Genomic DNA, 72,089 nt, shown 5'->3' with positions numbered 1-72,089 from the left:
CCTGCAATTATTCATATTTGTTCTTCTTCATCATCATCATTATCATCATCTTCAACACATGTAGAGAAAACTTGTTATAATTCTGAAATTAGTTTCTATAATCATTGTTTCATTACCCAGAGAAAAGTGAAACAACAAATAACATACAAATGCAATTGAATGCAGCCCCAGAGGACAGAAACAGCAATTTACACTTGGGTACTAATGTTCAAGTGCATCAATTTGTGAGACATGAGGAGGGGGGGGTAATCAAACACTAAAGATTCCTTGACAATCATTTTATAGCAACACGGGCATTTCCAGAATAACCTTTTAGGAAAAGCCAGGCTAGGGCAGAAATTTGGGTGTTAATCTTGGTGGCTTTGAAACTGCCTGCCCCTCTTGTAAATTTGCATTTGGATACTCCTGGGCCCATCTCATTTGCTCACTCAGAAAAAAAAATGTGCACTTTTTTCATCTGCTTTTACTGTATTTGTGCTTCTTCCTGCTTTATTTTGCTTTTGCGTCATCTTAAAACTACTCAATTGTATTTTTTACTGCTTGGTGTAACTATCATTCTAAGCCTTTTGGTTTAAGAACTTGGGCTTCAGACCAGTTGTTTTACATTAAGAAGGTTTGTGGTCTGCACTGTTGTGGCAGGACAGGTAGCTTACATCCTTCTAAGTTGGGAACTGCTGATTGAAAGCTCAGTGTCTGTTATTCTAAAAGTGTATTAGTTCTGGTTTAAGCACTTGGGCTGCAGGCCAGTTATTTTACATTAAGAAGGTTTGTGGTCTGCACTCTTGTGGGAGGAGAGGCTGGACTCTGCCCTTCTGAGCTGGGAATTTCTGGTTAAAGGCTTATAGTGCCTGCATATTTGAACTGTTTCTTACTGAAATTGGTGCTCCTTGTTTGATGTAGCATAGACTAGATCCAGGCCTGCTGAATCTAGCTTTATTTGCATAACTTGAGCACTAATCCAGGCCTTCTTAAAAGTATTCAATTGTAGTTATTACTGCTTGGTAGTAACCTGATTAAAGTGTAGCTATCATTCTAAGCCTTTTTGTTTAAGCACTTGGGCTTCAGACCAGTTGTTTTACATTAAGAAAGTTTGTGGTCTGCACTGTTGTGGCAGGACAGGTAGCTTACATCTTTCTAAGTTGGGAACTGCTGACTGAAGGCTCAGTGTCTTTTATTCTAAAAGTGTATTAGTTCTGGTTTAAGCACTTGGGCTTCAGGCCAATTAGTTTACATTAAGAAGGTTCATGGTCTGCACTCTTGTGGGAGGAGAGGCTGGACTCAACCCTTCTGAGCTGGGAATTTCTGGTTAAAGGCCATAGACTAGATCCAGGCCTGCTGAATCTAGCTTTATTTGCATAACTTGAGCACTAATCCAGGCCTTCTTAAAAGTATTCAATTGTAGTTATTACTGCTTGGTAGTAACCTGATTAAAGTGTAGCTATCATTCTAAGCCTTTTGGTTTAAGCACTTGGGCTTCAGACCAGTTGTTTTACATAAGGGTTGTGGTCTGCACTGTTGTGGCAGGATAAGTAGCTTACATCCTTCTAAGTTGGGAACTGCTGATTGAAGGCTCAGTGTCTGTTATTCTAAAAGTGTATTAGGTTTGGTTTACACATTTGGACTTCAGGCCAGTTATTTTACATTAAGAAGGTTCGTGGTCTGCACTCTTGTGGGAGGAGAGGCTGGACTCAACCCTTCTGAGCTGGGAATTTCTGGTTAAAGGCCATAGACTAGATCCAGGCCTGCTGAATCTAGCTTTATTTGCATAACTTGAGCACTAATCCAGGCCTTCTTAAAAATATTCAATTGTAGTTATTACTGCTTGGTAGTAACCTGATTAAAGTGTAGCTATCATTCTAAGCCTTTTGGTTTAAGCCCTTGGGCTTCAGACCAGTTGTTTTACATAAGGGTTGTGGTCTGCACTGTTGTGGCAGGATAAGTAGCTTACATCCTTCTAAGTTGGGAACTGCTGATTGAAGGCTCAGTGTCTGTTATTCTAAAAGTGTATTAGGTTTGGTTTACACACTTGGACTTCAGGCCAGTTATTTTACATTAAGAAGGTTCGTGGTCTGCACTCTTGTGGGAGGAGAGGCTGGACTCTGCCCTTCTGAGTTGGGAATTTCTGGTTAAAGGCTTATAGTGCCTGCATATTTGAACTGTTTCTTAGTGAAATTGGTGCACCTTGTTTGCTGTAGCATAGAATTGATCCAGCCCTGCTGAATCTAGCTTTGTTTGTATAATTTGAGCACTAATCCAGGCCTTCTTTTTTGGAGAAGGTTCCCCTGCACCCCAGTGGCAGGAGTGTGCAGTTAGAACTTGTCTGATTGAAGACTACAGGAACAGGGCTCAGTTTTGAAATTTTTTTACTGGCTAATTGGCTAATTTGTTTAAAAGCCTTTTCTGATTGCTTGTAGTCATCTAAAGCTGTTTTAAGTGTATTTTTTTACTGTTTTTGCCTTATCTTTTCAAAAAAATTTCCTTGTTTTCTACCTTTGTAAGCTAGTATAGTCCAGTTTTCAGGCTAGTGCTGAATTCAGAGTTGTTTACTTGGATAGAGGGAGGTTTCTCTGTTCACCTGTAAGAGAGGGAGCTTTGAGCAGCCATCTGTCCCTGGAGGAGTGGTTCCAGCCCAGAAGTTAGTAGTTTATAGGCCATTTTGGGCTAATTTCTGTCTCTTTCATTTCCCTGCTGTAAAAACCGTGTTTGCATGGTTTTGCACATCCACACAGCGTCGGTTAGCTAGGGCTAAATTTAGCCTGGCTCCAAAAAGTCTCCTCTTCAGTTTTTCCCTTGAAAGTAGTCTAACTCTCAACCTAAGCACTTAAAAAGCGTCCTACAGTCCAGTACTTGCTCAGACCTAATAGCAAGCATTAATATACCTCGACACTTGATTGCCCAGCAGGGCAAGACTCATTATTCACCCCTCACCAGCCAAGCGACTAAGCAGCTCACCCTACTATTCAGGCATCAACAAATGGGCAATTTCAGGTATACTTTCTACTCCAGCTGGTGAAGCTGGGTATCCTGATGCAATGTTACAACTGCCTCATATACACAGACAACCCTCTCCTAGCACAAAACATTAACATATGCAAGAGATGCAATAATATAGCTAAACTGGAGGCTAAGCTCTCTCTACCCAAGACAGGAACAGGCAGTCATGAGGAGAAGGTTAACACTTGCACCACACCTCCAGCCTCACATAGACATACTAAACCAGCACTGGCAAAAAATAAACATAAATACAAAAAATCATACTTGGAGGCTCTAAATAAAAACCTGCAAATGCATCACAGACCTCTAAAGCAGACACCCAAAAAACCTTCACCTCCTGTCACAAACCTGACAACACATAAAACACAAAATCAGTGTGCCGCACAATCACAGTCCTTAAGGTGAAATAACATACCTAACACACTAGTAATAGGTAACTCTTTAGTCAGGCACACTGACGTCCCACTCACTAGGCTGGACAAGGAGAAGGTTACTATTAGCTACCTGTCGGGAGCCAGAATCCGCCACATAACACAAGCACTCAGGTCACTCCAGAACAAGTACAAATATGACTCTCTCATTGTTTATGTTGGTGTGAATGACCTGAGATGTACCTCCCTGGACTACATGAAAAGAGACATGGAAGAGCTCGCTGATCATGTAGCCCAGGCAGGTATGACCCTGAACCTGAGTAACATCCTGCCCTCACCAAAAATGATACTGCAGTATAAAGAAAAAAATGATAAATTTCAACAATCTGCTTCTGGTGTAATTCAAAGGGGATCCAGTGTCTGTCAGCCTGGGATGACATGCTCGACAAGCCTCACTGCTTCACAAGAGACGGCTTGCACCTGTCACCTGCCGGCTTTCGAATACTGGCCAAGGCTCTTGCTGCCCTCATAGTACCTATTTTAGGCAAGGCTTAAAAGTCAAATCCACCTCCGTAAACAGCACAAATAAAAAAATGAGGGTTATGCTACTCAATGCCAGGAGTTTAAATCTCAAAATGCACGTGCTCGAAGCACTCCTCAGATTGGAGAACATCGACATCTGTGCAGTAACTGAAACCTGGTTCAAGGCTCCACAGAGCACCCCAGCACTACCGGGCTACAACTCATACCAGACATTTCGGCCACAGAAGATGGACCAAAGCACAAAAGGAGGGGGTGTATCCATATTCATCAAGGATACCTACACCTCCAGGTTAGTGGCACAGCATGATACCTCCAAGATCATCCATGTGCAACTAATATCAGGCAAATCTGCAATGCAAATTGTGGCCTGCTACAGATCACCATCCATGACCCAGGACCACCACTCTGCCTTTCTGGAGACACTGGAAAACATGAAGATCCTACTGAACACACTGATATTGGGTGATTTCAATTACCCTACCGTTAACTGGGAAAACTACTCAAGTACAAACTCCCAGGTAAAGTGCTTCCTGGAATTTATCAACTCAAATGCCCTGGATCAGCTGGTAAACTCCCCTACCAGAGGTGAAAACATATTGGACCTGGTCATCACCAACATGGGTGACGTGTTCCACACCGGAGGTCAACCCGTCACTGGTTAGATCAGACCATAAACTAATCACTCTGGATGTCCACACCACACCACCACCTCCAACCAAGGAAACCACAGTGAAAAACTTTTCTATAGCAAACTTCACCTTAATTAAGACAGAGGTGGTAAATTTCACAGCCCCCACGCTAAAGGATAACAGTGTCCAAGATGAAGGAACCTTTTCAAATGCACTCTATGAGCACCTACAAGGATGCATGGATTGTGCCATCCCTAGCAAAACCAAGACTCACTCCCCTAAGAGAAGGGAACCAGTCTGGTGGACCCCTGCCATAAATAGGCTATACAATAGAAGCAGGAAACTAGTTCAGAAAAAAAGCAAATCCCAAGAAGGAAAGACATCCCTGATCAGTATCAGTAAGAAACTGAGGTCCCTCATAAAATCCTCCAAGGCTAACTTCGAAAGAAAAATAGCCAAGGAATCGAAAGATAACCACAAAGCCTTCTTTAACTATGTCAAGAATCTAAGTGGCAACTCACAGATATGCTCTGAGCTAGTTCAAAATACCACAGAATATAATGAACCCACTGATATTGCCAACATCCTGGCAGATAGATTCACTGCAAACTTCACCCCCCTCTCACCCCCAAAAGGGCCTACAACAATACCAGAAAAGTGTAGTGTCTCGGAAATCACAGACGCACAGATGAAAACAGCCCTTTCAAAAGCCAAAAGCATAGCGTCAATGGGGCCAGATGGTGTCCCAGGCTGCGTCTTGCATGAACTACAGAATGAACTAACCCCCACTTAAACACACTGTTCAACCTCAGCCTCTCCACAAGCTATGTGCCCATAAAATGGTGCACAGCGACAGTTATTCCGCTCCACAAAGGAGGGGCCACAACTGACCCTGGTAACTTTCACCCCATAAGCCTGACTAGCCCGGTCTGCAAGGTTATGGAGCGTATCATCATGGAACTCATTAACAAAGACATTGGGAACCTCCAAACACTTGACCTGACCCAGTTCGGCTTTGTTAAGGGAAGATCATGCCTACTAAACCTGGTTGACTTCTTCGAGACAGTCACCAAGGCCATAGATGAGGGGAAGATAGCTCACACAGCCTACCTTGACCTTGCCAAGGCTTTTGACACTATTCCCCACTCAGGAATTGTAGAAAAACTCACCAGCCTGAACATAAACCCCTACATCACGAGATGGGTTGCCAACTGGCTTACAGACAGAACTCACACAGTAAGAATAGTGGGCTCCAGGTCCGGCTCTAAACCAGTCACAAGTGGTGTCCCACAAGGCTCGGTCCTGGGACCCCTACTGTTTGGCATATACTTCTCAGAAGTACAGGCAAACAAAGGAGGACTATGGCTAACCAAGTTCACCGATGACTGCAAACTGGGAGCCATAATTGACTGTCCAGGTGACACGGACATTCTCCAAAAGGGCCTTACTGAGATGGACACCTGGTGTCAAAGTCATGGTCTCAAGCTAAATGCCAAAAAATGCATAGTCATCCCATTTGGGAAAATCAAAACACCCATGAATTACCACATAGGTGGCAGCCCTCTTAATATAGAAGAGGTAATAAGAGATCTGGGGACCCAGGTAGATAGTAATCTCACCTTTGACAATTATATTGCCAAAGTAGTTAGGAAATCCTTTTATGTAGCCCATCTAATTACTAAAAGGTTTGCATTTAGAAATAAAGAGGTTATAGTGCCTGTCTACTCATCACTCATCAGACCCATCATAGAGTACAATGCCCCATTTGGGATGTACCTCACAAGACACTTCCAACAACTGAAAAGACCACAAAAGTACCTCACCAAGAGGATTACTAGCCTCAAACATATGCCCTATGTTGCCTGACTGGAAAAACTCCAGCTGTACTCAGTCGCATATCGCTTACTCAGAGGTGATCTCTGCCTGACTTACAAAGCCATGTCCAATTCAGAATTGAAGGGCATGCTCCACCTAAAGAAATCCAAATCACTGCGAGCCACTCGCTCTAGTGAGCTAAACCTCGCCACAACAATAAATAGAACATGCTGGAGGGATAGATTCCTGTCACAGAGACTCTCCATGCTTTGGAACAAAATTCCTAACTACATTAGGCAGAGCCCCTCACTAACACTCTTCAAGAGAAACCTTGATGAGTGGATGGGTAAGAGAAAATACACCCCTGGGATCACTTCATTGGCTGTTCTTGAAAGAGGCTCAGTTAATTAATCAATGGGGTGATGAAAGCTGACACACTCTGGCTAGGCTTATAAATGTCCTTGGGTAGATAGCCTAGTACCTACCTATGAACCTATGAACCTATAAATGATTATCGGAGTAATTAAATGGTTCTCACTGCTTTTCTTTATTTCAAATATTAATGTATTGTAAGTGTATTTGCCACGTCACAATATTTCCAAATCCTGGAAGTTTACCTTGGAATCCTCATGTTTTATTTGTGTAGCTACAATGGCTATCTCTACATGTAAGGGAGTCATTGCCAGCAATGACCCTCAACAACTTTCACCTCATTCATTCACCTCAGAACTGTGCAATTATACAGAAAAATCATCCTCGGTAAAAGGCAATCATTTATACTGTATTCTCAGATTTGATTATAAAATGCAAAGTGGCACTTTTCATTACTTCCACTGTTTTTTGTCAGTTGTGGAACACAAGTTCTCAGCTGTAAACTGGAGAACCATCACAGCAAAGACTGACAAACTGGTGGCTGAACAGTGGGCAGAATTAAAAGAAATGTTTGTAAGCACAGATAGTATGTCAGTCACAGGACAACTGGTGAGATAGGGGGGTGAAAGGCTGTCTGGGAGTAGTAGTGCATTAGATGGACATTAAAATGGAAGCCATTGCTTTGACATCTAACTTCCATGATTCAAAGGACCTCACAATGGAATAATAGTTTATGAAGAGTTTGAACAATTATGGTTTCATTTCCAAATAAAAAAAAAATCATATCATCTGTGACAATGCTGCAAACATGAAAAAGGCATTTATCACATGCTTCCCAGGTACTGTGGACAGAGATGAAGATGATGTTGATAATGGCCATCTTCATGAAGCTGACATTTAGAATGGCCTGCCTGTGGAAGAGCAAGAGAATCTAAACAAGACTCTCCCTGGGATTCAGCAAGCAGCCGTGCAGGAAGAAGTTATTCCTGCATGGCAGGGACTGTTCCTGTTCAGCACAGCAGCATGCCATGCATATGTATGAAGGCACACTGCCATGCTGTAAAACGGACATGGTTCCATGTACAAGCACAGGGAGTGTGTCTGAGAGCAGAGATCTCACAATATACATGCCCCTTAGACTCCAGAATTGCCTTTCGGCAATTTAAAAAGAGCGAGAACGCTCGTAACACCCCCAACTCATCAGGATAACAAATCTGGTCAAAGCCATAAGGGACAATCGTCCCTACCAAGACAAATGTTGTTAAAATAACCCATTTAGCATAAGCACATGGTGCACACCTCCCAACCCATCAGAGTAAGGAATATGGACAAAACCAAAAGCGACAATCATCCCTCAAAGCAGAAAGTTGATAGAATAGCAGGTTCAGCATTAGCATGGATATTCTGAAGGGTACAAATAAAATAACACAACAAATAATTTTTTTAGACATGCAATAAAGTTTAAGCATAGCTGCATGGGTGTGTCTGTTGCTTTGCTATGCTTAATCCAGCTTAAACAGCACAAGAAGTTAAATAGCAAGACACATCCAACATAAGCAGTATTGTAATAGTGTAGTGGTTAGAGCATGTTTTGCAAGCAGCCATTCCTGGTTTGATCCCCACTGTAACCATTTTCCATGTGAAACCAGTACATAAACATTTTGTTTTATAATTAGCTACTAAATAACATATATTTGTTAACCAAAGTACTGTAGTAGGTCCAGATATGAGGTGTCAGTTTAATAAAGTTGTGAAACCCCCATATAAACACAAGTGCCCCATACAGTATAGTCACACATGAATAAATGTAATGAAAGCACATTGGGGGATGTCAGGGAGAGTAATCAAATCTATAATATGTAATGAATGATGAATCAATCCCATACAGCAGATAGTCTATAAAAGAAAAAATAAGCAATGCTAAGCATTGCACAGTTCTGCTTACCAGGTGTAAGCATTGTGTAAATATGACGGCTAAGCAATAAGTAGCCCATCTAAGTGGAGTTGTCCATTGGTAAGCAGTGCTGAACCTGCCCTTTTAAGCACTGCCAATCTTAGCTAAGCAGGTTTGCCCGTAGCTTAGCTCAGCATATTCAAAACTGTCCAATCATGGCATAGGGCAGGAAATTGGCCGTATTTAAATCTCACAGGTAGAAATACAGCTCATAACTGGTTGCAACTTCCCACTGTAGGCAGTATGGCTGGAGTTGGTGGCAGCATGCGCTTCCATGCACAGCGCTGGGGCATACAGGAGTCCAAGGTCATGGTAGGACTCCTGGTACAAAACCATGGTGAGGGACTGCTGCAGGGCCAAGACCAAGGCTCCCAATATAAAGCTGAAGCCTGGGTCCGTCTCACCCATGATCTCACCAGTGTCCCTGGTATCCCTCGGACTTGTGAGCAGGTCCGGCACCACTATGCCGACTTGAAACAGAAAAACAGAGGGAGCTCTTGGATGAGTGGGTCCAAGAAGCAAGGCAGAGGGGTGATGTCCCAGCAGTGTGTAAGCAGTCATACCAGTAACTGTTTACTAATGTCTAGTCTGTGTATGTGATGGATAGGTATGCCTAAATATTTTCTCTATTTCAGTTACAGCTGCAGCTGAGTAGACTGTGAATCAGGAAGCTCATGCTAGTAGGTTGCAAAGGCTGCATTGCGAGGCTGGTGAGTAACAATCCTGCTTGTAGTAGTCATACCAAATAAATATAAAGTAGTAGAAAGTCACCTGGCAGTATGACAACTGTGTATGGGTTTTACTGAATAAACCAGACAATATGACAGCAATAGTCCCATATAGGTCATATTAAATAAAACTGTAACTGCCTGGCAATAAAGTTCTAAATCCTGGACTGGTTGTGTTTACTCTGGTATTATATGTCATTTATTGTTGCATTCTCTGAATAGTAATGCTGTGTTAACCACTGTTACCCACACTGTGCTGCATAAAAAAATGTCTAGGAATGTCTATATAAGACTGTTGTAAGTACAACATCAGATTGTACAACCAAGAAAGACAGACAGAAAACACAGAAGAGATAGATAGCAATATCTAAATATCACATTCTGATGAAAATTAAATAGTTGTATTCTTAGCAGACACGGCCATGGTTTGAATCCTGGGAGTGATAGTAAGCTGTATGCATAATCATACCTCTCAACTGTACAGATTTTTGCAGAATGTCCAGATAATTGGCTCATATTTTCTGCTTGTTCCTCTGTCCCCCTGGCAAATCAGTTGGATGATCTCAGAAATGTAGTCACTAAATAATGACATACATTTGATTTTCAGACCACAAAACCATCAGAAAATGTATATTAAAACAAATCTGGTCACTCTAGTAACTCTCCAAGTTTATGAGGGCAATATTCAAAATATGTTCAAAACAGGTGGACAGTAGTCTCTCCTTTGATAATCACATTGCCACAGCAGTCAGGAAATCCTTCTACGTGGCACACGTCATCACAAAAGGTTTCTCATCCAGATAACAAGAGGTCATTTTCCCCTCTACTCATCACTCATTAGACCCATTATAGAGTACAACGCCCCTTTTGGTATGTACCTCACAAGACATCTACAACAACTGGAAAGGCCACAGAAATACCTCACAAAGAGGATTACTGGCCTCAAACAGATGCCATATGCAGACCGTCTCAAAAAACTCCAGCTTTACTCTGTCGCATATCGCCTACTCAAAGGGAATCTCAGCCTAACATACAAAGCTACGTCAAACCCAGAGCTGCTGGACATGCTCCACATAAAGAAATCCCAATCCCTCTGAGCTACACGCTCTAGGGACCTAAACCTTGTCACCACAATAAACAGAACATGCTGGAGGGATAGATTCCTGTTCCAGAGACTTCCCATACTCTGGACCAAACTACCTATCTATATCAAACAAAGCTCCTCATTAGCACTCTTCAAGAAAAATCTTGATGATTGGATGGGAGATAGGAAATTCACCCCGTGGATCACTTCTGTGGCTCTGCTTGACAGGGGCACAGGAAAATAATTTTTTTGGGTGGCAAAAGCCAGGGTACCATTTGGCTAGGCTTATATAGGCACTAGGGCCAATAGCCTAGTGCCTACATATGAACCTATGTCCCCTGTTTGTACCCCCATTTTGTTAAGCTTTGTGCAGAGTGTGTGCATTAAGAGATTAAGAGGTATATGCATAATATTAACTAGGAATCTGGGAATATGTGTAAAAACTGTCAGGTAGTGTTAACAAATATTCCCCCAACAGGTCTGTCAGATAAGAAAACTGTAACTGCCTGGTAATAAAGATTTAAATCCTGGACTGGTAGTGTTTATTCTGGTATTTTATGGCCTGACATGTAGCATTCACTAACATCTGATATCAGATTAGTACCGTTGTGTCAACCACTGCTTCTCACACTGTGCTACATAAAAATATGTCTAGGAATGTCTGTATAAGACTGTTGTAATTACAAGGTCAGATTGTACAACCAAGAGAGACTTAGATAGAAAACACCGAAGGAATAGACAACAAGATCCAAATAGCACACTCTGATGAAACTTAAATTGTAGTATTTTTAGCAGACACAGCCGTGGTTCAAATCCTGAGAGTGATAGTAAGCTGTATGCATAATCATATCTCTCAACTGTACAGATGTTTGCAGAATGTCCAGATAATTGGCTTATATTTCCAGCCTGTTCCTCTGATGGAAAGACAATAGGGGAAGTAGCTAGGGACAGGTGTAGGGAAGGTCCATAGCTGTCCATTTCTTCTACAGCAACAGCTGTGCATATATACTGAATTTGGTGGTAAATTTGGACACTCAAACCACTAAGAGAGGGGTGAGGACAACAATAACATGTTGTGAAGCCATTTAGACCAGATTACATGTCCAGTGGACACATGTGTGAAATGGACAGCTATGTATGGGGCAAAATTGTTTTTTGGGAACAGATTGCCCTTTTTTTTAAGGTGAGAGTGGGATGCTGGGGAAGGATAGTAGGTATATTTGGGGAGGTAGGTTGGGTAGGAAGACAGACAAGACAGACAAGACAGCATACAGGGGTGGTATATGACACATGTGGGGGGTAAACACCTTGGACGGGGAGGGGTGTTTGGAAATTGGAAGCCCATGAGCCCACAAATGGAAACAGTGGGACCTTCATGGTCCCAAAGGTTGCTGTGCTGGGGATGATCAGGAGGGGCAGGCTGACCCACTAAATGTGCCACGTGGCCCTCAAGCTGGCATAGCAGATCTCCAAACTCCCGTCAGAGCTCATTATGCACCAATCCCTGGACCTGACTTTGGGTGACAGGATCCTGTCCACACCCACTCCCGGGGAGGAATGAGCCCCATCCCCTGGTGAGTCCCAGATGTGCTGGGGCCTGGTGCCATGGCCAGATGAGGTAGGAGAGGTGGGTCCGCTGGCACTGGCCTTCCCAAACGTGGTATGGTGCTGCAGTTTTAGAACATATGTGGGTTAGTAATAGTCATCACAATCCAGGATTAGTTATAACAGCATGCACAGATATTCCCATTAACCCAAAACACCAGATCTGGAACAGCTGCATAGCAAACAGAACACATGCATATATGGAACCACAGTGGCCATTACAATGGCATGCAGGTTACATTGATAGCAACAGGCCACCAATTATAGTATTTCAACATGAAACATTAATAAAAACACATTTCAATATTTGTTGAACAATAGGACATATGCCCCAACAGTAGGTTTGGTGCAAACATACCCATTGATTTGTGTGTTTAGATTATTGTTTAAGATATGGTGGGGGGAGAGAGCGAATTCATTTAACAACTTATACAGTATATCCTTGCAGTACTCACAACTTTAATGATCATTGCTCTAATCATTAATCTACAGGTATTATTATAATACCCTATGGCCTTGGTTTGGGCAGTGGTATGTTTGTACACAGTGTATACTTCAACTGTTTTACAGCTAAATTCTACATCTCTTACCTGGTAGACCTGTGGAGGGAATGTTTGCATTCGGACATTGGATCCAGACTCTGAACCTCTCACTGCAAAACATCTGACCAAAGGCACTGTTATGGGGGGTGAAAGAAGGGGCCAAAAATAGGGATCTCTTGTAATTACTGCCATTATCCCTTCCTCCACAGCTGAACTGATCTGCCTTACAACAGGATAACCAGCACTTGCAAGTTCTGAACACAGGACCCTGCACAATATAGCCACAACAAGTTACCAGTAAGCCACCTCAGCTGTAAGAAGGTGGGATGATTTCTCTAACATATCATGCAGAACAGTCAGTCTACCATAAGGAATATACAATGTAGAAGCACTAAACATTCTAACAACACATACACACACACACACACACACACACACACACACATATATATATATATATATATATATATATATATATATATATATATATATATATATATATGGTTCCAGTTCTAACCATCAAAATTTCAAAACATCAAAATTCTGATCATCGAGACCAGAACATCGAATTTTGAAACATTGAAGGTTACAAGTGTAACCAAAAAAAAAGAAAGAAAAATAAATTTTAACAATTGTATGCGGGGGGGCTTTGCCCACCTCCACCCCCACACCCCCCTACTTTAATATTCCAACTCCGAGACCACACTACAGTGGAGTAAAGGGAAATCTCCCATTTAGCGCTATATGCAGAAGTGCTAAATGGGAGATTTTCCATACGCTATCTGTAATGCCATCACACAGATGGCACATAGACACACACAGTATGCAGGGCACCTTGGTGCCCTGCAAAAACCTAAACATTCTCCCATCTACACTTATGTTTTTCTTCCCCTTCAAACCTTCGATGTTTTCCAACTCATTATTCTGGTCTCGATGATCTGAACTTCGATGTTTTAAAGGTTCGATGGTTTGAAAGGGAGCCATATATATATATATATATATATATATATATATATATATATATATATATATATATATATATATATATATATATACATACATACACACACACACACATACACTCACACACACACACACACACACACACACACACACACACACACACACACACATATATATATATATATATATATATATATATATATATATATATATATATATATATATATAAAGAGTATATATAGAGGGTGGACAGCATATCAAACAACCATTATTCCTACAGTTTCCACCTTTTCAAATGGCCAGTGTCTGATTTTTTCCTACAAATGAGAATTATTGCATGAAACATATACTCACACACAATGCAAAGGGCAGGACACCACACACAGTTTGCATCCATAGAAATGTTTATTTGTGTACTATTTCAGTTGTTTATGCCATTTCTTATAGCATTTAGGTGTTTGAAATACATAATAACTGATTAATGCAACTCTCAAACAAAACATATGACACAGTAATCTGCAAAATATAACATACTTTGCTGTCTAGGCTAAAGCCTTCAAGTAGTACAACAGTAAAAAACACACTTGCCTTGAATATAAGAATCAATCAACACTTAATTGCAGAAGTAGTTCAGCAACCTCCAGTTACACTCTGTACTCAACCCCTAGGGTTAAAAGTAGTAGTTGTCACAATGTAAATTTATCTGTTACATAACAATGCTTAACATAAAATATCACTATCACACTGACAAACAGAACTGTGTGTAAGACAGTAAGCTCTAGCTCACCACTGTTCTCATGGTGAAACGTATGAAAATGTACAGCCATATACCTTAATGTTTCTTATTACTGATATCCATCACATGTTGTAACAGCCTAGGTTAAAAAACATTTAATACCCCCCCATAAAATGTCTTACAAGGTCATATAACAGTGTTCTCCATACACTGACCCCCAGACTGTACAGGGTCACACATGTTTTGTCCAGCTGTAGCCCTCATATATTTGGACCCTACCCCACAATTTGTGTGGGAGTCCACAACATCACTGGAAAGATAACAGGAATGTCAGCACTAAATAATGATAGTCCATTACCTATCAACCTCTTACTGCATGACATCTGGACAAAGCCTGGTATATAGGTGGAGGACAGAGGCTGAAACACGCGGCTATATTTGAAATACTGCTGTTATACACTGTGAAGGTTGCTGGTGTTACAGGATTGGTTGCAACATACCCTTACTCAGGAATATGAAGTCAGAAACACAAATGGATGTTGCCATGTACTGATAGCAGTCAACAGAGAGAGTGCCACTGATATGTCAGGGACAAGACCTGTGTGAGGAACTGACAAAACATAACAGCCAGTCCTCTGTCCATCATGCAGATAGGCCCACAGTTGAGAGCTATGCAGACAGACTGCATGCCATGCAAAACTAGCATGTACACACGAACCCTGTAAAACTAGCAGTATTCAATGCATATAACAGCAATACTCACACACTGTCCATAGGTCTGGAACCTTATGCAAACGTAGTTGGCCTGTGTCCACAAATCCTGTTGTAAGAGCTATTACTACCTGCTGTCTGTAACACCGCTGCCCATACACAGGAAGGATGTCTTCCATACAGGAAAGGTAAAGGGACAATGCCCACATGATGTAGTCATTTATAGTAGTGGGTTGCTATAATATTAGCTATTGGAAGAACTACACAGCTGCCTGCATGCAATTAGCAAGTGGGGAACACTAACTGGTGCAGAGGCCATCACCTGATCATGAGCATCACCTACAAAAGCTATGCTGCAACCTGTTCAAACCAGCTCGATCCCTGTAGTGGTGAGAAAGAGAGAGAGATAGAGAGAGAAATAAAAAAGGAAAAACAAAAATAATACTAAAAAAATAATGCTAAAGAAAAAACAAAAGAAAAAAACAAAAAAACAAACACGGAAGACATCAACTGAACACAGAAGAGAGCATAATAATAATACAGGTATGTGAAACATGTCAGCATGTAATTAAATGCAGTACTTGGTCTGCAATAATGGGATAGAATATTTTGAAAGATTTATATGCGCCATCAAGACTTGCTGTAATGATGTCCCTCTGAAAAACTACTATGGATATAGCATCTGGCCCTGTGGGAAATGGGCCATACCTGTCAACTGTGCATATCTGCACAGAATGTCAAGACATAAGCTGTCATAGTGTTTGTTCTGTTCCCCCAAACATCTATATTAGTCTGGCAAATAGCTGAAGGTGGAAGTAATGAAGTCATGACAGACACGTGAGTTTCAGACCCCACCACTTTCAGAACAGTCATGGTAATGTGAAATGTATCATGCACAAACGTCATAGGTTTGTAATAGGCATATTTACGATCTGTCCCTATATATCCTCCCTAATGTTAGGCTTTGTCCACATGTGATGCTCTATTTTGCAGCAAGGCAGAACAGTTCAGCTGTGGAGGAAGGAGGTTCAGAGTCACAGCAGTTAACCACTAAGCCATCATAGCTGTGGTTCCGATGTCCGAATGCAATCCATATATATATATATATATATATATATATATATATATTTATATATAAATATAAATATATATATATAAATATCTATATATATATATATATATATATATATATATATATATATATATATATATATATATATATACATACACACATAAATACATTTCCCAACTGTTGAATGACTGTGCTGCATGATATGTTTGAGAAAACATTACAGATGTCTATAGCTCAGATGGGCTAGTGGTAAATTGCTGTAGATATGGCGCACATGGTCCTGGGTTCGAGACTTGCAAAGGCTGCTTATTTTGTTGCTGGGCAGAACAAGAGTTGTTGGATACAGAGTGATTAAGGCACTTTTAAGCAGTTGTAAGCGGGTGCAAAATGAACAGTTATGCATGGTGTGAAATTCTTTTTGGGAACAAATTGCCCTTTTTTTAAGGTGAGAGTGGGATGTTGGGGAAGATAGTAGATATATTTGGGCAGGTAGGTTGAGTCAGAAGACAGACAAGACAGACAAAACAGCATACAGGGGTGGTATATGACACATGTGGGGTGTAAACACCTTGGATAGGGAGTGGTGTTTGTAAATTGGAAGCTCATGAGCCCCCAAATGGAAACAGTGGGACTGAGGTTCCCCACCCATGGGCAGTCACCAATGCACCTTCACAGCCCAGAAGGTGGCTGTTCTGGGGGAGTAGCAGGAGGGGCAGGCTGACCCTCTAAATGTGCCACATGGCTGTCAAGCTGGCGTAGCAAATCTCCAAATTTTCTGCAGAGCTTCGTATGCACTAGACCCCGTACCTGACTTCAGGTGACAGGATCCTGTCCGTGCCTGCTCACAGGGGGGAACAAGCCCCATTCCCTGAGGCAGTTCTACCTGAAGGTGGTGCAGGACCAGCGGATAAGGAGGTCCCAGGGTGGGTCCCAGATGTGCTGGGGCCCAGTGCCACAGCCAGATGAGGTGGGAGAGGTGGGTCCGCTGGGAACGGCCTTCCCAAACATACTATGGTGTTGCAGTTTTAGAACATATGTGGGTTAGTAATAGTCAACACAATCCAGGATTAGTTATAACAGCATGCATAGATATTCCCATTAACCCAAAACATCAGATTTGGAACAGTTGTATAGCAAAGAAAACACATGCCTATATGGAATCACAGTGGCCATTACAACGGCATGCAGGTTACATTGATAGCAACAGGCCACCAGTGATATTGTTTCAACATGGAACATGAATAAAAACACATTTCAATATTTGTTGAACAATAGAACATGTCTCAACAGTAGGTTTGGTGTAAACATGCCCATTGATTTGTGTGTTTAGATAATTGTTGCAGATATGGTGGTGGTGGGGGGGGTAGAAATAGATGTCAATTAACAACTTTTATATCCTTGCAGTATGAGGTCCTCTGACCTTTTTCCTGTTTATATCTTCCAGGTACAATGTCCCGGGAATGGCTCCCTGCATATACACCCCAGGAAAATGATGTCATCATACAACTTCATCATACTACATCACGGAACCCTATTTGGCCGAAGGGCCCATGATCTGCAGGAGAGGACTGCCTTGTGGAACGAGCTTGTCCACAGGGTAAATGATGTTAGCCTGCATAACCACATTTATGAGCAGGTGCGGCATTGCTGCACCGATCTGATCTGCCATGCCCGTCAGCATGCTGCTGCAGTTAGGAGGGACCAGCTAGCCACAGGTGGGGGTCATGCCATCCAGCCCCCACTGACACATGCTGAAGAGCTCCTTGCCAGCCTTGTGGCACCCTCCCGCCAGCTAAGCCAGGAACCTGAAAATAGCTTTGTTGAGGTGGGTGCCACCCACACAATGGATGAGGAGCATGCAGGTAAGGCCCCAGGGCACATTAGTAGATCACTGTTGCTTATCCATCTTCATCTGTAAGGTATCTACATGCATATGTCAGATAACATAGTCTGTTGCTTCAGTGTAGTAATGAACAGATGTGCATAATCTCTAGTATTGTGGGCTTGTACTGTTGACGTACTGAAATGCTGCTCCCACCCTGTACCAATGCCACAGGTGTGGCTACTGACATTACATCTCTCACACAGCTGTGTAGGTTCCTCTGGTATACAACTGGGCCAGCAGCCTGTAGCTGGTGAGTATGGAGTTGTTTTTTCAGGTTTGCCAATACACTGGCCATGTTATGGGCATATTTGCCATGCACAATTTTAAGACACCTACCTATAATGCATGCTGTACATGTTCACTTATTGTTGCTGTTAACTGCACTGCATCACAGTGGTCACCATGGTGGCATATCTGAAGTGTATGTAAGAGTCCTGCACTATACCTAACAACCTGGCAGTGCAAGATGTGTGGACAGAGATGAACACAATTGTGGGACAAATGGCCTACCATAAGGACACATCTGAAAAATTGCCCTTATACAGTGGCTACAACAGTGTATACACCACTATTACATTGGCAACTGTTCCTGATCTAAACAACGGCAAATCACAATACCACATTCCACACCTTTTACATCTGGTAATGTGATCCTAACATGAGCAATGAATGTATAATATGGAATCCTATGTTAGGATGACAAAATGGGGAATACATACTTTAACAAACACTGGAAGCATATGCGTGCACACACTCCAAATAACATATTGTGGAAGCAGCTTTTGAGGTACTGACAGAATTCACTCTTCTAGAGTACACACTTTCCATCAAATATAGGGCCTCAATGTCACACCAGGTAATGGTCTGCTGTCCAAAAAGTATGTCCATGACATTTGCCCACTAACCTGTAATAGAGGCAGCCGTGGCTTGCACACATCTTACAAACCATGGAATGGATCCCATATCTGAAAGGTAGCACTCAGGAGTGGAAAAAGTAGCCTTACCTCACCATTGCATATACCATGGCAAACAGTGCAGACAGTCATGTATATGTGGATGAAGTATGGGACAACATTAATGTAGAAAATAAACATATGTCCATCCAAGACAGATGACAACACATGTTGCAAACTGGTCATGGAGGCTGCCCAGAAACATGCAGCAATACTGAGGAACTTGCAGGAATGTCTAGCAAGTACTGCCTGTGCAGTACCTGTGTCGACAATCACCTGGAATCGGCATACATGTGGCCTATGGGTTAGGGTAATCAGATGGAAGAGTTGTTCCACAGGAAACATCATCCAGGGCTCTCTACAGGTAGCATATGCATAACATCAAGTCTCCCAAAGGCATGTGTTGCAATGTGTAATGGTGTACTGAGGCCAATGCTGAAACCTACAGACAGTATTAAGAAACATGTGGTGCACAAGCAACACCTCATTCCACCTCAGGCCCACCATCCCCATTTTTACCTTGCTGGTGCCAGTGTAAACCTTTAGGTTTGCTGTTCATTAGCAGGAACTAGGCCAGTAGACATGGCATTCTGAATTTGGAATACTACAAAATGGCACACATGTGTGGCCCATAATTGTCAAGCGTCTGCAATAAGGCTGAGGATGGGGAGGAGTGCCATCCTGAAACACAACAGTGAACTGAAGCATACATCCAAAACTTGTTAAGAATGGCTGTATTTGAACACAGTCAAGGTCATGAATTGTGCCAGACACAACCCTGACTCCACAGCAAAAGTGAAGGCACTGTGTGACCTCCAAGGGCTGTGCACATGAGCTGACCTTGCAATCTGGCAGAGTTCGAGGACATTTGTAGGGCGGAGTGACCAAATAATGGCAAGTGAAGATGGGCCATGCTACTATACCCCTTCCAGGAATAGTGACTGCTGTAGTTCACTTAACAGGTACTGCAACAAACCATTGTCTTAAGGGTGTGCACACTTATGCAACCCACATTGTATGGATTTCATTCAGCATCTGCATGACTAACACATTTGTTTGATACTGCATTTGATTGCATGGGTCATATGTCACATATCAGGTGTGTGTAATGTTAACATATGCAGTATTGTGGCCCCATTGCATATCATGGAAGAGGTTGGCATGTCAATAAGGGTGTGTACACTCTTCATATCCACATTAAGCTTTGAAGATTGTCAGTGTAATCCGATTTTATTGCTCATACATGCACTGCTTATGATGAGATCTGCAAATCAGAGGTCAGGCGTTAAATCCCAGGTATGTGTCAGACAAACACACAGGGGCTGTGAGAAACAGAGCAAACATAACTGCCACACATATACACATTCAGCAATGGTGTCATGAGGCATGGTGCACAGTGCATGCCAGGATGCTGTACAGGTGCACAGCAATATTGTGTAGATGGGTGCAGTGTGTTCCAGGGAAAGGGGCATCACCTACTAACACAACGCATGCATCACAGAGATGTATAATGTTGGTAACAAGGATTGAGTATAACTGCAGTGCATGCTGTTGAGTGCTATATGTCATGCATGTTGACTGTTGGGTAATGAGAGGTCTGTATAATATTTTTGTGCCACCTCATCTGTAAGTGTGTGTGTGTGTGTGTGTGTGTGTGTGTGTGTGTGTGTGTGTGTGTGTGTGTGTGTGAGTGTGTGTATGTAGAGGTAAGCAATAACATACAGGTCTTAAACTACATTTTTTGTTTTCCCCTCACAGGTGGCGAGGTGGGTCAGGGTCCTTCCTGCCGGCAAACTGATGTTAGTGTCCATACAGACTCTGACAATGATGGTAGGTGTGGTGAGGCACAGAGAGGGTTGTCAGGGGCTGAAGCTGTGCCATCGGTTGACATCCCACTTTTATCCACCCCATCCTCGCACAAAGTCATAATGCCCATACATACCCCATCACAAATGGCCATAGATGGGGGACAGTTGGTGAGTGGTGGCATGGGACAGGACAGTGTGGGGACTATGGCAAGTGTGTCTGTACACAGCAGCCATACCCGAATGACCGGTGAGGTACCACACAGGCAGATGTACAGGGGTGCTTATAGGAGGGCTGCTGGCCATCATGCCCCTGGCAGAAGTGCCACAGCAGGTGTCACCAGACGCATATTTAGGGCCATCATGAAGGCACAGGCACATATTGAACATTACACCAGACAGAGTCTGAGGCTCCAGAGGGCTACTCATTTTGCTGTACTTGACAACATCTGTGATCTTGCAGGTGCCCACCATTATTTTGCAGAGGTACTGGATAGACAGTTTGGTGGGATGGATGGTGGGAATCCTCGACCGTGTGGTGTCTGTGTTAGGGCATATGGTGGGAGTAGGATGTCAGGCACATGGATGTAGATCAGCAACACCAAAAGGTGGAGGTCTACATGGATGTGCAACAAGGCAAAACCGCTCCTGTACTGGCAGTAGCAGCACTAGCACTGCAGGGGGGGTGCTGTCCACACCACAATGCAGCAGGCCACGTGCATGTGGTCCTGCCTGATCCCATGAAGGAAGAAGATCCAGTGGACAATTGTCATCATCAGAGGAGATTAACATATCTGGGCTTCTACCTGGTAGCCCCCGTGGAACCCCTGGCAGGCACAGTTCCCATGTCCATGGCCGGACATGGTGAACTGTACACCCTGCCATGTATGGTCTGCAGCTGTCCAACAAACCCCTGTATAGGGCAGCCACATGGCAGAACTGTGTGCATACATACACACACACACATCACCAACACAGCTAGGGCACCTCCATACCTACACACACCACATCTGCACAGCCCGATTGATAAAGAACCCCCAACACACACACACACACATGCTGACAATGAAATGGCTCGGCCTTGGCCTCTGGCAAACCCACAACACACCCTGTGCATATGATGATACCTGTGGCACATCCCTGTCATCCATACCATCGATGCAGGGACATGCTAATATGGTTCTCATGCACAGGGTGAATGTACTAAGGTTTAACAATGTAATGCTGTTAAACATGTTTTCAGCTGAAATATTTAATGCTTACATGTCAGGGTGTGCAGCTATCCAGCCATGATGAATTATTGCTTTTATTAACACTGACTGATTGTGGTCTTTATAATGTATTCAGTTTGTGTTGTAGCTGTGTATGTGTCAGCAGGATGTTGGTCTGCTATCATTTTCTCCAAGGGGTATGGCACTGTGGTGACACAATAATTGTCATATCCTGGGTACAGCTGAACACAAGTAAAAGGTCTGTATAACAGTTACTGCATGTGCCACATGGTTGATATGTCTGAGGGGTGTATACTGGTCAGTGCGTGGTGGCTGATGTCAGCATCTCTTCTACAGTGGACAATGGTGAGTGTACTGGGTGGCACACACCAAATGTTTGTGAATAACACACACACACACACACACACACACACACACACACACACACACACACACACACACACACACACACACACACACACACACACACACAAGCTTTAGTGTTTATGCAATACACAGAGAATACTGTACACATGGATGTACTTAATTCTGCAGTGAACTCATTTTAGCCTATGTAATTCCACCAAGACCAAATAGGCAAAACATCACATCAGTAAATAATCCATCTGCCAGTTTAATGTCACTGACGATGGTACTGGCAGGGTATACGTCCCCTTCCCCAGTTTAGTGCAATCCTGGAGTCGGTAAACATAGATGTGCTGGTGTGAGTGGCACAGCCCCCCACTTCAGAGGGTGTGGGGTGGTGTAGAACCACACATAGTGTGATTAACAACTACTTAACCTGTTAACATAAACTGTACTGTATAACAGCAGACTAAGCACTGGGGTACACACAACAATAATCACAATGTGGGTGGCTGTGCCCGCAACAACCACACCCAACTATATATACCAACTCCAGTATCACTGTACAGCTGTACAGTGGGGAAGAGGGCATTTACACATCTACTACTAGTTTTGTTGAAATGAATTTCCGCAAGATGATTCCTTTGAAATGTTAACTTTTGCCAGGTAGTTCTCGGACATTGATCTCCTGGGACATGTATTTTCTGCAAACTGAAGTAGATCCCTTCACATACAGACACACTTACTTGGCAACACTGAGAGTAGAACCCATGCCTAAGTAAGTATTACTGCTAATGTGTTTGGCCTTAATTGCACACACCACAAAGCTTTTAGGATGAGGTGTGTCCCGTGTTTCTTGTTAAGTGAAGAACATCACCAGGCCTTGTACAGTATGATAATGGGGGATGCACTGGGTGTTAATCAACAATACAAAGTATGACATAATGTCATATATACATTGACAAACACATAACAGTCATAGACACATCTGACAGACCTGGGTTTAGCAGTGCTAACTACCTTGTCAGTGAGTCCATTCTGTTACAGAGAATTTTCCCACAGCACATGCATCATTGGGCTGGATAGTGTAATCAGTTACCTGTATGGTTGATGGTGACAGTGGTCCTCATACAGTGGACCTTTAGACATGTATTGGGGGTACCATGGTGTAAAGACAGTATACCCAGCACCCACACCCCACATTGGATATTGTACTCAGTGAAACCCATGATAATGCCCTGACATACCCACAATACACCCCCCTTGTTTATCTAATCAGTGCTACTACAGGGATATGCATTTATTGCACATGCCACAGGGATATTAGGGTGAGGGTTTGCCATGGCTCTACTAATGTCAGCAAAATCACCATCCCTTATAACGTATGGAAAGGTTTATTGTATTTGGAGAATGTGGCCTTAGAATGCTGTCTCATACAAATATACACACCTGCACACATACACACACTTGCCAGTACTCAGAGGATAACCCACTCCTATCTACCGATTTCTAGAACAGTGTTATGCTGGTACTGCAAGTTCCAGGTAGCCCATAGGGTGAAGAGTGTCACAAGGTACATTTAACATCAATTACAGCAGCAGCCATTTCTAAGTATGTCAATGGGGGGTGTAATGGGTGAGAAGGCCCTCAGGGTATTGTCAACTACAAGTTTACAAACACATAGACACTGTTATTCTCAGTAATGCACACTGACAAATTTGTCAGTACTGGGGTCCATAGCTGCAGGTGTTCCTAGGTGTGTACCAGGCTAATGTCCATGGAGAGATGAGAAAAGTAGGGCATGTGGGTACACTTTTATCATGCCACTTGACATTTGTCAGCAGGCCATCTATCAACTGATGCCACTTGAGTGATCCCCAGGGTGACAGTTACATTCAGCATCCAATCATCTGGTTTTCTCTTGCAGAGGGCCAGTGAGGTGCTACAATTTACATGTATGCAACATATATTACATAACATGGCCAGCATCTGGGTTAGAGACCTGTACCCAAGCATGTTCTGTTGACTGTGGTAGTCTGGTTGAGGTATCCATGGCATGTGGTGTGGTGGAGTTTCCTAGCTGTGGCATTCGTAACTCAGCTGGGCAGATATGTCAGTGTCATTCAATCATAGATTGCCTGTAAGCAGCCAAGATAGATACCTGGACATCTGTACAGAGGACAGACAGAAAACAGCTAGCCAACAGGTTATGCATTAGGATGAATGTTTTGACAGATAGACATCTGACACTGATAGGTATGCCATTACTACATGACAGCAGCCTTCAGTGACATGTCCTAAACACATAGTAGTCTACAGTTAATATCCACATAGATCAATATACAGTAGCAGATACTTAATGACATACAGCTCACACACCAAGAACATGATAATCAGTACTCAGAGTCCAGCTTTGCAAGCAGGGGTGTATGGTTCCAGTATTACAATCTAGAATCTACTCTTACTTGAAAAAGCACTGTTAAAAGTAGTAACGTAATGATACAATACATGCAAGTGTGACTGCAATTAATCTGGGATACTACCCATGTATGAAACACATACAAAGAGAAAAGATTGTTGTACTAGCCATGTATATGCAGGTGTCCCATACAGTATGCTCACACCCCTTGCTACTGTAATGACAGCACATAGAAGCATGTTATGCACGTGGAATTAAATACACTTATTAAAGATGTCATTACCCTACTATTTTATCAGATGGGAATGTGATCACTGGTTACCAGGGGTGAGCTATTTTTAGCAGGTGTAAGCATTGTTTAAATGTAAATGCTAAGCACATTTGTGCACTGGTAAGCAAAGCTTACATGGTGTAATTGCTTATTCATTTAACCATAATTTAGAAGCACTTACCGTCACACAGACCCACGCAAACCCACTTAATGCTTCTCAAAACTGCCTTAACCACTCTGCATCCAACAGTCCTTGTTCTGCCTAGCAACAAAATAAACAGCCCTTGCAGGTCTTGAACCCAAGAACATGTGTACTACATTCACAGCAGTTAACCACTAAGACATCAGACTTATGAAGACATCTGTTATTTTTTCAAATATATCATTCAGTCCACATACTGAATAGTAGTGAACAACTTCTTTGACTACTACAATTGTTTAGTACTTGTAAATGAAAATAGTGTCGAATCAGTCATGTTTTTATATCTAAATAGACACATAAACAAATATGGTGGGATATATCTGGGAAAGTATATACAACACTTATGTTTATACAGTATATGGATATATATATATATACACACACACACACATATGTAGATATATGTATACATGTACATACACACACACACACACACACACACACACACACACACACACACACACACATATATATATATATGTGTGTGTGTGTGTGTGTGTGTGTGTGTGTGTGTGTGTGTGTAATGTAATGTAAATATTGCAGGTATAAATGTGGAATGTTGCTACAGTAGCAGTAACGGGTTGTGTCAACAGACATGTTGTGTAGGATGTCACTTCTGATACTAACATGTACGCCATCAGTTACTGACAGACATCTCATCATAGTGAAGTGCCACACAAATTACAGTAATGATCCTGTGGAATACAGCAGAGATATGAACAATAAATCTGGACAGTCTGACACAATCTGGTCAGTCCATAGCTATACACAGAACTCCTTTGTGCAAGATGTGTGGACCAAGCCTGACAAAGGGGATGTTTACAGCCATGAAAATAGGGATATCACACAAATACTGGAATAGATAAGCTCACAGAGTTGATGCATTCACACCCTCCTGTCTGTCCTAACACATATTAACTGGAGGAGCAGAATTCCCAAGCCCACATACTTCCCATGACATACATCTGCACAGCATCCCACAGTTTTTTTCAGAAATACACAACACATATGGTGGCCAGGCAGCAGTACATCTGACAAATATCTGGACATAACATCACACTAGGTAAATACATTGAGCTGCTAAGCATGCCACGAAGCACTGTGCAAACTACAGCCAGACTGCCACAACACTGACCCAAGTTTCCTATGGGGGAATACACATGTACTTGCAAATATAGCAGGCACTACAGGCATGTAACAGCATGGAGTAACAGACACCAGTGTGAACGTGCATACCTACAATCAATCTGAACACAGTTACAGTCACATTATGGTAAGCCTAATTAATAATACAGTATATGAACTGTGTGAACAAAACCATCCTCATATTTGCCACTCACACACTAACCCTACATATACTGGGCCAATACACAATGTAGTCTGATGCCTGACTGTGGCATGGAACATGTCTCATTCTGGCCCTACAAACATATACGCTGATAGGGTACCAGAAACTGGAGCAGCATGAAATGTCAGATAGAAGAGGACCAAGAACATTGACATCTACTGCAGTCTGTACACAGGCCAAATAACATATTCATAATACACTGCTACACAATACTGACACTCTGTCAACAATCACCATAAGTACACATACCTCACTACTGTACAGACTACAACTGAATGTCCAGGTCTTGTCCTCAAATATAAGGCCTACTATACATAACATGTCTAGCAGTCTGATATCTCACTGGCTTGTTATCAGGTATAATGTCAGTAAATAATGATATACTGTACATATGCACCTCTTACTGCATGACATATGGACAAAGGGTTACTGCATGACATATGGACAAAGGGTGACAGACTTGGGGGACAGAGGCACAAACACAGGGCCAATATTGACATATTGCTGTGATAATCTGAGAAAATTCCTGCTGTAACAGGGTTTGTTGTGACATATCTTTTCTGTGGGATAAGAAGTCAGTAACTCACATGGATGTCACCATGTACTGATTGCAATCATCATAGTATGCTACTGCAGTTCTAAAGAAAGGAAATGTGTGAGTAACACACCACATGTAAGACTCCAAACTCTGGCCAGTCTGCAGATAGCCCTACAAATGAGAGTTTCTTCAACCACATAACACTGTCATGCCAGACTTTAAATCATGTAGAACAGCCATATCCACACCAACCCTGTTAGACCAACATTACTTCAAATGTAGAATAGCAATACTTACATTCTGTCCCCATGTCTGGAACATCCCCACCTGTTTGTTGGCCTGTCTGCACAGTGTATGTTGTAAGAGGTATTTCCAACTACCCTCTGTGATGCTGTTTGTCAGACACCCACATGAAGTCCTGCTCACAGTGAAGGAAAAGGGCCAACACCCACATAAAGTGCTTAGTTATAGGAGTGTGTTTGCATGCAACTGGCTATAGGAATGATACCACAGCTGTTCCACATGCAATTAGCAAGTGGGAGACTGCAGTTCATGCACAGGCCATCAGCTGATCATGAGCATTACTTACAAATCTCAAGCTGCTGCCTATGCAAAACAGATGTACTTTTCCACATCCATCAGAGAGGGACAGAGAGAGAGAGAGAGAGAGAGAGAGAGAGAGACAGAGACAAAGTAAGAAAGGAAGGGAGTAAGGGAGCACGAGCCAAGCTTATTTGTGTATGATCTGTGGGTGGAGAGTGGTATCTGAGTATTATAACGGTTGCCTATATTGTTTACTAATCCATACTGTCACATAGTAATTGCACATGGCTGTACACATTTATGGCTGAGGATTGTCTACAACAACCTCTACAGTGTTTGAAAACTGTTGGCTTTGTAGTGTGGACATTGGGACATATAGGTTCTCAATATAATGATGTAGCAAAACCCACACAGTAATGGATCCTGTCATTACACAATCACCCCACCACCCACACAGGATACTGATGACACACACACACACACACACACACACACACACACACACACACACTTACCAGTACTGAATTTCAACCCCCTACCTGACTGTGTATTGTTATTATAGTGTTACACAGTTATTGCATGTGCCACAGAGCTTACATGTTAGAGAACTGTCCCAAGGTATCTTTGAAGGTGAGTGACATCAGCAACAGTTCTAAAGGAGGGGTAAGGGAAGTGTAGTAAGAGTGAATGTCCACAAAATCAGGTGTCAACTAAGACATACACACACTTTCTCAAAGAAACACACACATTATTACAGCTGGCAGGATCCGATTAGAACTCCTACCTAATTAGTTTGCTACACTACAGTATTACGCAGTTATTGCAAGTACCACAGAACTTATAGGGCTAAAAGATGGCCAGAGGGTTATTTCAAGGTGAATGACATCAGCAGGCATGCTAAAGTAGGCCAGTGAGAGGTGTAGTGAGTGTGAATGGCTTTAAAATCATTCTCCCCCCCCCCACACACACACTTGCCAGTACTGAGATGCATAGGTTCATTGCTTCACAGGTGTGTAGTAGGTGAACGGGCCTGAAGGCTGTACAAGGCTAGGCAAAGGGAATACCTTGGCATCAGGCCACATGACAATAGTCTCCACTGTATCTCAGAGGTGTAGTCCTTGGAGTGGTCCCCAGGGGTGGGTCGTGTATTCACCATTCACTCATCTGGGTTACTGTTGTGGGTGGGCAGTGATGTGCACTGCTTCCCATGTATGTGATCTATATTCCATAACATGGATAGTGTCTGGGTTGTGCACATGTCCCATACGCATGTTCTTTGACATGTGGAAGTGTACTTTAGGTCTCTGGGGCATGTTGTGTGGACAGATTGTTATCTTCTGATGTAGCATTCCTGACCTCATTTTGTGAGACCTGGCTATGTAACTGAGGTTTTGATTGTACCTACATTGACAGCATGATACAGGTATTCAGTGGAGTTAGTTGTGTCTGTCCATACAGGGCATGTGTATAAGGCATGGTATTCCCTTTGTGGGTTACATTTGCAGACTACAGTAGTTGCAGGCGTCCAGTGGGGAACATAGCAGAAGAGCCACTGTAAGCATTTATTTGCCTTCTGCGGGGATGGAACAGGGTGCCATGTCCTTTTACTTGCTGGATAACACACACTCAGTCAGGAGATGTAACACATCAAAGTACTTTCTGATGTCAGTGGCACTGTTGTGGTCAACAGACATGTAGTCCACTGCAATCACACCGTAGTTACTATCTGTGAGCCAATATGCAGGGAACTACCAATATAGTGGTTGCTGCCTAGCCAAGTGTGTTTGTGTATGAGACGTGGGTGGAGAGTGTTCTCTAAGTAATAGAAGGGTTGCCTACATTATTCACCAATCCATAATGTAACGTGTAGGGCTATGGATTGTCTACACCAGCCTCTCTGGTGTTTGACATCTATTGTCCTTGTAAGGTGGACATTGTGACATATATTAGGTTCTCAACATAATAATTTAGTAAAACCCACCCCACAATGGATCCTGTTATTACACAATCACAGCAACCTCCCCACAGGATACTGATAACAGACACACACCCACACTTGCCAGTACTGAGATTCAAACCCCTACCTAGCTATGTATTGCTACTATAGTGTACTGCATTTATCACACAAGCCACAGAGCTTATCGGATGGATGTTGTCAAAAGGTACTTCTAAGGTGAGGAACATCACCAGCTCTTGTAAATACTGGCATTGGGTGATGTAATGGGTGAGAGATCCCAAAAATAATTTCACCCTACACACACATTTACATTTGCTGAGGTAAGGTTGAAACCTCTATCTAACAATGTTTACGGTTATGCATTTACCACATGCACAACTGACTGGACATGGTTTAGGGTTGGCAACAGGTACTTCTAAGGTGGATGATATTTGCAGGACTGCTAAAGTCAGGCTCTGAGATGTGTACTGGGTGTAAATGGGGCCAAAATCTTTGAGATACAGACATACATAGGTACACACACAAACACTTGCCACAGATGAGATTCAAACCCATACCTATGTAGTTACTGCTAATATATTGTTCCACATTTATGGCACACACCATGAAGCTTATATGTTGGAGAAATCTTCACAGGTATCTTTGAAGGTGACTAACATCAGCAGCAGTGCAAAAGGAGGGGTAAGGGGAGAGCAGTAAGTGTGAATGTCCATAAAATCAGGTATCATCAGACACATGCATCCCCCCTCACACAGTTTCACAGATGCCATTTTGGGGATTAGAACTCCTACATAACTAGTATGCTACACTACAGCATTAGGCAGTTATTGCAAGCACCACAGAGCTTATGGGGCTGGCACTTGTCCAAAGTGTTATTTTAAGGTAACTGACATCAGCAGGCTTGCTAAAGTAGGGCAATGGGAGGTACAGTAACTGTGAATGGCCTCAAAATCATTCACCTCCACACACACAGTTTCACAGTTGCCATGTGGGGGATTAGAACTCCTGCCTAACTATTTTGCTACACTGCAGTATCACACACATATCACAAGCACCACACCGCTTATAGGACTGAGACTTAGCCAGAGAGTTATTTCAAGGTGAATGACATCAGCAGGAGTGCTAACATGGACAATGGGAAGTGCAATGTGTGTAAATTTGCCATAAACCATTCCTCTGAAAACACACACACACAACACTCAGTCGCAAACAACTTTACATTTGACAGGACTGGGTTTACAAATGCTACATGTATACTGATTTGTACTATCATGTTACACAGTTATCACAAGCACCATAGACACTACAGGGCTGAGGGATACCAAAAGCAATGTCTACAGTGATTGACATCAGCACATCATATGATATTGGCCAAGTGGATGTGTGGTGGCTGGGACAGTCCTCATGATGGAAATCTCTCTGTCATTGTCTGTCTGTCTCTTCCCCGCATCTCTGTGTGTGTATGTTCTACATATTATAGTGTGTTGGCCTTGGATATGTGTGAGTATTCCTATCCAATGTGTGTGCAAAGCATGAATGGTGTATAATGTGGTGTGTGTGCATAGACAGCATACCTCTCAAGTGTACCTCATTACGAGGAACATATCTCATTTGGGGTCTTAAAAAGTTCATGTTCCTCAAAGTTCCTCGAAGTTCACATTGAAAAACTCTGTCACACATTCAGTGTTAGGAATTTTTTTAAGTGAAATCCATGGTAAATAAAATGAATCATATTAATTCATTAAAATATATTTTTTGTAAGTAAAACCAGCATATTTTAACCATCCTATAGCCTTTCTAGTTGAAGTTGTTAGTAAGACATTAGTATGTGTTCCACATTTTGCCCATTTGTTCCACATTATGAAGGCTAGTGTTCCTCATTTTGGAGATGGAAGGTTGAGAGCTATGTCTGCAACTGACAGATATGTATAGTCCACTGTGTTGTCAGACATGGGCTTCATTTCTCTAAGTGTAGGAGCATGCCCAGTATGACCTTCTGTATTGAGTGTGTGAATCCATTCCAGGTAGGTTGTACTCCAATTCAGGATTTTGTGCTCTACATCTACAGCTAGCAACCTGTTTCTGCAGGATATATGTAGATAGGTTGACAATATGGAGTCACAATGGGCAACAGATAGTGTGATTCTGTAACTATTGTGTCTGTGCTGCTTGTGTTACATGGTTGGTGTTAGCAGAGATATTCAGACAGATGTACTGTTTTACACTGTGATGTTTTATGTCATTAACTACTGACAGATATACTTATTTGCTCACAGTTATTTCCTGGGAAATACAAGATGAATGAAGTTGTGTCCAGTATTGTGGTCTGCAGCCTACATATTCTTGCACACTCATGCCATTCTGGAGGGGTAGCTGCAGACACTTGCTGATGGGTCTGTGTAAATGGTCCAGCATCTTGGTACTGTGGTGGCTGAGGATCCCCTGCTTGTACATATATTGACGTAACAGAATGGCCATATCCTGCTGTGGCCATACCTCTCAGCTGTACAGATTCACCCAGGTTACCCAGAGGCAGGGCTTATATATCTGGTCAGTTCCCCTTTACACTGTGGTTTACAAGCAGGTTTGTACCCACCCATTAATGGGTTTGCAGGCAGGGCTAGTATTGGCACACATTAGAGTTTCAGACTTCAAACACTCCCTGACGTCCATGCTTCTACACCCCCCACTCTGTTATTCTATCCTCTTCCTAACATTATGCGAGCAATATCTGAGGAGTATTCCTATAGTTGTCTCTTCATCCCAGTGGTATTTAGGGGTTGGTCCACAGTTCATGCAGTAGGACATGGTGGGCATGCTATTGGGATTTATCTACATGGCCTTGCATTTGTGTTCTGTGGACTGTGTTATGTTGTTAGTTGGGACCCCATGAGATAACATACATTGGCAGTATGGGTGAGGCACAGGCCTTTGGCAGAGGACTGTAGGGCATTTGGTAGGGATGCAGGCCGTTTGTAGCAGGCCAGTGCATTCTGTCACTCATGCATTCCTAAGTTGCGAGCCACTGGATTCTACTGGGGTGACAGGGTAAGTGTGCGAGATGTTAATGGCAATAGTTCCTGTCCATATTAATCCATTGGTCTGGATGCTGGCGAGGTGCTCCTTACAGCTAGGGAAACACCTGCATGGGACACCTTTTCAGCATGCTGCATTCTGTAGGTATTCCCATGCAGAAGTGGGGGTCATACTGTACTCATTCCCAGCAGCAGGGATATGACCTGTGATAAACCTGTGGCTGATGGTGGGGTGAGCTGAGTGCATGTGTGATATGGAAGTGTCTTGCTGCTGACTCACAGATGTACCTGGGACATTCTCCTTATGCTGCATTGTGCAGGGACATAAGCAGTTTCTCAGTACTTTATAACGGCTTTTGTGGTCTGCCAGTGTTTGGCCAGACTACATCAGTATTCCATACTACGCATACAACTAATGTGCTGCTAACCTGTATGTACAATTCCAAAGGTGTGCGCATTTGACAGTTACATTTTATATACTATGTCTAGGGAACTTCCACCTGTGTACTGTGTGTATGTCTGGGCCCACATTTATGGCATGTCCATCTTTCAGACGGTGACAGATATTGACATCTGGACAGTGAGTATGGATGACTACTGACATGGGTATTGCTGAGATGCATTGTGGTTGGCACTGCAGTTGTTGGAACATGGCCCTGTCATCAACAGTACTGGCCATAGGCCAACGAGACGCAACCATCCTTGCCTACATGCTGACTACTTCCAGACAATATTGAACACACAACAGTCTAACACACAGACCTCTGCATATTGTACACATGCAACAATCTATCCTGTAAATTGGGCCAGCTCAAATGATCTGTGCTCCACTGTTATTAAACTCACAAGTACATATTACTGCATTTCTAGATAGTATTAAACAGAAATGAACTGGCGGTACTAACAGAACAACACCAAAGGTTCAACGATTTATTGTTAAGCGCTTTTCGTTTGCTTTGTAAGCAAACTTCCTCAGGCAAACACAGATCAGTTGAAAAACACAGCTTTTTATAGTAGCACAATCAGACAAATTAAACTAATTAGTCAGGCAATCAATCTATCAAACTCCGCTTCCTAAGAAGCATAATAACTAAAGTCTAAAAACACTGCGCATTCAATACCTACATAAACATTAAATAGTCCATTTGTATAAATAAATTTTGAATAAATTTTAAGATTAATTTTAAAATATTTAAATAATCAAAAATTCAAAGTATTCCAATCTTTGAATGTTTGAAGAGATAAAAGGCAACAACAGCACTACACACACGTCATAACCATCATAATAATGGTCCCGTGTGTGCACAACTCGTATACAAGTCAAGCTCACCAAAAATAATGCTGGTTAACTACTATAACAATAAGTCCTGCCAAAGAACCACAATTGCATGACAGAAATAGATTGAATTGTTGAACAAAAAAACACATACTATTTATACACTTAACTAAAAATGTGTACATATATGTATATAAATGAATAAATAAATAAAAATGAATAAATAAATAAAATAACTAAGACAGCATATGCATATATGAATAGGGCATTAATTTAACGTTTTAAACTCAATAGCTTTAAAATGCCTGAAATAGAGCAAGATTCATTCAAGCCAGGGGCATGGTAGGCATCTAGCCTAATCTGCCAACGTAATTCATTCTCCAACAATCTATATTGAAAAGGACCACCTCTCCTGTCCTGATTAACTTGATCTATCGCCATAAATTTAAAATGGTGTGTTGGATATTCCAAGACATGCTTGGCCAATGCATTCACATCCTTATGTTTCTTAATGGCATACACATGTTCGTAAATGCGTTCACGGAGCTTACGCTCTGTTTTGCCTATATAAAAGGCCGTACACTCCTGGTATTGGGCAAGATAAACCAACATGCATGAATTACAATTCATCCTAAATTTCAACCTAAATTCATGGTTGTGAATCAAAAATCTATTAGACTCAATGATGTATCTACAATAGTTACAGGCTTGACATTTAAACATGCCTGGACACCTCGTTGAAGCTGATTTCTGTTCAAACCACATCTTCAAGTTCTTAGCCTTTCTATAGGTAACCTGAGGAATGGCACCTAATTTAGAAAACACCATCGTGTCTGATCTAAACAAATCCCAGTTTTTCTTAATAATAGCCCAGATGTTACTGCTATCCAAAGAAAAAGTTGTAATAAACCTGGGAATATTCGGATTTGGATTTGAAATGACCTGCCTGTTCTCCACTTGCTCACCAACTGGAATAGGTGGAAGTTCGCCCTGTACACTGTCATTTCTACATTGTAGAAGTGGAACATAAAATTTAGTCAGGCGTTTGTTGGAAACTTCAGAAATAAGTTCCTCAATAAGTCTAATTGGATAACCACGGCTCAGGAACATCCTTTTCAAAGTTAGACACTCCTGTTCAAAATCTAGTTCATTACTTACTATTCTCGCTGCCCTTACTAGCTGGCCCTTTACTACAGCACGTTTCTGAGTGTAGGGGTGACAACTAGTAAAGTGTAGAAACGTGTTTGAGAAAGTTGGTTTTCTGTAGATGTCTAAATAGGCTATTTTATTAGTACTAAAGGAAGAAGTAAAAGACAAAAAGTCAGTAGTGTTGAAAAATACATTAAGAGGTTATCTGCTTCAGTCTCGTCATCGTTAAAAAGGATGAAAATATCATCCAAATAACGTGCATAAAACACAATATTTTCTTTTGACAAAGTGTGATTAAAGACAAATTGGTGCTCCCATTGAGCCATAACCAAATTCGCCACACTTGCCCCACACGGTGAACCCATAGCAACACCAATGACTTGCAAGTAGAAATTGTCTCCAAACATAAAAAAATTATTGGAAAGTGTCAAATCCAATAATTCACTGACCAAGGAAATGTCACTATTGCTAGCTTCCCTCGCCTTCAGTCTGTCACACACCCAATTTATGGCTATATCGTGAGGGATGCTAGTATATAAATATTTCACGTCCACTGTGACAAAGTTATATTGATCTTGAAATCTCAATTCATTGATTTTCGACATAAATGACCACGAGTCCTTACAAATTTGTACTTCTTGAAGGATGTATTTCTGTAGGATTTTATCAACTACTTTGGCATAGGCATATGTAGGTGAACCGCGTCCATCAACCAAAGGGCGCATAGGGGGGTTTTTGATATCCTTATGGATTTTAGGTATTCCAAACAGATATGGATACCTAGGGTACAAGGTTGACATGTAAATATACATGTCCTGGTTAATCCTACCTTCCACGTACATTTCTTCTATATTGTCTCAAATGATTTTATAAGCTCTGTTTGTTTCCGACCTCGAGCTAATAGAATAAGATTGTGAATCCAATAAGGATGTCATACGGTCGAAGTAGTCGTTATTGTTAAAAATGACTACGCCCCCACCCTTGTCCGGCTTGCAAAATCTCAAATTGCTAGAAGAAAGATTATGTAAACATTCCAGTTCAGGGTTGTTAGTTAGATCTAAACAATGTTTATTGAGGAATTTATTCCTCCTAATATCAACCTCACAAATTTGTTCAAAAGTTGCTAGTAATGGATGTAGAGGTGGATTAAAAGTACTAGCAACATGTAACGCGTTAGGTGCTTCAATATAAGCATCACCTCCCATCATCAATTGAAAATTAAGCTTCCTTGTAAATATTTTAACATCTATAATAGATTTCACAAAATCAGGTTGTTGCTTCGGGACATATGTATATCCCTTAGAAAACAAGTCTACTAAGTCAGGTGTAATGTCAATATCTGAAAAGTTAAACACTTTAAAATCACCTAGTTCGTTAGTACTCACAATTGGACCTTGACATGGTTGTGAGGTGGAAGCTCCCGTGTTGTCTACAATATAAGTGGAGTCTGATGATGCCGATGTGAAAGAAGAACCATTGAAACTAGCATACGTGTTATCTTTAATATCAAGTGTAGGGGACGTAACTAAACAGTCTAATTGTTCCGCCTCTGATTGTGACGATACGAACGGTTCGTCCATTGTCTCTGTTGATTGGGTCTTGCTCCTAAAAAATTGCTGTTCCCTTGGTTATTATTATTATGCCCATTCGGTAAATTGTTCCTATTTTGAATTCTCTCACTCCTACGGAGTTCTACAGGTTGAGTATTCTGACTAACCGACCCTGTAGCTCCCTGTTCAGTACTCATCTGGCTGATGTTAGTTTGTGTGTCATCACTAACTGCATGAGATTCTAAAACATTAGTACTATTGTTGAATGACCTTACATTAGGTCTCCAAACTTGACCCGTAGGTGGACTAGGGTAAGCTGTGCCTTCGTTGTATGCTTTATTGTCCCTGTTTAGTTTTTTTAACTTGATTGATTTAAGCTTACCCAGATATTCATCTATGCTACTGACCATTCTTGCATAATCATATTTATACCTATCAAAACTCAAATCCAATTTAAGTGCATTGTCCAACACTTCTGCTTCAATATTAAGTTCATCTACTTGGCAAGAATAATGTTTGATCATGAGTTCGAGTAATTCGAATCCATGTCGATCAAATAACAAAATCAATTCTTGGTGAAAAGTAGATCCAGCCACTAGTCCTGCAGGGTATTTGTAATGTCTTAGTCCTTTGGGGATAATTCTCCGTTCCAAACACTATTTGAAATACGCTATTTCTAGTTGAATTTTTTTAATTTTGACCAAAACATTGTCCAAAAGTCTTAAATTGTTAACTATATCACTGTCATTGTTGTTATTAACAGTTGGTAATGTTGATGAACCTTTTAAACTAAACGAAGGATTCTCAGCCACCCAATTAAGCAGTACGGGGTAAGTGGCACTGTGGTTAGTACTCACCGGAGCTAAAACATTTGTTGCAACTGTTCCTACTGCATTTAAATGCCTGTTGGAAGCCAAGGACCTTTTGGATTCACCCGTTGCGTGATTGTGTACTGACCCAGTTCTCAATGACCTGGACGACTGGTCCTGTTGTAATGGACACATAATAACAGGATTATCTAAAACTTCAGAACGGTTCAAACCGGCTGACACATCGGCTGGCGAAGCTGGAATTCTCCTCTGCTGTTAACAACAACAACATTGTTTCAGGATTGGCTCCAGTAGCGGTTACCAAATTACCAGTAGACACTTCTGATACTGTTGCAGAATCAAGTGTTATGGTTGGTAACATGGACGTACCCACGAGTAATGCTCCTGTATCCAGGGGTCTCGGCGGAGTAAACAGCGAGAGGCAGAGGAGAATTCCAGCTTCGCCAGCCGATGTGTCAGCCGGTTTGAACCGTTCTGAAGTTTTAGATAATCTTGTTATTATGTGTGCATTACAACAGGACCAGTCGTCCAGGTCATTGAGAACTGGGTCAGTACACAATCACGCAACGGGTGAATCCGAAAGATCCTTGGCTTCCAACAGGCATTTAAATGCAGTAGGAACAGTTGCAACAAATGTTTTAGCTCTGGTGAGTACTAACCACAGTGCCACTTACCCCGTACTGCTTAATTGGGTGGCTGAGAATCCTTCGTTTAGTTTAAAAGGTTCATCAACATTACCAACTATTAATAACAACAATGACAGTGATATAGTTAACAATTTAAGACCTTTGGACAATGTTTTGGTCAAAATTAAAAAAATTCAACTAGAAATAGCGTATTTCAAAGAGTGTTTGGAACGGAGAATTATCCCCAAAGGACTAAGACATTACCAATACCCTACAGGACTAGTGGCTGGATCTACTTTTCACCAAGAATTGATTTTGTTATTTGATCGACATGGATTCGAATGACTCAAACTCATGATCAAACATTATTCTTGCCAAGTAGATTAACTTAATATTGAAGCAGAAGTGTTGGACAATGCACTTAAATTGGATTTGAGTTTTGATAGGTATAAATATGATTATGCAAGAATGTTCAGTAGCATAGATGAATATCTGGGTAAGCTTAAATCAATCAAGTTAAAAAAACTAAACAGGGACAATAAAGCATACAACGAAGGCACAGCTTACCCTAGTCCACCTACGGGTCAAGTTTGGAGACCTAATGTAAGGTCATTCAACAATAGTACTAATGTTTTAGAATCTCATGCAGTTAGTGATGACACACAAACTAACATCGGCCAGATGAGTACTGAACAGGGAGCTACAGGGTCGGTTAGTCAGAATACTCAACCTGTAGAACTCCGTAGGAGTGAGAGAATTCAAAATAGGAACAATTTACTGAATGGGCATAATAATAATAACCAAGGGAACAGCAATTTTTTAGGAGCAAGACCCAAGCAACAGAGACAATGGACGAACCGTCAGATCACAATCAGAGGAGGAACAATTAGACTGTTTAGTTACGTCCCCTACACTTGATATTAAAGATAACACGTATGCTAGTTTCAATGGTTCTTCTTTCACATCGGCATCATCAGACTCCACTTATATTGTAGACAACACGGGAGCTTCCACCTCACAACCATGTCAAGGTCCAATTGTGAGTACTAACAAACTAGGTGATTTTAAAGTGTTTAACTTTTCAGATATTGACATTACACCTGACTTAGTAGACTTGTTTTCTAAGGGATATACATATGTCCCGAAGCAACAACCTGATTTTGTGAAATCTATTATAGATGTTAAAATATTTACAAGGAAGCTTAATTTTCAATTGATGATGGGAGGTGATGCTTATATTGAAGCACCTAACGCGTTACATGTTGCTAGTACTTTTAATCCACCTCTACATCCATTGCTAGCAACTTTTGAACAAATTTGTGAGGTTGATATTAGGAGGAATAAATTCCTCAATAAACATTGTTTAGATCTAACTAACAACCCTGAACTGGAATGTTTACATAATCTTTCTTCTAGCAATTTGAGATTTTGCAAGCCGGACAAGGGAGGGGGCATAGTCATTTTTAACAATAACGACTACTTCAACCGTATGACATCCTTATTGGATTCACAATCTTATTCTATTAGCTCGAGGTCGGAAACAAACAGAGCTTATAAAATCATTTGAGACAATATAGAAGAAATGTACGTGGAAGGTAGGATTAACCAGGACATGTATATTTACATGTCAACCTTGTACCCTAGGTATCCATAACTGTTTGGAATACCTAAAATCCATAAGGATATCAAAACCCCCCCCATGCGCCCTTTGGTTGACGGACGCGGTTCACCTACGTACACCTGTGCCAAAGTAGTTGATAAAATCCTACAGAAATATATCCTTCAACAAGTACAAATTTGTAAGGACTCGTGGTCATTTCTGTCAAAAATCAACGAATTGAGATTTCAAGATCAATATAACTTTGTCACAGTGGACGTGAAAGATTTATATACTAGCATCCCTCACGATATAGCCATAAATTGGGTGTGTGACAGACTGAAGGCGAGGGAAGCTAGCAATAGTGACATTTCCTTGGTCAGTGAATTATTGGATTTGACACTTTCCAATAATTTTTTTATGTTTGGAGACAATTTCTACTTGCAAGTCATCGGTGTTGCTATGGGTTCACCGTGTGGGGCAAGTGTGGCGAATTTGGTTATGGTTCAATGGGAGCACCAATTTGTCTTTAATCACACTTTATCAAAAGAAAATATTGTGTTTTATACACGTTATTTGGATGATATTTTCATCCTTTTTAACGGTGACGAGACTGAAGCAGATAACCTCTTAGTGTATTTTAACAGCACTACTGACTTTTTGTCTTTTACTTCTTCCTTTAGTACTGACAAAATAGCCTATTTAGACATTATGTTATCGAAGGATCAAGTGAGAGCAGGATATACCGTGAGAATCTACAGAAAACCAACTTTCTCAAACACGTTTCTACACTTTACTAGTTGTCACCCCTACACTCAGAAACGTGCTGTAGTAAAGGGCCAGCTAGTAAGGGCAGCGAGAATAGTAAGTAATGAACTAGATTTTGAACAGGAATGTCTAACTTTGAAAAGGATGTTCCTGAGCCGTGGTTATCCAATTAGACTTATTGAGGAACTTATTTCTGAAGTTTCCAACAAACACCTGACTAAACTTTATGTTCCACTTCTACAATGTAGAAATTACAGTGTACAGGGTGAACTTCCACCTATTCCAGTTGGTGAGCAAGTGGAGAACAGGCAGGTCATTTAAAATCCAAATCCGAACATTCCCAGGTTTATTACAACTTTTTCTTTGGATAGCAGTAACATCTGGGCTATTATTAAGAAAAACTGGGATTTGTTTAGATCAGACACAATGGTGTTTTCTAAATTAGGTACCATTCCTCAGGTTACCTATAGAAAGGCTAAGAACTTGAAGATGGGGTTTGAACATAAACCAGCTTCAACGAGGTGTCCAGGCATGTTTAAATGTCAAGCCTGTAACTATTGTAGATACGTCATTGAGTCTAATGGATTTTTGATTCACAACCATGAATTTAGGTTGAAATTTAGGATGAATTGTAATTCATGCATGTTGGTTTATCTTGCCCAATGCCAGGAGTGTACGGCCTTTTATATAGGCAAAACGGAGTGTAAGCTCCGTGAACGCATTTACGAATATGTGTATGCCATTAAGAAACATAAGGATGTGAATGCATTGGCCAAGCATGTCTTGGAATATCCAACACACCATTTTAAATTTATGGCGATAGATCAAGTTAATCAGGACAGGAGAGGTGGTCCTTTTCAATTTAGATTGTTGGAGAATGAATTACGTTGGCAGATTAGGCTAGATGCCTACCATGCCCTGGCTTGAATGAATCTTGTTCTATTTCAGGCATTTTAAAGCTATTGAGTTTAAAACGTTAAATTAATGCCCTATTCATATATGCATATGCTGTCTTAGTTATTTTATTTATTTATTCATTTTTATTTATTTATTCATTTATATACATATATGTACACATTTTTAGTTAAGTGTATAGATAGTATGCGTTTTTTTGTTCAACAATTCAATCTATTTCTGTCATGCAATTGTGGTTCTTTGGCAGGAATTATTGTTATAGTAGTTAACCAGCATTATTTTTGGTGAGCTTGACTTGTATACGAGTTGTGCACACACGGGACCATTATTATGATGGTTATGACGTGTGTGTAGTGCTGTTGTTGCCTTTTATCTCTTCAAACATTCAAAGATTGGAATATTTTGAATTTTTGATTATTTAAATATTTTAAAATTCATCTTAAAATTTATTCAAAATTTATTTATACAAATGGATTATTTAATGTTTATGTAGGTATTGAATGCGCAGTGTTTTTAGACTTTAGTTATTATGCTTCTTAGGAAGCGGAGTTTGATAGATTGATTGCCTGACTAATTAGTTTAATTTGTCTGATTGTGCTACTATAAAAAGCTGCGTTTTTCAACTGATCTGTGTTTGTCTGAGGAAGTTTGCTTACAAAGCAAACGAAAAGCGCTTAACAATAAATCGTTGAACCTTTGGTGTTGTTCTGTTAGTACCGCCAGTTCGTTTCTGTTTAATAGTTTGTTCCTTTTTTTGGTTTATGGCATTTCTACATAGGATTGTGGGGGGGGGGAATGGTACACACCTGACTACTATAAACATTTTCTACGACTGTACTGGCATTTCAGGTACTCAGTTGACTTCCATATTATTTTGTATTCTGACCTATCATGCAGACTAAAGGCATATCAGCAGAGTACAGATCTTAGGTTTTATTGACCTACATTTCAGTTTCAGAATTCTTACCCTTCAGAATTAACATACAACTTCCAGACCTGTTGTAGTCTGTCTGTGTAGGTCTGGAAGGGGGCTGTTCACCATTGCCATCAATTGGAGGCCTTAGCACAGCCTTTCTTTATGGTCATCTACTCCTGTCCTGCTGGCTGAGGCTGCTGTTGGGTATTTGAGCCTCACTGACATGCATGTGTGTGCCCTATGGACACAAATTTGGGCCACCACATGTACTGCAGTGGGATTTGTCACCTTGTCTAGTACTGCATACTTTGTTGACACCAGTATTTGTTATGGATTTCATGCTGCCGATATAGGTGTCCACTATCTGCTGTCATCCCATTCAGCCACCTGATTCCCTTGCATGCTCACATCCATACCATAAATACAGCTAGCAGAACATACTACTCTATTCAGCAGCTGATAGGAAGAGTGACTTACCTTGTGGCTGTACCAGTATTGAGGATGGTGCTGGAGGGCTGACTATGTCATATGCACATAGTACACTCCCTATACATGGTAAAGCACAGGTCATGTCATGTTTGGCATCCCTTTTACTGTATGTGCAAGTCAGAGAGAGAGATGTTATTCCCTGGGTCCCTACCATGCCAGTGTATGTGCTATGCACTGCCTCTTTGCCAAAGCATGGGCATACTGGGCACACCAGCTTCTGCCTACATGGGCAGGCTCAGGTACTTCCTCCTCCGAGTCACTCTGTGCCTGTGATGGCCTTGGCAATGGTGGGGGGCTGTGTGGCTTTTGCCCCATACTGTTCCTGCTATAGCTGTTTCTGCAGGATCATATTGTGTAGCATGGAACATACAATGGACATTTGTGTACATGTAGCTGGAGAGTACTGCAGGGCTGCATCGTATATGTCCAGGCAGTTTAAACTTGACTTGAGCATCACAAACATATGCTCTATTATGATTCTGGTTTGTGTGTGTGCCTCATTATGGAGTTCTTGTTTAGGTGTATGTGCATTTCTGATGGGTGTCATCAGCCACGGCTCCAGTGTGTAACCAGCATTCCCCACTAGCTGGCCATATGGGATGTCCCCACTGGCAAATGTCTGGTACAGTTGTGTCATATGCAGGATGTGGGAGTCGTGATAGCTTCCAGGGCTGCCAGCACACACATTCAAGATAATGCCCTGGGCATCGCACATGACCTGGCAGTTGATGGAGGGGAAGTCCTTGCAGTTTATGTAGACCCTACCCAGCTCACCGGGTGGTGCTTTGATGTGTATGTGCGTGCAGTCTGTATCACCCACTACCTCAGGGTATTCTGCTATTTGGTGGAAGAGAAGCATATTGCTGGTCAATGCCTCAGAGATGGTGAGGAAATACATGTGCTCACTGGCATGTGCTGACATGGCATCCAGGAACTTGTGGAGTACCCTGGATGCTGATACCTGTGAGATCCCCATGATATTCCCAGATGGCCTTTGGAAAGTACCTGGGGCTAATATTCTTAAGCCTACACATACCTTAGTATCCACTGGGATGGGTTTCCCTCTGTTGGTTCTGTGTGTGAGGTGTGGCCGGCACAGCTCAACAATTTGCTGTAGAATGTCCCTGTCCACCCTATAACACTCCAGTATCTCCAGCTCATGTAGCCCCTGGTAGTTTACCCTGGGTCTGTACATTCTTCTCCTCCTCCTCACTGTGGGTTTGTCATCAGCATTCAAATCCTCACCACCCTCAGCCTCTTCCACATATGGATGTATGAGAGCAACAGCAGCCCCTAACATTTTGTTAGTTTTATCAGGTATAATTTCCCAGTCTGTGTACACCGTTGGTGTAGAGTTTGTGGGAAAAGCCAGAGTGAAAGATGTTTGCATAGTTTATAGTAGTATGCTGGGCTGTGCTGCTGCCTGTGTAATTGGCTGATTCTGATACATTTCACCTGCCAGCTATGCTGGTTCTTCTTGATTGCCTTCCTACTGCTGTTTTCCCTTCCCATTGCCTTCCCGTTTAAGCCCCGAGGTGCTCTGCACATACCCAGTGCTCAGATGTGAACAGAACTGCTATTTCATGTGTTTTGTTTTTGTTTAAAACCCGGTGCAAGGCGTGCACACCTGTTTAGGCAATGTAAACACTGCTAGGCAGCCTCAGAAACACCCCCTTCCTTAGCTGTGCTTAGCTAAGGGCAAACATGGGCCACAGAACAATAAGCTTACAGCATGCATGACACGCACCCTTATGAGGTTATTTACCTCTTATACCATGGTGTTGCTGCACCTACACGGTTGGGTGCAAGCTAACACTGAGAAGAATTCTGTGATTCAGTATCAGTCCCCTCATTTGCATAAAACAGAATGCTAATTCATAGTTACCACACTCACTCTGAGCCTTCCCCCTTAGCAACCACTATTCCCTGGTATTTTTGTGTTATGCATGCCATTGACTATCATGGAAAAATGCTGATTTTGGTTTAAAAGGTTATTTCCAACTTTTTTCCATATTTTCGGGCCAATCCCATTTGCACACCATTGCCCTAGGCTTAAACGGCCGAAATCGACAAAAAAAAAAATAGCTATTTTTTTATAATTTTGCAACTATTTCCCATGCCAATGGCCATATATTTGGCCATTGGCATACCTACTACATTGAATACCTGCTTTCTTTGGAGCTGTCATGCCCCTGTTTTATAAGATGCAGAAATGTATTTGGTTAGTAACCGAATATATTTCTGCAGGTTACACTATTCCTGCAGAGACGCCTGCCCGCTTCCTGGATCGCTAATTCACCTCATTTGCATGGTTTTCACCAGCAAATGTGGTAATTAGCATATAGCAGTTTTGCCCATGCAGGAATAGCGTAGGAGCGCATGTGCACATCCTGGGAGCTCATTCCTGGATTGCTCGTCGGCCATATTGCATGCAGCAGCTCTTGCACTATTCCTGCACACTATGCAGAGCTTGCTGAATCCTGGGGTCTGAGAAGAAGAAACACTAACATACTGCAGTGTTTTGCACGCAAACTGCATTTGGTTGTAGGGGATAGATTTAAGAGATCAAGACAGTTCAAATCTTTCTAAGGCATATTAAATAAGACCCTTGCTCACAGAAGTACATCATTCAAGGAGGAGTTTGAAAAAGAATTTGAACGGCATGGAAATATGGCCATATTATCATTCTTTGGAATTCAACCCTAAAGACATCTTAAGTTAAGACCTATAGCCAGCTCAGTTGGTACCCTGACTAGTTTTCAGACTGGTGCCTCACTCTAAAGTTGTGGGCCAAAAAAAAAATCCTCTCACAAGATGAAGATAAAAAAAAAAGGTTTTGAAATTGCAGACTGAAGAGCTTCTTTACTTACATTAGCTCTGTGCTGCAGTTATGAGCATTACTGTAAGCAGCAATGATATCAGCTGTGGCTGCTTAAATAAATGATAATACAACACTTGCACCAATATAGGCAACTATTCTCAGGTGTCGATCATGCCCCCTAACAGCTTAAGCCTGGGGCACTTGCCCCCCCTTCACCTCACCCTAGCCATGCTTCTGTTTAAATTTTTACTGATGTGTTACCAGAAGTTGTGCAACATTCCTGAGATAACTGAATGCAAGGAGGCTATATTCACAGTAAAACAATGGAGTCAAATTAAGGAACTTGTTGATATTCTGGCACAATTTGTGAAAGTGACAGATCTTACACAGGCTGAAACAGTAGTGAGAAGAAGTGCTACAGTCCCCTATATTCACTTAGAAAAAACTAACAATGGAAGTGTGCTGCTTTGAATGGTTGATTTAATGTCTCCAAGAACCTCTCCAAAAATGATTTTGAGGGATCTCTGAGAATGCAAGACTGCCTGAAAAACAAAATGATGGCAGAGTGCCAACCTTTCTCTGACCCTGTCTATGTAAACATGGCTGTCTTGGACCCTTTGTTGGAGTCACGTGGCTGTGACATGATGTTATAATTGATAAAAAGATGAAAACAAAGGTGATCACACATGCAAATGGTAAGCATTTATTGTTAAAAAGCAAAAAAAAAAAAACTTTCAAAATATGATTTTCACTGGCACCATGTAGTATTATTAAATATTTCAAGTGCATGTTTTTAGTCATATTCTAAAAGAGCATGAGATTCCCACAGATTCACTATCCTTCCATGCAGGACTAGCTTAGTCCTGCACAGAAGCAGCTGTTTAGGAGCAGGAAGGCAGAGCGCCATGCATATTAATGAAGGCGCACTGCCTGAGCTCCTAAACAGACAAGGAGCATGTACGAGTGCACAGGGCATGTCTGAGAGCAGAGCTCTCAGAATATGCATGCCCCTGCAATCAAGAACAGCAGTTTAGGAGTAAGAATGAGCGAGACTGCTCACAGCTGTTTGCATACGCCCAGCAACATCTCCCCAAGTGTACAAAAGCAATAGTTAAAACGTTTAAATATAAAGAATTTTTTATATGAAACAGATCAAGTTTAACAGTAGGTGCGCAGGTTTGCCCATCGCTAAGCTGCTTTTAATGCAGCTTAAATGGCACAAGAGGATAAAAAACAAGATAGATACAAATGAAGCAGTACAGCAATAGTGTAGTGGGCAGAACATTTTCCTTATGAGCAGTCATTCCCGGTTTGAGTCCTACTCCAGTACAATCCATTTTCCATGTCAAATCACTTTATGATCAATTTATTTTGTTGCATAACCTACAACATAACATATATTTGTGAACTGGAGTACTGCATGAAATGCAGATATGAGGTGTCATTGTTATAATGTTGCAAAACTTTCACAGATAATCACAAATGCCCCATACAGTATATGTACACAGGAATCAGGGATCCAAAATGGAAGGTAAAATGTGTAATGAATGATAAACCATACAGTTACCAAATCCAGCACCTGCCCAAGAACCATTAGACATTACTGTCTAAATTAGTGTGGTGGTAAGCGGGTGTAAGCACTAGTAAGCAAGAGTAAGCATATTTAAGCAGCAGTAAGTGAGTTTAAGCCTGTTTGCATGGGGGTAAGCAATGCACACAAAGGTTAAGCAATATTGAAGCTAACACTCTGTAAGCATATTTAACCGGAGGTTAGCATTGCCTACCTTTGTGCAAACCCACACAAACCCACTTACAATTGCATAAAAGTGCCTTAATCAATCTGTATGCATCAGCTGCTGCTCTGGCCAGAAACAAAATAAACAGCCATTGCAGGTCTTGAACCAAGGACCCTGTACACTATAGTCACAGTAGTTAACCACTAAGCCATCACAGCAGTCCGTAAGATTGAGGAATCATAAACAGAGCCTCACCATAGGAATTACAAACTGAACATGTGAAAGGAATCTATATACAGTTTTATATTTTATAACCTACTACAGGACATAAACATGTGAACTGGAGTACTGCATTAAGCCCAGATGTGAGGTGTCATTGTAATAAAGTGTTGAAATCCCCTAATAAACATAAGGGCCCCATACAGTGTACGTACACATGAATCACGGATACCAAACACACATATATATATATATATAACATGTAATGAATAATAAATCAATGCCACAATGCAAATATAATGCAACTTAAATATTAAGCAATGCTAAGCATTGCACAGCCCAGCTTAGTAGGTGTAAGCAATGTGTAGGCCAGCTAACTCAGTCTGCCCATTGGTATACCCCTTTAAGCAATGCCATCCTTAGGTAAGCAGGTTTGCCCATAGCTTAGCCTTTTCAAAACCATCCAATCATGGCAAAATGCAGGAAAACGGCCCTATTTAAACCCAACAGGTGGGAATACATCTCATAACTGGTTGTAGCTTCCCTTTGTAGACACTATGTCTGGAATGGGAGAGGGTGTGCACTTTCAGGTGCAGTGCTGGGGCATCCACGAGTCCAGAATCATGGCAGGACTCCTTGTGAAAGACCATGACATTAGACTGTTGCAGGGCCAGTACCAGGGTTCCCAATACAAAGCGGAAGCCTGGGACCATCTCGCCCGTGACCTCACCAGTGCCACTGGCATACCCTGAACTAGTGAGCAGGTCAGGCATCACTATGTCGACCTGAAGCAGAGAAAGCGGGATCTCAGTGGATCCAAGAGGCTAGGAGGGCAGGGAAAGTCCCAGCCGTGTGTAAGTATTAGTCCACTACCTGTTTAATAATTGCCAGCTCATGTATATTATGGATAGGTATGTCTAAATATTCCTCTTATGTCTTTCACAGAGGCAGGTGAGTGGGCTATGAATCAGGAAGCCCATGGCTGTAGATTGGAGCAGTTCCGATGCGAGGCAGGTTAGTAATACTCTTGCATGCATTGTCATAGGAAATAAGTCTAAAAGTAGTAGTAAGTTAATTGCCTGTATAAAACCTGTATTGTTTAAGGCATGTACTGCATACACCAGAGAATAGGGCAGTAAGAGTCTCATGTAGGTTGTATGTAAATAAAAGCATAATAGCCTGACAATTAAGGTCTAACTGGTGGACTGCATGTGCTCACTCTGGTATCATATGGTAATGGAGAGTTGCAATCACTTAATAGTACTGTTATAGTAAACACTGTTACCCACACTGTGCTACATAAATAAATTGTGTATGAATGTTTGTATATGACTATTGTAATCCCAAGAGGTCAAATAGTACAACTGAGAGAGACTTAGACTGAAAACACTAAAAAGACAGACAACAAAATCCAAATATCACACTCAACTGTGATGTGAACTGCTGTAGTTTTTGCACAAACAGCCATGGTTCAAATCCTGGGAGTGGTAGTAGGCTGTATGCCGAATCATACCCGACACGTGTACAGAAATGTCCAGAATGTCCAGTAAATCGGCCCATATCTGCTGCCTGTCACCCTGTCCCCCTGGCAAACTAGTGGGATGATCCCAGATATTTAGGCAGCAAACAAGACATACAACTGATTGTCAGACATCTATAACAACAAATCTGTCACTCTAGCAACCCCCAAAATCTTATGAGAGTAAGTACCACGTATGCCCCATCTCCACCCCCATGATATCAAGCTGTGTCCGGAGTGTGTACAGTAACAGAGTGAGACGTATGTGCATACTACTAATGTGGAGATGGGTAATTTGTGTGGCAACATGCAGGTAGTGCTAACAAACATTGATTCCACAGGTCTGTCAGATATGAACACTGTTCTATGAATAAAAGATTGATATCCTGTACTGGTACTGTTTACTCTGGTATTGTATGTTGTTGTTAGTGTTGCAGTTGCTCAGAATTAAAAGATATTACTTATTGCTGCCACCCACACTGTACTACATAATAGAACTGTCTAGGAAATCCTGTATAAGAGTGCTGTAATTACAAGGTTAGAATGTAAAACCACATGAGAATTATAGACAGAAATCAGACAAGAGCTACGCAGCAGTACCTATATAGCACATTTAACTGTGATGGACAGGGACTTATTTTTAGCAGACACAGCCATGGTTCGAATCCTGGGAGTGGTAGTAATCTGTATGCAGAATCATACCCCACAAGTGTACAGAAATGTCCAAAATGTCCAGTTATTTGGCCCATATCTGCTGGCGGTTACTCTGTCTCCTGCCATATCAGTGTGCCAATTTCTGACATGTAGGTAGCATGTCATGTCATATTACTGACTGTCAGACCTGTACATATTTGGAAAATGTCAGATAAAACAAACCTGTCATTGTACAAGTCACTAAAGGTTTAAGAGGGCAATAGTGGAAATATGTCCCGGTTCACCTGCATGTGGTGAAGACATGCCCAGAGTGTGTGCAAAAAGAGATGGACAGGTATGTGCATAACATCAACCTGGAATCTGGGAGTATGTGTAGAAATAGTTAGGTAGTGTTAATAAACAGTACCTCAACAGGTACACCAAGTAAGAGGTGTATACTGCAGGTAAATCCAGTTCATGTATATAGTTGTCGACAGCCATACCACTGTCCAAACTAAGCCAATAGGGTACTGTACTAATACTTGTAAGGTACAGATCACAGCACTGACTAGAAAAGTAATGCAAACTACAGGAATACACTAGTTGTTAATTGACATCTCCCCCCACCACCACCATATCTACAACAATAAACTAAATACACAACTCAATTGGTATGTGCTGACTTAATTCTACTGTTGGGACATATGTCCTATTGTTTGATAATTGTTTAAATCTGTTTTTATGCATGTGATATGTTGAAATACTCCCACATTGCTGGCATGTTGCCATCAATGTACCTGCATGCTGTTGTAATGACCACTGTGGTCCCATATATGCATGTGTTCTGTTTGCTATGCAACTGTTCCATATCTGGTGTTGGGGTTAATGGGAATATCAATGCATGCTGTTATACCTAATCATGGAATGTGTTGACTATCACTAACCCACATATGTTGATAAAATGTAAACACCATGGCACGTTTGGGAAGGCCGGTCCCAGTGGACCCGCCTGTCCCACCTCAGCTGGCTGTGGCACCGGGCACTAGCACATCTGGGGCCCAACACGGGACCTCCTCATCCACTGGTCCTGCACCACCTTTGGGTGGAACCACCTCAGGCGATGGGGCTTGCCCCCCTGGGAGTGGGTACAGACAAGAACCTGTCACCCATCACAAGGTCTGGGTCGTGGCGCATAGCGACCACCACAGGGAGGTCAAAGATCTGCTACACCAGCTTGAGGACCATGTGTCATGACTAGAGGGTTGGCCTGGCTCTCTTACTCATCCCCCAGCACAGCCACCTTTGGGGCTGTGAAGTTGCAGTGGTGACTACCCATGGGTAGGGACCTCAGTCCCACTGTTTCCACTAGGAGGCTCATGGGCTTCCGATTTCCTAGCACCACTCCCCATCAAGGTTTTTACCCCCACATGTGTCATATACTGCCCCTGTGTGCATCTTGTTTGTCTTGTCTGTTAACCTACCCAACCTACCTCCCCAAATATACCTACTATCCCTTCCCAACACCCCACTCTCACCTGAAAAAAAATCTGTTCCCAAAAAAAAAAATCTCACCACATACATAGCTTTCTATTTTGCACACATGTCCACTGGACACATGTAATCTGGTCTAATTGGCTTAACAACATATTATTGTTGTCCTCACCCTTCTCTCAGGGGTATAAGTGTCCAAATCTATATCCAAATTCAGTGTATATGCACAGCTGTTGCTGTAGAAGAAATGGGAAGCTATGGACATTCCCTACACCATTCCTGCACATCCCTAGCTATTTTCCTTACTGTCTTTCCCTCTTTGTGCCCCTTTTTCACCACTTTCCTCTCAACCCTTTCTCATTTCTTTTAAGTAAATTAGGATGGGGGTAAGTGGGAGTAAGCACTTTTAAGCAGCAGTAAGCGGGTTTAAGCCCATTTGCATGGGGTAAGCAAAGCCTACACAGGTTAAGCAATTTAAAAGCTGAGTATAAGAAACTGTAACCAGAAGGTAGCAGTGCTTACCTCCGTGCAAACCCACGAAAACCCACTTACAGCTGCTTAAAAATGCCTTGATCACTCTGTATCCAACGGCCCTTGTTCTGCCCAGCAACAAATAAAGAGCTTCTGCAAGTCTTGAACCCAGGACCCTGCACAACATAGCCAAAGTGATTTACCACTAAGCCATGTCAGATATATATAACCCTGATGTTTTCACAAGCATATCATCCAGCACAGGCATTCAACAGTACAGGAAATGTATTTAAACATGTAGATGTATGTGTGTGTGTGTGTGTGTGTGTGTGTGTGTGTGTGTGTGTGTGTGTGTGTGTGTGTATTTATATCTAAATGGATATATACATATCTCTCTCTCTCTCTCTATATATATATATATATATATATAAATATCTACATATATATATATATATATATATATATATATATATATATATATATAGGTTTACTATTGAAATGTCGAACGGCACTACATTGACTGTACTATAGTCGAACACGGAAGTTCGAAAATAGTAATGTCGACGACAAAAAAACAATCTAGGACTGTGTTTTAACATGGGTCGAGGTAGGGGAGATGTTTGTAGTTCTGAATAATACTGAACACCTACCTCGACCCATGTTAAAACCATTCCTAGATTATTTTTTTTGACGACATTACTATTTTCGAACTTCTGTGTTCGACTATAGTACAGTCGACATACATATGCATACGTCTATAGATATAAATATATATATATATATATATATATATATATATATATATATATATATATATATGTATATACCTACATAAGCATATGTGTGTATATATATATATATATATATATATATATATATATATATATATATATATATCTATATTGTTGTGTTGTGTCTTTCGGCTTTTCCCAGTCAGGGGTTGCCACAGCGCAACTTCGGTCCGCTAATGATTGGCAATTGATTTTTACGTACCGAGTTGCCAGCCCTGATGCACAACCTTCAGTGAGGGTACGCCTATTCACGCATGTCTCCATGCAGAAGACGCTCTAACCGGACAGCATATATATATATATATATATATATATATATATATATATATATATATATATATATATATATATATATATATATATATCTATATATATATATATATGTATATATATATATATCTATATATATATATATATATATATATATATATATATATATCAATATACAGATATTACTGCGGTGGTGGTGCTGCGGTAGTGTTGTCACCTCAAAGTAAAACGTTGTCCTGTTTGATTCTCAGCTAGAGCATCTTCTGTGTGGAGACATGCATGAATAGGTGTACCTTTGTTGAAGGTTGCGCGTCAGGGCTGGCAACTCGGCACGTAAAAATTAACTGCCAATCATTAGCGGACCAGAGTTCTGCTGTGGCGACCCCTAACCGGGAAAAGCCGAAAGACACAACAACATATCAATATACAGATATATATCTATAGATATAAAAGAGAACATAACAAATACAATACCAACTGTTGCAAGTCCCATAACCAGGACCCGACACAACATGGGCACAAGATGTTAACAGTAATCCATCTCACCTGTGTGATGTCAGGCTGGTATTAATAACATATCATGCAGTACAGTCTGGCTACTATAGGGAATGTACAATATAGAAGCAATAAACATTCCTAAGATACATACACACACACACACATATATGCAGATACACATATTTATAAATATATGTATGTAACTACACATACACACACAGAGATATGTATAGGAAGATACATATTTAGAGGGTGCACACCATACAGAACAGCCAGTATTCCTACAGTTGCCAGCTTACCAACTGGGAACTGTATGAATCACCCATACAAAAGACAATTGTTGTCTGAAACATATACCCACAGAGAGGTCAAAGGATATAACACCACACACAGGCTTGCATACATGAGAAAGCTTTATTTGTGTACAACAGTAAGGACAGACTGGGCCACAGGATAACAATCGCTCAACAGTAAGTAATGCAGATGTATAGTCCAGCAGCCTCTATCTACACTCTGTACACAATCCCTAGGGGGTAAAGACTTCAGTTGACACAATGGAATGCATCTGTTACATAACAAGACATAAATGAAGCCATCACAATCACAATGACAAACAGTACAGTCTGTATGACAGGAAGCAGTAGGCCTGCATTTACCCAAGGTGAATTGTATGGTAATATACATCCAGATACCTTAAGGCAGCTTACCCCTGATATCCTTCACATGTTGTAACAGCCTAGGTTAGTTATGGTGGATTCTCCCCCCCATAGACTGACATACAGTGGCAGAATTATACCGCAGTACAAGGACAAAATGATTGACTTCAACAATTGGCTAAGCTTCTGGTGTCATTCTAAGGGGATCCAGTATCTGTCTGCCTGGGACGACATGGTCGACAGACCATGCTGCTTTGCCAGAGATGGCCTGCACCTGTAACCCCTGGGATTCCGGATACTGGCTAAGGCTCTTGCTGCCACTATAGTGCCCTTTTTAGGCAAGGTTCAAATGACAAATTCACCACTGTAACAGGAACAGGCAAGCAAAAACTGAGGGTAATGCTACTCAATGCTAGAAGTCTAAATCTCAAAATGCACTCCCTCAAGGCACTCCTTAAAATGAAGAACATCGATATCTGTGCAGTGACTGAGACCTGGTTCAATGCTCCAGAGAGCACCCATGCATTACCAGGCTATAACTCATACCACACGTTTCGGCCACCTAACCTGGACCGGAACACCAAAGGTGGAGGTATGTCCATATTCATTAAGGATATCCACACCTCCAGGCTAGTTGCTCAGCATAATGCATCTGAGGTTATCCAAGTGCAACTAACTGTGGACAAAATTGAAATCCAAATTGTAGCTTGCTACAGATCCCCCACCATGCCCCAGAATTCCCATTCCTGTTTTCTTGATATACTGGAAAATATTAGGGTTCAACCAAACACCCTAATAATGGGCAATTGCAACTACCCCAACACTAACTAGGAAAACTACTTACGTACCAACGCCTTTGCTCAATGCTTTCTGGAATTCATAAATTCCAATTCCCTGGATCAACTTATCCACATCCCCACCAGGGGCAACAATATCCTAGACCTAGTATTACCAAAATGAGCGATTGGTATTCCACACCTGAAGTCAACTCCTCGTTGGTCAGATCTGATCATTAACTAATCACCCTAGATATCCACAGCCCCCCCCCCCATTAAGTAACTCATGGTAAAACATTTCTGCAAAGTGAACTTCATGCTTCTTAAGACAGAAGTGGCAAACTTCATGACACCCATGCAGATGGACAATAGAGTTACAACTGCTGAATCCTACACAGATGCACTCTATAAGCACTAGATGCATATTTTGCCCAAACAACAAGACTACTAAAAAGAAGTACAATCTTGGTTTTATTGAAAACATTTCAGTTTCAGAATTAACCCTTCAGAATAAGATACAACTCCCAGACCTGTTGTAGTTGTCTGGTAGGTCTGGAAGGGGCTGTTCACCCTTGCCATCAATTGGGGGCCCTTAGCACAGCCTTTTTTATGGTCATCACCCTGTCCTGCTGGCAGGCTTCTGTTGGGAAATTTGAACATCACTAAACATGCATGGTTTTCCAAAGGGACACAATTGGGCCACCACATGTACTCAGTGGATATAACCTTTTTACTAATGTACATTAGGTTGACACCAGTATTATATGGATTTCATGCTGCTTATATTCCAATCTGCTTCATCCCATTACCCCCTATTCCCTTGCATGCTCCACCATACCATAAGTACAGCTAGCATAACATCTACAATATTCATCACTGATAGAAGAGTGACTTACCTTGTGCTGTACCAGTATTCCGATGGTGCTGAGGGCTGCCTTGCAATGCACCTGGTACACTCCCTTACAGGGTAAAGTTCTTCATGTCATGTTTGGCCCCTTTTACGTATGTCAAGTCAGAGAGATTTTATTCCTTGGGTCCCTACCATCCCAGTGTATGTGCTATAGTTTTTCCAAACCCACCTTACTGGGCACACCAGCTTCTGCCTACATAGGCTCAGGTACTCCTCCCGAGTCACTCTGTGCCTGTGATGGCCTTGGCATGGTGGGGGCTGTGTGGCTGGGCCCCATATTACCTGCTGCAGCTGTTTCCAGATAATTTTTTACATGGAACATTCTATGGACATTTTTTAAACATGTAAATGGAGAGTATTTAACTGTCTGCATCTATATGTCCAGGCAGTTTAAATTTACTTGTGCTCAAAACACTATGCCTATTATAAATTCTGGTTTGAATCCTCATTAGGGGCTTGTTTAGGTGTAGGCATATTAGGGGTGATAGCCACGGTCCAGGGAACAGCATTCCCCACAAAGCTGGCCCTGGGACCCCAGGCCCTTGTCTGGTACAGAGAATATAGCGGGATGTGGGAGTCGTGTAGCTCCCAGGGCTGCCAGCACACACATTCAAGATAATGCCCGGGCAAAGTAAATGACCTGGCAGTTGATGGGAAGTCCTGCAGTTTATGTAGACCCTCCCGCTCACGGTGGTGTTTGTAAGATGTGCATGAGTCTAACACCCACTACTCAGGGTTTTCTGCTATTTGGTGGAAGTGAAGCATATTGGGTAAAACCTCAAAAGATGGTGAGGAAAAATGTGCACTGGATGTGCTGAATGGCATAGGAAGGGGATACCCTAGCTGTTACCTGTTAGCCCATGATACCCCCAGATGCCTTTGAAACAGGCCTGGGACTGAATTTTTAAAAGCCTACACATGCCTTAGTATCCACGGGGATGGTTTCCATCTGGGTTCTGTGTGTGAGGTGTGGCGGAGAGCTCAGCAATTGCTGTAGAATGTCCCTGTCCACCCTATAAGACCCCACGATCCCAGCTTATGTAGTGGTAGTTTTCCCTGGGTCTGACATGGTTCTCCTCCTCCTCACTGTTGGTTTGTATCAGCATTCTAATCCTCACCACCCTAGTTTTCCCACATAGGGTAAATTAGGCAACAGGAGCCCCTAACATTTTGTTAGTTTTTGGTATAATTTCCCTTTGTGTGTGGACTTTGGGGTTATAGGTTCTGAAAAAGAGAGTGAAAATGTTTGCATAGTTTATAGTATGCTGCTGCCCCCCAATGCTGATTCTGATACATTTCACCTGCCACATGCAGTTCTCTTGATTGCCTTCCACTCTGTTTCCTTCATTGCCTTCCCGTTAACCCGAGGTGCTCTGCACATACCCAGTGCTCAGATGTGAACAGAACTGCTTTCATGTTTTTGTTTTTGTTTAAAACTTTGAAGTGGTGACATCAGTTTAGGCAATGTAAAGAGGCTAGGCAGCCTAGAAAACCCCTTCCTTAGCTGTGCTAGCTAAGGAAACATGTGCCACAAACAAAAGCTTACAGCATGCATTACAGCGCCTTATGAGGTTATTTACCTCTTATACCATGGTGTTGCTGCACCTACACGGATTGGGTGCAAGTAACCAGAAGAATTCTGTGTTAAAGATAGTCCGGTTTTAAAAAGGTAATGCAATTCATAGTTGCTACACTCCTTGAGCCTTCCTTAGCAAAGTATTCCCTGGTATTTTTGTGTTATGCATGCCCTCACTATCATGCCAACTGATTTTGGTTTAAATTATTTCCAGGTGTTTATATTTTCGGGCCAATCCCTGTCACAGCATTGCCCTTGGTTTAAAAGGCCCGACATGACAAACCAACTGTATTTTGAAAGTTTTGGAACTATTTCCCCAAAGTGGGCATATATTTGGCCATTGGCATCCTCTACATTGAATACCTGTTTGTTGGGAGCTGTCATGCCCCTGTTTTATAAATGCATAAATATTTGGTTAGTAACTGAATTGTTTCTGCAGGTTACACTATTCCTGCAGAGACGCCTGCTTCCTGGATCGCTACACCTCATTTGCAGGTTTTACCAGCAATGTGGTAATTGCATAAGCATTTTTGCCCTGCATGTAACGAGGTTTGATGTGCACATTGGGAGCTGATTACAGGATTCAGTCGGCCATATTGTGCTGCCTCTTGCACATTCCTGCACACATGCATCCTTGTGGATCTGGGGTCTGAGAAGAAGAAACACTAACAGGCTGCAGTGTTTTGCATGCAAACTGCATTTGGTTTAGGGATTTATTTAAGGGATGAACAGGGTTCAAATCTTTCTAAGGCTATTAATAAGACCCTTGCTCACAGAAGTACATCATTCAAAGGAGTTTGAAAAGAATTTGAACGCTGGAATATGGCCATATTATCATTTTTTGGAAATTTAAACCCCGTAAAGACATCTTGAGTTAATATATAGCCAGCTCAGTTGGTACCCTGACTAGTTTTCAGAGTGGTGCCTCACTGTAAAGTTGTGGAGATTTCCTCTCACAAGATGAAGATCAACATTTTAAAATTTAAGACTGTAGGGCTTCTTTCTTACACCAGCTTTTCTGCAGTTATGAGCATTATTGTGCCAATGTAAGGTGGCTGTTAAAAAAAAATTGATAATCAACACTTGCACCAATATAGGCAACTATTCTCAGGTGTCCTTATGCCCCTAACAGCAACCTGCCCACGCTTAACCTCACCCAGCCATGTTTTGTTTAATTTTTACTGAGTGTTACCACAACCTGTAATTGCTAGATAACTGAATGCAAGGAGGCTATATTCACAGTTAAGAATGGAGTCAAAAAGGTACTTGTTAAGTTGGCACAATTCGAAAGTGAAATCTGGCATTGGGTGAAAAGTGGTGAGAAAAACCCCCTACAGCCCCTATATTCCCCTTAGACAAATTTAATTGGAAGTGACCTGCTTTGAATGGTTGATTAATGCTCCAAGCACCTCCCCAAAAACTGATTTTGAGGGTTCTGAGAATGCAAGAGCTGAAATCAAAATGATGGCAGATAATTTCTCTGACCCTGCAAATGTAAACATGGCTGTTGGGTCCCCTTTTTTGGGTACACGGGGCCAAAACTTGAGATAATTGATAAAAGGTGAAAACAAAGGTGATCACACATTCAAATGGTAAGCATTTATTGTTAAAAAGCTAATAAACTTTCCAAAATTTTATGGCACCACTAGTATTATTAAAATTTCAAGTATCTTTGAAGTCATACTAAAAGAGCATGAGATCCACAGATTCACTATCCTTCCATCAGGATAGCTTATCCTCAGAAGCAGCTGTTTAGGACAGAAAGGCAGAGCACCATGCATATTAGGAAGGCTCCTACATACTTAACAGACAAGGATTAGGCAGATTGCACAGGCATCTAACAGAGCTCTGACTATGCACCCTGTCAAAACAGTATTTTAGGAGTAAGAATGAGCAGGCTGCTCACAGTGTTTGCATGGCCCAGTAACTGTCCAATGCCAAAATCAATACCTCAAACGCTTTAATATAAAGGATTTTTATATGAAACAACATTTTAACAGTGGGTATGCCAATCGCAAGCTGCAACAGTTTAAATAGGACAAGAGGATAAACCCAAAGATAGATAATTAAGAGACAGAAATAGTGTAGGGGCAGAACATTTTCCTTATGGGCAGTAAATTGGTTCGAAACCTACTCCAAAACAATCCATTTTCCAGTCAAATCACTTTTAAAATTTATTTTGTTGTAAACCCTACAAAAACTATATTTGTAACTGGAGTACTGCATGAAATGCAGAATGAGGGCATTTTTTAATGTTGCAAAACTTTCAGGGATAATCACAAATGCCCTACAGTATATGTACACAGCAATCAGGGATCCAAAATGGAAGGTAAAATGTGTAATGAATGATAAACCATACATTACCAAATCCAGCACCTGCCCAAACCTTGACATTATGTCTAAATTATGTGGTGGGAAGGGGGGTGTAAGCACTTCTAAACAAATAGCATGTGTAAAGCATAATGAGTTTAAGCCTGTTTGCATGGAAGCAAACACTCAAGTGTACTATTGAAGCAACACTCTGTAAGGGATATTTAACCGAGGTTCATTGCCTAAAGTTTGCAAACCCACACAAAACCACTTACAATTCATAAAAGGCCTTAATCAACTGTATCCATAGCTAATAAAATGACCATAAAAATTAAACAGCCATTTCTTGAACCAAGACCCTGTACACTATTTAAACCCCAGTAGTTACCACTAAGCCATCACAGCAGTCCGTAAGATTGGAATCATAAACAGAGCCTCACCATAGGAATTAAACTCATGTGAAGGAATTTGAAAGTTTTATATTTTATAACCAACTACAGGGCATAAACAGTCCACTGGAGTAGCATGGCCCAGATCTGAGGTGTATTGTAATAACCGGGTTTAAATTCCTAATAAACATAAGGGCCCCATACAGGTAGTTTATTCAATGAATCACGGTACCAAACACATATATAATATATATAACTGCAATGAATAATAAATAATGACAATGCAAATATAATGCAACAGATATTGATTCTAACATTGCCGGGCCCCGCTTGTGGGGTTTAAACAATGTGTAGGCCCGAATAGTTTAGACCATTGGGATACCTTTAAGCAATGATCTTAGGTAAACATTTGACCATAGCTTACTTTTCAAAACCATCCAAATGGCAAAAAGCAGGAAACGGCCCATTTAAACCCCAGGTGGGAATACATTATAACTTTTCAGCTTCCATTTGTAGACACTATGCTGAATTGGGAGGGTGTGCATTCCAGGGGATCTGGGGCTCGGTAGACTGGAGGACCCCTTGTGAAAGACCATGACATTAGACTATTGCAGGGCCATACCAGGGTACCCAATACAAACGGAAACCTGGACCATCGGCCTGTGACCTCACCAGTGCCACTGGCATACCCTGAACTAGAAACAGGTCAGGCATCACTATTGACTGAGGTAGAAAGGGAGGATCTAGTGGACCAAGAGGCTGGGGGGCAAAACTCCCAGCCTGTTTATTACCCCACTCCCGTTTAATAATTGCCAGCTCATTATATTAGGATATATGTCTAAATATTCCTATTTGTCTTTCACCCAGGCAGGTAGTTTGGGGGGTTTAATCAGGAAGCCCATGGGAGTAGATTGGAGCAGTTCATGGGAGGTTAGTAATACCTTGCATATTGTTTAGGAAATAAGTCTAAATGTAGTAAGTTAATCGCCTGTATAAAACCTGTATTGGGTTTAGGCATGTACTGCACACCAGGAATAGGGCTGTAGAGTCTCATGTACTGTATGCAGGCCAGTGCATATGCTACAATCATTCTAAGTGCACTGGATTCTACTGGGTACATTGGTAATGGAGAGTTGCAATACTTAATGTACTGTTATAGTAAACACTTTTTACCGCACTGTGCTACATTAAATTGTGTAGGAATTTGCATGGGACATTGTAGCCCAAGAGGTCAAATAGTATCCCAGAGAAGTGGGGTGAAAACACTAACAGACAGACAAGGATATCCAAATATACATAAACTGTGGTGAATGGTGGTGAAAAAGCCATGGTTCAAATCCTTGGGTGAGTAGGGTATTCCATCATGCTGCACGTGTACAGAAATGTCCAGAATGTCCAGTAAACTTTATCTGCTGCCTGTCACTGTCCCTGGGAAACTGTGGGAGATCCCAGTATTAGGCCAAACAGACATACAACTAATTGTCAGACATCTATAACAACAAATCTGTCACTCTAGAACCCCAAAATCTTTTTGAGAGTAAGGAACTTCCCCATCTCCACCCATGTATAAGCTGTGTCCCAGTGTGTACATTACATTGAGAGTTGGATACTTTCAAACTGGAGATGGGTAAATTTTTGTGCAACTGCAGGTAGTTTCTAACAAACATTGATTCCACAGGTTGTTGGATATGAACACTATTCTATCAATAAAGATTGGCATCCGTACTGGTACTTTTACTCTGCTAGTATGCTTTTTGTTAGTTCGCAGTTGCACAGAATTAAAAGACATTACTTATTGCTGCCACCCACACTGTACAACAAAAACTGTAAATTTCCCGTATAAGAGTCTGTAATTACAAGGTTAGAATGTAAAACCACATAAAAAATAGACAGAAATCAGACAACAGCTAATAGCAGTACCTAATAGCACATTAACTGTGAAGGACAGGGACTTTTTTCTTAGCAGCCAGCCATGGTTGAATCCTGGGAGTGGTAGTAATCAGTATCAGATCAAAACCCACAATTTACAGAAAGCCACAATGACAAATTAATTCCCATATCTGCACAATTATCAAACTCCTGCCATATCAGTCCAATTTCTGACATGTAGGTAGCATGTCATGTCATATTACTGACTTAGACCTGTACCCTATTTTTAAAAATGTCAGATAAATTTAAACTTAATTGTTTCAAGTACTTTAAATTTAAGAAATAGTGGAAATATTCCCGGTTCCTGAATGTGGTGAAGAAAAGCCCAGAGTGTGTGCAAAACAGATGGACAGCCATTCATAACATGACCTGGAATCTGGGAGTATGTGTAGAAATAGTTAGGTGTGTTAATAAACAGTACCTCAACAGGTCCCCAAGTAAGAGGTTATATGCAGGAAATAGATTTGAATAGTTGAACAAAACCATACCACTATCCAAACTAAGCAATGGGTACTATACTAATAAATGTAAGTACAGATCACAGCACTGAATAGAAAAGTAATGCAAACTACAGCAATACACTAGTTGTTAATTGAATCTTCCCAAACCAATCTGCTTTAAAACTAAATACACAACAATTGGTATGTGCTGACTTAAATTTTACTGTTGGGACATATCTCCTATTGTTGATAATTCTCAAATCTGTTTTATGATGTGATATGTTGAAATACTCCCACATTGCTGGATGTTGCCATCAATGTTTAATGCATGTGTTGAATGACCACTGTGGTCCCAATATTCACATCTTATGTTTCTTAATGTTCCATATCTGGTTGGGGTAATGGGTATCAAGCATTTCTGTTATTTCCTAATCATGGAATGTGTTGACTATCACTAAACCCCCAAAATGTGATAAAATTAAACACCATGCACGTTTGGAAGGCCGGTCCCAGTGGAACCAAATCCCACTCAGCTGGCTGTGGCACCGCAATAGCACATCTGGGGCCCAACACGGGACCCCCTCATCCACTGGTCCTGCACCACATTTGGGTGGAACCACCTCAGGCGATGGGGTTCACCTGGGAATGGGCAAAAAGAACCTGTCACCCACCACAAGGTCTGGGTAAGCAAATCCACGTTTCACAGAGGTCAAAGATCTGCTACCTAGCTAGAGGAACATGTGTCATAACTGGGGTTGGCCTGGTCTTTACTATACCCCAGTTCAGCCACCCTTTTTGGCTGTGAAGTAGTGGTGACTACCCATGGGTAGGGACCTCAGTCCCACTGTTTCCACTAGGAGGAACATAATTGATTTCTGCACACTCCATAAGGTTTTCCCCACAAGTCTAATATACTGCCCCGGACATCTGTTTTCTTGTCTGTTAACCTACCCAACCTACCTTCAAAAATTTCCTTTCTATCCCTTCCCAACTCCCACTCTCACCTGAAAAAATCTGTTCCTGAAAAAGGGTCACAACATACATAGTGTATTTTGACACATGTCCACTGGACACATGTAATCTGGCTAAATTTTATTAACAAATATGATTGTTACTCAACGTCTAGGGGTTTAAAAATGTCCAAAGGTTATCCAAATTCAGTCTTATCACAGCTGTTGCTGTGAAGAAATGGGAAGTATGGCATTTACTACACCATTCCTGCTTTTCCAAGCTATTTTCCTTACTGTCTTTCCTCTCTTGAGCCATTTAAACCCCTTTCCTCTCAACCCTTTCATATCTTTTAAGTAAATTGGATGGGTAAGTGAAAGTAAACATTTTAAACAGCAGTTTAAAAGTTTAAACCGTTTACATGGGATAAGCAAAGCCTACACAGGCTTTAAACAATTTAAAAGCTGAGTATTTAAAAACTGTAACCAGAAGGTAGAGCGCTTACCTCTGTGCAAACCCACGAAACCCACTTACACTGCTTAAAAATGCCTTGATCACTCAGTATCAAATGCCCTTGTTTAGCCACCAGGACCTTGGTAACATTAGTCTGTATGACCTACCACTAAGCCATGCCTGCTTTAATTCACTGACCAAGGAAATGTCACTATTGCTAGCTTCCCTCGCCTTCAGTCTGTCACACACCCAATTTATGGCATCTGAGGGATGCTAGTATATAAATATTTCCGTCCACTGTGACAAAGTTATATTGATCTTGAAATCTCAATTCATTGATTTTCCCTAAATGACCCAGTCCTTACAAAATTCTTGAAGGATGTATTTCTGTAGGATTTTATCAACTACTTTGGCATAGGCATATGTAGGTGAACCGCGTCCATCAACCAAAGGGCTTTTTTATATCCTTATGGATTTTAGGTATTCCAAACAGATATGGATACCTAGGGTACAAGGTTGACATGTAAATATACATGTCCTGGTTAATCCTACCTTCCACATTTTTTCTATATTGTCTCAAATGATTTTATAAGCTCTGTTTGTTTGACCGGGTTGAATAAGATTTGAATCCCAAAAAGGATGTCATTGGTAGGTTATTGTTAAAAAAGACCCCTTTTGTTGCAAAATCTCAAATTGCTAGAAGAAAGATTATGTAAACATTCCAGTTCAGGGTTGTTAGTTAGATCTAAACAATGTTTATTGAGGGAAATTTTTTCCTCCAAAAAACCCCCAAAATTTTTTCAAAAGTTGCTAGTAATGGATGTAGAGGTGGATTAAAAGTACTAGCAACATGTAACGCGTTAGGTGCTTCAATATAAGCATCACCTCCCATCATCAATTGAAAATTAAGCTTCCTTGTAAATATTTTAACATCTATAATAGATTTCACAAAATCAGGTTGTTGCTTCGGGACATATGTATATCCCTTAGAAAACAAGTCTACTAAGTCAGGTGTTTTAATATCAAAAGTTAAACACTTTAAAATCACCTGGGTTTGTTAGTACTCACAATTGGACCTTGACATGGTTGTGAGGTGGAAGCCCTGTTGTCTACAATATAAGTGGAGTCTGATGATGCCCATGTGAAAGAAGAACCATTGAAACTAGCATTGTTATCTTTAATATCAAGTGTGGGGGAACTAAACAGTCTAATTGTTCCCCCTGATTGGCATGTGTCCATTGTCTCTGTTGATTGGGTCTTGCTCCTAAAAAAATTTCTGTTCCTTGGTTTTTTTATTATGCCCATTTAAAATTTTTCCTATTTTGAATTCTCTCACTTGGGGCTACAGGTTGAGTATTCTGACTAACCGACCCTGTAGCTCCCTGTTCAGTTCTAAAACATTAGTACTATTGTTGAATGACCTTACATTAGGTCTCCAAACTTGACCCGTAGGTGGACTAGGGTAAGCTGTGCCTTCGTTGCATGCTTTATTGTCCCTGTTTAGTTTTTTTAACTTGATTGATTTAAGCTTACCCAGATATTCATCTATGCTACTGACCATTCTTGCATAATCATATTTATACCTATCAAAACTCAAATCCAATTTAAGTGCATTGTCCAACACTTCTGCTTCAATATTAAGTTCATCTACATGCTCACATCCATACCATAAATACAGCTAGCAGAACATACTACTCTATTCAGCAGCTGATAGGAAGAGTGACTTACCTTGTGGCTGTACCAGTATTGAGGATGGTGCTGGAGGGCTGACTATGTCAGATGCCAAATACCCCTATACATGGTAAAGCACAGGTCATGTCATGTTTGGCATCCCTTTTACTGTATGTGCAAGTCAGAGAGAGAGATGTTATTCCCTGGGTCCCTACCATGCCAGTGTATGTGCTATGCACTGCCTCTTTAAAAGGGCATACTGGGCCCCCGCCCTTTCATGGGCAGGCTCAGGTACTTCCTCCTCCGAGTCACTCTGTGCCTGTGATGGCCTTGGCAATGGTGGGGGCTGTGTGGCTTTTTCCCCCTACTGTTCCCTAAACTGTTTTTCAGGATCATATTGTGTAAAGGAAAATACCATTTGTGTACATGTAGCTGGAGAGTACTGCAGGGGTGCATCATATGTCCAGGCAGTTTAAACATGAGAGCATCACAAACATATGCTCTATTATGATTCTGGTTTGTGTGTGTGCCTCATTATGGAGTTCAGGTGTATTTCATTTCTGATGGGTGTCATCAGCCACGGTGTGTAACCAGCATTCCCCACTAGCTGGCCATATGGGATGTCCCCACTGGCAAATTTTGGTACAGGTGATATGCAGGGTGTGGGAGTCGTGTAGCTTCCAGGGCTGCCCCACACATTCAAGATAATGCCCTGGGCATCCATGACCTGGCAGTTGATGGAGGAAGTCCTTGGTTTTTGTAGACCCTACCCAGCTCACGGGTGGTGCTTTGATGTGTATGTGCGTGCAGTCTGTATCACCCACTACCTCAGGGTATTCTGCTATTTGGTGGAAAGAAACATATTGCTGGTCAATGCCTCAGAGATGGTGAGGAAATACATGTGCTCACTGGCATGTGCTGACATGGCATCCAGGAACTTTGGAGTACCCTGGATGCTGAAACCCGTGAGATCCCCATGATATTCCCAGATGGCCTTTGGAAAGTACCTGGGGCTTTTTTTAAGCCTACACATACCTTTTTCCCCTGGGATGGGTTTCCCCCTGTTGGTTCTGTGTGTGGGGGTGGCCGGCACAGCTCAACAATTTGCTGTAGTAGGTCCCTGTCCAGGCTATAACACTCCAGTATCTCCAGCTCATGTAGCCCCTGGTAGTTTACCCTGGCTCTTTACACTCTTCTCCTCCTCCTCACTGTGGGTTTGTCATCAGCATTCAAAAATGCCCCCCTGGGATGAGAGCAACAGCAGCCCCTAACATTTTGTTAGTTTTATCAGGTATAATTTAGTTGTACACCGTTTGGGGTAGAGTTTGTGGGAAAAGCCAGAGTGAAAGATGTTTGCATAGTTTATAGTAGTATGCTGGGGGCTGCTGCCTTTTAATTGGCTGATTCTGATACATTTCACCTGCCAGCTATGCTGGTTCTTTTGATTGCCTTCCTACTGCTGTTTTCCCTTCCCATTGCCTTCCGTTTAAGCCCGAGGGCTCTGCCCTACCCAGTGCTCAGATGTGAACAGAACTGCTATTTCATGTGTTTTGTTTTGTTTAAAACCGTGCAAGGGGGCACACCTGTTTAGGCAATGTAAACACTGCTAGGCAGCCTCAGAAACACCCTTAGCTGTGCTTGCTAAGGGAAAAATAAGCTAAAAGCATGCATGACCGCACCCTTATGAGGTTATTTACCCCTTATACCATGGGTTTCTGATAACGGTTTCAAGCAACACTGAGAAAATTCTGTATTGTATCATCCCCCTTTTCATAAAAAAATGCTAATTAAGTTACCAACTCATTGGCCTTTCCCTTGCAACCATTTCCCTTTTTTTGGTTAAGCCTTGAAAAAAATGCTATTTTTTTAAATTTTTCAACTTTTTTCCATATTTTGGGGCCCCTTTGCAACCATTGCCCCGGGCCGGCGAAAACGAAAAAAAAAATGTATTTTTTAATTTTGCAACTATTTCCCTGCCAAGGGCCTTTTTATTCATTTTTAAGTTTTTTTAGCTTAGCCCCTTTTATAAGATGCAGAAATGATTTGGAGTCAATTATTTCTGCGGCCTATTCCTGCCAGCCCCGGCTATTCCCCATTTGCAGGTTTTACCGCAAAGGGTAACATATAGTTTTTTGAGGAAATAGGACGCAGTCATCCTGGGGGTATTTGGGTTGCTCCGGCCCTATTCAGAGAGTTTGAATTCCTGAAAAATGCAACTTCTGAATCCTGGGGTCTAAAAAAAACACTCAACTGATGTTTTCAAACTCATTTGGGTTTTGGGAAATTTAAGAGATAAAAGTTAAATCCTAAGGCTATTAAATAAAACCCTTGCTCACAGAAACATATTCAAAGGGGGTTTAAAAAATTTACCATGGAAATATGGCCATATTTCATTCGGAATTTAACCCCAAAAAACTTAAGTTAAAATTGCCCTCATTGGGCCCTGTATTTTCGATGGTGTACCAAAGTTGTGGGCCAAAAAATCCTTCACAAAAAGATAAAAAGGTTTTGAAATTGCAATGAAGGCTTTTTTTACAAGCTCTGTGGAGTTAAGCATTACTGAACACAATGAAAGTGTGGGTGCTTAAAAAAATTTATAATCAAAACCCCCAAAAGGAATTTTAGGGTCTCTGAACAGCTTAAGGGGGTGCCACCTCACCCCCATGCTTCTGTTTAAATTTTTTGATGTGTTACCCGAAGTTTAAATTTGAGAAACTGAATGCAAGGAGGGATTTAAGTAAAACAAAAAATTAAAATTTTGATTTCTGGCACAATTTTAAAGTGCAGTTTACAACTAAAAGAGGAGAAAAATCACAGTCCCTTTTTCCTTAGAAAACTAACAATGGAAGGTGCTGTTTGAAGGTTTATTTAATGCTCCGAACCCTCCAAAATGATTTTTAGGGATTCTGAGAAGCAAGATGCCTGAAAAACAAAATGATGGCAGATGCCAACCTTTCTCGCCCGCAAAACAGGCTTTTGTTAAGGGGTTAATGATTTATAATTTAAAAAGATAAAACAAAAGGGGATCCCATGCAAAGGTAAGCATTTTTTTTAAAAAAAAAAAAAAACTTTTTAAAATATGATTTTCATGGCACCCTGTAGTATTATTTAAAAATTTCAAGTCATTTTTGTCAATTTAAAAGGGATAACCCCCAATTCATATTTATGAGGACTGCTTATCCGAAGAAAATGTTTAGGACAGGGAACACCATGCATATTTAAAGGGATCCGGTCCAAAAAAGGAAAAAGGGGAAGGGGTGTTAAAAAAGTCCAAATAGCATGCCCAACAAGAACCAGTTTAGGAGTAAGAATGGGGATGTAAACTGTTTCATGAAAATCCCCCAAAGGGAAAAAACAATATTAAAACTTTAAATATAAAGAATTTTTTTGAAACAAAAAAATTTAAAAATGCAGGTTTTCCCATCCAACTGTTTTAAACAGCTTTGGCCAAAAAAAAAAACAAAATAGTCAAAGAACGTACACAAAAGTGTAGTAAACATTTTCCTTAAGCAGTCATTGGTTTTAGTCCTACTCCATAAATCCATTTTCCCTGTAAAATTTATATCAATTTATTTTTTATAACCTACAAAAAACATAATTTTTGAACTGGAGTACTGAAAGCAGATTGAGGTGTCATTGTTATAATGTTGAAAATCCAAAAAACAAAGGGGCCCCCTACAGTTTGTACACAGGGAAACAGGGGTCCAAAAATAAAATTTAATAATATAAAAACAGTTAAAATACATGCCCAAGAAATTAGCAACTTTAAATTTTTTTAAGCTGTAAGCATTGCAAAAGTAAGCAATTTAAGCAGAAAAAGTTTGCCTGTTTCTTTAAACAATGCACCAGGTTTAAACAATATTAAACTAACACTCTGAAGCTATTTAACCCAGGTTACATTTACCTTTTTGCCCCTAAACCCCCTTCAATTGAAAAGTGCCTTAATCAATCGTAGATCAGCGCTCTTGGAAAACAAAATAAACAGCCATTCAGGTCAACCGGACCCCGACCTAAGTCCATGTTTCCACTAAGCCCTCAAGCATCCTAAAGATTTAGGAAAACGATCCCCAATGGAAAAACAAACTGAACAGGAAAGGCTTTAAGTTTTATATTTTATAACCACTCAGGAATAAAAGGAAGGAGTACTCTTAAGCCCAGAGTGAGGTGTCATTGTAATAAAGGTTGAAATCCCTAAAAAAAAAGGGCCCCCCAAAGTGTAAATAATCCGGATAAAACCTTATTTTTAAATTATATAACAGAAGAATAAAAATCAAAGAAATGAAATAAAGCAAAAAATTAAGCAATGTAAGCATTGCCACCCTTATAGGGTAAGAAGTTGGGCCCCTAATAGTCTGATTGGGAACCCCCTTTTCAATGCCATTTGGTAAGAGGGTTTTATAGCTTTTTTTCAAAAATCCAATATCAAAAAAAGGAAAATGGCCCTAAAACCCAACATAATACACTCAAAATGGTTGAGCTTTTTTGCACAGCTGGAATGGGAGAGGTTGCACTTTCAGGTCAGTGCGGGGATCCCCCAAGTCCGATCTGGCAACTTTGTGAAAGACCAGACATTTAAATGTTGCAGGGGGCCATACCATTCCCAAACAAACGGGAAATGGGGGCCATTCCCTACCCCCAGTCCACTGGCATTGAAAAGTACAGGTAGGATTATGCACCTAAGGGAAAAGGGGATTGTGGCCCAAAGGGAGGAGGCAAAAGCCCAGGTTGTAAAATATACACCCGTTTAATAATTGCCGCTATGTATATTTGGTAGGTTGGCTAAATATTTCTTATGCTTTCACAACATATCTATGAATCAGGAACCCTGGTTAGATTGGAATTCAAGGTTAGTAAACCCATGATTATAGGGAAAAATCAAAAGAGAGAATTAATTCCCGTATAAAACCCTTTTTTTTAAGGCATGTTGATCCCAGAGAATTGGGGCAGAAATCCAAAGGTTTTAGAAATAAAAGCATAATGCCCAATTGGTTAAATTGGGGGGCTCTGCTATCTGGTTCAATGGGAAGGGAGAGTTGCAATCACTTAATGTACTTTTGAAAATGTTACCCCATGTCACATAAATAAAAATGTGAAATGTTTGTTATGCATTGTAATCCCAAGGGTCAAAAGTACAATGGAAACTTAACTGAAAAAAATAAAAACAGAAAAAAATCCAAAAACACCAAGTGAGTGAACTGTTGTATTTTTGCACCAAATGGGCAAATCCTGGGAGTTAGTAGGTACAAAAAAACGACAGAAAGTAAAAGCCCAAAAAACGGATACTGTGTTACCCCCTTTCCCCCAAACAATATCCCAATAACAAAACAAACTCAATGTTGTCGACATCTTAAAAACAAATTTTTTGAAAAAATTTATGAGGTAAGTGATATCCCCATCTCCCCCCCCATGTTGCAAGCTGTGACCATGTGTCATAACAGGTGGGATGTTCATACTTGTGGGATGGGTTTTTGGAACATTCAGGAGTGTAAAAAACTTTCCCACATTGTGATAAAATGTTTTAAAAAAAAAAGTTGAACCCGTATGGACTGTTTACTCTGGAGAGTTGGAGGTTCATTCCAGTTGAACTTTTGTCCCCCCACACTGTATACAAAAGAACTGTCAGGAAATCCCGTTGGTGCTTAAACAAGGTTAGAATGTAAAAACCCCGAGTTATGACAGTGCGGTCCACATCCCCAAAGCACTTTCTGTGATGGCAGGGACTTATTTTTAGGACCAGCCATGGTTCAAACCCGGGGGGGTAGTTCGTTCAGAACTCCCCACAAGTTACCCAAAAAGTCCCTTATTTGGGCCCTTTGCTTTGGGGTTTCTGTCTCCTCCATATCATTCCAATTTCACATTAGAATTTTGTCAATTACACTTCAACCCTTCATTTTGGAAAATGTCAAAAAAAAACAAACCCGTCATTGTACAACATAAAGGTTTAAAAGGGGAAAGTGGAAATATTCCCTTCAGTGTTAAGACAGCCCGGGGTTTTGAAAGAATGGAAGGTATGGCATAAAACAACCTGGAATCTAGTATTTAAAAAAGTTTGTGTTTAAACTCCTCAACTTTAACCAAGTAAGAGGGTAATGGGAAAAACCTTCAGATAAGTTTAACCCCTCCCCTGTAAACAAGCCAAAGGGTAGCAATTTTAAGGTAAAATAAGACTGACAGAAAAGTAATGCAAACCAGGGAAAAACTAGTTTTTAATTGACACTCCCCACCACCCCTTCTCAACAATAAACTTCCAATCTTGGAGGCTGACAACTACTGTTACATAGCCATTTTTTGATAATTTTTAAACTGTTTTTCAAAGGAAATATCCCACAGGGTCAGTTCCCCAAAAGTATCATGTGTTTTAAAGTGTGGTTTTGTGTGTTTGTTTGTTGTGTTTTTGGTGTTGGGGTTAATGGGGAAAATCAAACTCTTTTCCTAATATAATTTTATATTATAAAATATTTATAAAATTAAAAATGGCGTTTAAGGCTGGGCCCAGTGGACCCTTCCCATAGTTGTGGACGGGGGACCTAGACACTGGGGAAAGGATCCCCATACTGGCCTCCCACCTTTTTAACCACCCCAGGGGTTATGGGACAACAGAACCTGTCAAATTTTCATCTTTCGTACCTCCAAGGGGGTAAATTTAAATTAAATTTATATAAATTTTTTTATATAGAACCAAAACCCTTTTTAATATTATAAATTAATATATTTTATAATATGGGTTGTTTCCCCCCCCATCAAGGGGTTTTCCCCCCCAGGCAAAATTTCCCTTGTGCATTTTTTTTCTTTTCGTTCCACCCAACCACCTCCC

The sequence above is a fragment of the Protopterus annectens genome, chromosome 2.part1, assembly GCF_019279795.1.
Source record: "Protopterus annectens isolate FY-2018-M chromosome 2.part1, PAN1.0, whole genome shotgun sequence".
Classification (NCBI taxonomy): domain Eukaryota; kingdom Metazoa; phylum Chordata; order Ceratodontiformes; family Protopteridae; genus Protopterus; species Protopterus annectens.
The sequence above is the reverse complement of the archived record's forward strand: the minus strand, read 5'-3'. Positions refer to the sequence as shown.